We start from the raw sequence: 72,089 nt of genomic DNA, 5'->3' as shown, positions 1-72,089 counted from the left end.
AAGGCTGTGATGTTTCAAAATTACTTAAACTGAAGTTTTCTTGTATGGGTTGAATACCTGTGCTCTGTTTTTGCAAGAGAGAACAGAAAAGGATAATAGGGCTAGTGAGAAAAGGAGAGCCTTCGACAAATGAAGACAGAAGAAAAACCTGTAACAATTGCTTACCCTGAACTGGTGATCTTTCCTTTTCCAGCCTCCTTAGAAAAATTAGGATATGACTGATAATTCTGCTGTTACGAAAGAAAATCTAGCTGAGGGTTTTTTTTCTTTTTTTTCTGACTGCTGGCAGGATAGAGCAGGATTTATTAGGATGCATGTCAGAGCACAGAACATGATGAATTAAAAGAACCAGAAAACTGACCGTAAGGAAGCTGCTTTAAGAATGCTGCAGGCAAACTATTCTGGTTTTCTGTATGGAAGAATAAAGGAGCTCAATGGGGAGGAAAATACATATTCTCTCTCAGCTTTACAGGTTTTTGAACAGACTTTGATCCTAAAAGCTTAACAAGGCAAGATGTTGGGACAAACATATAAATAAAAGCTCTAGTATATTTAATCACAACTAGAAATGGAAGATTTCTTTCTGAAAAGAGAAATTCCTCCAAAGAATATAATTATGTGAGGGGACTAGAGTTATTTATTGATTCAGGCAAAATATAGTAAAATGCATTTGAGGCAATGTGATTTAAAGGTTGAGATATTTAATATTGTTGGAAACAGACTCTAATGTATTCTTAAATATGGATGAAGAAGGGGACAAAGAGGCATGTTAAATAATTCAAAACCAAAATGATATGTTTATTTTAAATTTCTGTTCTCTGTCTAACATCTAGCTTCATAAGTTGAAGACAAAACAATATAGTAGACTGACTGGAACAAAAACCCCATATTTTGTATTTTTTGAATATTTATCTTTCAAGTTGTTTAACAATTGAAAGAAAAATTTATTTACACAAATTCACTTCCAGTTAGAATACAATTTCAATACTGTTACAGAAAACAGTTTTCTTGTGTAGACCTGCAAAGTGAAATATTTATTATGATATTTGGAAGTTTACCTCATAAGCGAAAGGTTATTTTTCTGCCATCTGCCTCTGCCAGAGATGTAAATGGCTGCCCAACCCCACGAGCTCCTTTTCAAAACACAAAAACATGTTCTGAGGAATGAATCTCTAAATATTTCTCAGAGACAGCCTTTAATTTAATTTGCTACATTCATGGTGTTAGTCCATCTTGGTTAACCTTGCCCTCCCTTCCTAACTTAGCATTATAGAAACCAAAGCAAAGTTCAGGGGTTTTTGGTTTTGTTTGGATTTTTTTTTTTTTAATTATTATTTGCAAGGCTTTTGTAATCAGTCTTTAGCTGCCTTTGCTGCCATTAGTGGCTATAAGCTTTTAAAGAAAATACAGTTTTAGTCCATACTTAGCAGGAATTCTTACTAACTGCTTTAATATCATAGCCTGAATTTGTTTGGCTATTGTCCTGGTTTCGGCTGGGACAGAGTTAATTTTCTTCTTAGTAGCTGGTACAGTGCTGTGGTTTGGATTTAGTGTGAGAATACTGTTGATAACACTCTGATGGTTTAGTTGTGCTAAGTAGCACTTATCTTAAGGATCTTTTCAGTTTCCCATGCTCTGCCAGCAAGCAGGTGTACAAGAAGCTGGGAGGGAGCATAGCCAGGGCAGCTGACCTGAACTAGCCAAAGGGATATTCCATACCATGGAATATCATGCCCAGTGGTTAGCTCAGTTGGTTAGAGCGTGGTGCTAATAACGCAAAAAGGCTGCAGGTTCGATCCCCAAATTTCCAGTATATAAACTGGGGGGAGTTGGCTGGGAGGTGCGGATCGCGGCTCTGGCATCGGTCAGCGGGTGGTCAGCAATTGCATTGTGCATCACTGTTTTTTTCTTTTTCCTTTCCCCCCCCTTTTTTTTGTTATATTCCTTTTCATTACTGTTAGTAGTAGTAGTATTAGTATTATTATATTTCATTATTATTATTGTTAATTTGATATTTTACTTTAGTTATTAAACTCTTCTTATCTCAACCCACGAGTTCTGCCTTCTTTCCCAATTCTCCTCCCCATCCCACCGTGAGCAGGGGGAGGGGGACGGGGAGCGAGGGAGTGGCTGTGTGGTGCTTGGCTTCTGACTGGGGTTAAACCACGACAGGCGTATGTTGGAGCTAATAGAGTTGGAAATCCCTGTTTCATAGCTGAAAACTCCAGCTATCAAGAGCACGTTTCCATTTCTTCTTGCTTCCACATTTATCACTACGGACTGAGATTTTGGTATACAAGGGCATATGTTCTAATTCTTTTCTGAAATTGTTTAATGCTGTTTTCCTTCTTTTTTTTATAGGCTTTGTATTTTTTCTATGTAAGCATGATTAATGGCTTTGTAGGACCCATCATCTTTAACAGCTGTTTCTTCTTTGCTTCTGGGCAACCTCTATAGGCTAATTTCCCTTGCCCAGTCTGAACTACTTCTTTTAAATTGGACAGAAATCTGTTGTAGCAACTAGTGTTTGAATGTTAAATATGACACAGGAAATTGTTCATTCATTCATTCTTTGTAGCTCATGGTATCTGACGAATTATCAGCTCTCAAGAGTGGCCATACATGACATTATCTTAATACAAATGATATATCCACTTACAGATTGTTTTACCTGCATGTACCTGCAAGAGGCTTTTTTCTCTTCTTTTCTCTCCTCTTCCTGAAAGTTTTATTGAAGTTTATATGACACCTACGTGTCAAACATTTCATATTTGAAAAGAATTATCTCATTGTAGTACATATTTACTGAGTTTGTTTAACAAATTAAATCCAAAACTAGACATGTGAATTGAAAAATGGTGTCTGATTACACTGTCCTTTACATAACATTTATCTTTGAATTTTCAGATTTTTTTTTCTTAGCAGACCAGGAGTCAGAACTCAAACAGATAGCTCTGAAATGATTTTTTTTCCAGTAAGTCTCTGTTGTAGAGACATTAAACCTCTAAATCTTCAAGGACTCCTCTAGCACATGTATTAATGTGGTATTTCTTTATTCTCACAGAATATATGCAATCAATGTGATAAATGTGTTTCTAACAAAATTGTAAGAGTTCAGTGAGGTATTGACTCAAGTGATTTGGGGCTATCTATACATAATGTATTTACGTATAAGTTTGGGAGAACACAAGAGGGTAACAAAGTAAGTAACTGCAGAAATATCACAGACTTTTCAACAGTGAAAGCAGAAATCTTCTTTATAATGTCTGTGCAACTATTCAAAAAGAAATTAATATATTTCCAAATTATTTCTGTTAAAGGATTAGCTACTTCTCCAAACAGTATTTTTTTTTAAAAGTTTTATTTCCCCCATTTATCTGTTTATTGAGAATTATACTCCTGTAGGTACCTAGCATGTGTGTGTCTGTTATAAATACAAGCTTCGTCTACACTGCATTGTGAGAATAGTCTTAAGACTATTGAACATACTAAACACACTTGTCTGCTGTGTATAAACTGAGCCTTCAACAGGAGGCTCTGGCACAGTCAGTGCACATCCTTCCAAACATACAGGACCCTCTTATGCCCGAACATGTTCAATATACAACTTCCCATCAGGCGCAGACACCATGGGCTGGCTGCAGGTAACCCACAGAAATCTTCAGTCTGTGTGGTGAGAAGACTGGCAGGAGGTAGAGCAAACTTAATTTACAACTGATCTCGAGACTGCTCTTTCAGACACAGGCACAATGACCACTGCTAGAGTTTCCAAAATTCAGATTGTTCAGTTGCTATAACACAGATATGTATATCTTCAACATCAAATTATGTCATTCCTGAATAGTCAACTTTGCTTCCCTCACTCTGAACCTATGTGAATTAAATGAAATATATTTCACAGGTTTGACTGTAGTGAATAATGTCATTTGAACAGCGAAGTCTCAGCATATTTCTGAATTTCTTTTCACATCTGAATTTCTTTTCCAACTCTGTACTAGCCAAATTTTTGTGTAGGATTAACACAGAAAAGAGAAGTTGGCAGATGCATGTTCTCTTGCACACTGAGGCCAGTAGCCCAAGAAATATTGTATTACCATTGCTAGTAACAGGCCACAAATTTTGTAGTCGCTCTGCAAGGTCTCAGGACAAGGACTTGTCAGGCTTTTTATCTGAACTTATCTTGGCCTGCCTGGACTTTTGTTTCAGTTTGTGTAGCTGTAATGGTAACTGTCTTATAACCTAATCTGTTTTAATATTAGCTTCATTTTCTACTGTTGTGTGGTGTAAAGACTACCATCATAGTAATTTTCATACATTTAGGTAAATACTAGATAGCGATAATAAGTAGATATCCTGTGTAGAGTGAAGTATGCATTGCAACTGAATATATGTATGTGTGTGTGTGTATATATATACATATACATACCAGTTTGGAAATAGGTATCTCCGTGATGAGAGTGTTTAGAAGACTAAATTTAGTCCATTTTTAAAAAACTTTAAGAGCAAAACAACTATTCATTCATTAACAACACATTTTGTGCTAATGGTTAATTCTTAATCATTATCAGTATTGATCACTGCATATAAAAACCTGTTAGTTCTTAACACTCAGATTCTAAATCAGCTGTGAGTATATGTTACAGTAGGGGTGATGCTAAATAGCAACAAAGAAGTGAGCACTGAAGCAGGTGACCTCTTTCTTCCTCAGTTTTCCTTACTTACGCCTGGTGTTCTTGAGCTCCTCACCTCCCCTCATCACCTGCTCCTGATGCTGATTAATCTTGTTTTCAGTCTTGCCACTCATCTTTCTGGTGTGCTCAGCAGGATGCCCTGCCTTTTTGCGGTCTCTTGTGCTTATTTTGTTCTTTATCTTGGAAATTGTTGCATGGGTCACTGTTCACATGTTTTTGCATGCCCCCTAAGTGCAATTATACAAGTCTTTGACCTGTTGGAGGTCATACTGCTCACATACTTTTGTAAAATGCTTATGTTGTGTTTAGCTATGCCATCACAGTGTTACAGAGTGCTTATGCTCTGTTAGTTACTCTGACAGGTCTAAATGTATGCTTCCATTTGGATTCAAGGCAAATTAATACCAATTATATCCTAATTAATATATTTATAACTTACAGATATCACAGTTCTCTGTTTTTGCCACATAGGACCTTAGAATAAGAATGCAGGTCAGAGAAGTGCATTTTATGTGTGAAAACAGCATGATACCTGAGATATCAGGACTATAAATAAATCATCAAAGGTTAGGTAATACTGATTGAAGGAATGCAGCCGTAGGAGCTAGGTATTTCAGCATTTATAAAGAGCAGTTACCCAATATATGTAAAACACACCAAAAAAAAGTAAATCAAATGCATGTGTAACAATTTTAAGGAGACTTTAATAGTAATTTTTTCTCTTATGTACTTTTTTTCTTTTTATTGTAAAAATTAGTTCTGGAGTAATAATAATTATTTTATTAGACTGTAGATTGCAATTAAACAGTACATTTGAGAATTTGCATATAGAGTATCTTTCTTTGTCCCACATAAAATGCACTATCTGTGGTGCAAAAAAACGTGGTGAGGACAACGTCAGTTGTAATTTCAATGCAATAAATTGATGGAGAACATAGGAAAAGTAGGTTATGAAAATTCGGATTAAATACCAATGGTATAATACCTTTAGCAACTCTCTTCTTTGTTATCTTGTCCATTTGCATTATTTTTATCAACACTACCGTTAACTGTTAATAAAAGTCTTAGCCAGAAAAAATATTAAATAAAGCACACAAAACATCACTATCTCTAGGTAGCCAGTACAGTTTCTGTACATACTCAATATTACACCTCAATTTAATATCATGGGTTACATTACATGATAGTCATATGACATATAAGAAATACAAAAGTTTGAGAATTTCCCAGTGAATCTTTTTTACAGGATGGTTTTGTTAAACTAATTTGTGATTTTTCCACACTGAAAATTGAATACTAGGTTTCCTTAGGCTTTTTCTTTGTATTATTGCCATATAAAGTAGATGTATATAAAGATTCTAAGTAGTCCTTCTTAGATTAATCTGTATGTGCTCTAGGAAAGTATGTAGATAGCTACCTAAAAGTCAGGAGGATTCATACATAAAAAATTATCATAGTACAACTGGTTGACAATGTAATACCCTATCTAAAATATGCAACCAAATGTAGTACTGAAAATCAATAACCTTATTTTCAGGTGATGTGAATAAGTATTCTACCTGTCACTGAAACCACGCTAAAGCTGACCCAAATCCACTTCACACAGCAACGTTATATTACTTTGTAGTTTCCATAGCTCTTAACTTTTTTATAGGTTCAGTCTGTGGTGGTATTTTGTGACAATCCAGCAGAATAAACTTGAAAAACAAACCAACAAAAAGCATTTAGAGCGGTTCAGTCCCTCAAAGTTCTTGAGTTGCATTGGTTTCTAAACTACTGCCCTGCTATGGCATTGTGTCTGGAGTAGTAATTTCTGTAAAGATCCCAGACCTCTTTTATGAAATTAAAAGTGTTGACTGGATTCCCATTCTTCTTTGTTTTCAGTATCTTGTGACAGAATATTAAATAAAATGCAGTGTAGTAGAACCAATTGAACTAATCTGATATTAGCAGGTGAAATCCACTGGATTTCTATTAATGAACAGCAGATAGGGATTTTCCTCCCAAAGTTCTGTACTGTCTGAGTTCTATCTTATACTGCTGTGTTCATCTCAGAGAGGTGCAGTTTCTGTGCACAGGAGAGTATATTTACACATTTCTATTCCTATATTTGACTTCAAAATGTATTTCAGATTCTCTCCAAAACTGTGCTCATGTGCCAAGTTCGTGCATTTAGGGGGAGAAGGGTTTACCACATAGTAAATATTTCATAGGATCGTATGGTCATTGAGTAATTCAGGGATTTTAGGTCTCTAGTCCAACCTCCTGCTCAAAACAGGATCAGCTGTAAAATTAGATGAGGTAGCTCCAATTTTTTCAAGTTGGGTCTTGAAAACTTCCAAGGACAGAGACTGCACAGCACCTCTGGTCAACCTGCTCCACTGCTTGACGTGTCTTATATTTCCATTGAACTATTTAACATTTTTTGGCTTTTCTGAACTTTATGTGACAAAAAAAATTAATAGTGTTTTAATACTGCTACTGCAGGAAGGTACTTACGTTCTGAATTACTCTCTCTATTCAGTTCTACACTGAGTAGGTCCAAAGAAAAGAATAATTCCTTTGAGAGAGAAGGATAATCTGTCCTTGCAAATATTCACCAATAGCATAGCTTTTAGTTTTCACATAAAAATGCTGTGTATACTTTGTATTCTCTAAATTGAGTACCTATCATATATAGAGACCATAATTCTTTATATTCTCTCATGTGTAAGGAAACAGAAATAATATGGTATCTTTCTTGGATAAGTTTACTGTATATTTAATTTTCTGCCTTACATACTGTATTCTCATTTTTGGAAAAATATATTACAGAAGTTGTTTTTACTATTAGTGGAACTAATTACCTACTCACCAAGCTAAAAATTATCAAACTACCTATGAACTCTTTAATAAAATGGGCAGTAAACAGCTCTTGAATCTCTGTTGTACATTACTGCTATGAGGAAGTAAGATGAAGATGGTACATATATAGTCATATAAACCCTTTGGTCTGTGTTAAGTAAAACAGTAATTTTAAAATATTCTGTTATGAATAGGAGCTGTGCTTTGCTCTGTTGCATTAACATTAAAGGTAAAACACCCAGCTGCAAAGCTCCGTTAATGAACATTTTCATTCTGAATTTTTTGACATTCAGGTCTACAGCTGTGCAGAGAAACTTTTACAAGCTTGCTTGAAGTGCTTCCATAAATGTATAGCTTCAGTGTCATTTGCGTACTTCTAGTTTTCTTATTATCATACACATTGGTTCCTTTTAATGTAAAAAGCATCCTCTGCACTACTGAATTTGAAGATCCTTGCCCAACATTCCTAAAGTGACTCTGTGACACAAGTCACAGTTAATGAATTCATGTGAACGATGTTCCTACAGACACAAGAACCTCCTTTATAAATACTGTAGCTCTGTGTACAGATATGAAAAACAGCTAAAGTAATCACATTGAAGATCTATATTGGAATTTCAGATTTCAGCTGCACTGTTAGTTGCTGTCAGTTGTAAAGTTAAAGCCTCCTTTTCACCAAAATCTTTGCTGTGTTGATACCTTAGTTGCCAAATCACAGCATTGTTTGGGTTTGAAGGAACATGTTGAGATCATCCAGTCCAGTCCTCCAGATGATGCTCTCTTTTGGCATGTTTGTATGTATAGCCCTGTCAACTGAGTTTAGGACCATATATGTATACTATTCTCCATTAGATAATGATTTGCTTTGTGTTAAGGGATATTAAGAGAGGCGCAGCCACCTCCAGCAGCTCCAGCCCAAGACTACCTTTTGCCTGTCTGCTGGAGTCCAGACTGGTGCCCGGGGGACTCAGGGTCTCTGCCCAGGCTGAAGGATGCAGCTGCTGCATTCCCATTTACAGGCTCAACCAGTAGCAAAGCTGAGCAATGTGTCCCAGGCACATATACACACACACACACATACACAGACACCAACATGGCCAGTCACACAGACTGCCACAGACAAGGCACTGCCTTCAACAGCACCCACAGTACAGGACTCACATCAGACACAAGCCCAGACAGCCACGTCCCCTCCTCCTCTTGGGCTGGCAGAGGCAGAAGGTCACTAGCACAGCACAGACATGACATTCTCCAGTTTCACAAGCACATGCACATTTGCAGATCCGCCCAAGCACCGGCACGGCTCCTCTGCTGCCCAGCACCCCTGCCAAGATCCCAGCCCCTCTTACTCACCCCACAGGTCCCTGATTCTCCGGCTGGTCCAGCTCGGTGCTCACTGCAAACATGCAGCACTCACACACTCATCCCACAGGCACCTGACACTCATAGGTCCTCCCAAATATCAGCACAGACCCTCCGCCCACCTGATACCCCAGCCTGGACCCAAGGCCTCCCTGCTTGCCAGCACATCAAGCTTGAAGTTTGCCAGTGAATACACACGCGCACCCCGTGCACACCCAATTTGGGGAAGATGCAGACACTCGCCCCCAGCAGCCAGCACCAGGCACACGGGCTGTGACCTGCAGTCCTGCTGCAGTGGTTGGCGCTGAGCCCTCACTTACCTCACTCGCTCCGGTCCCCCCAGTAGCTGGTTTTAGCACACACACCGTTCCCACCCCAGTGGCTGGAGATTAACGGCCCCCACTGGCTCCAGTAGCTGATGCTGAGACCCCACTGGCCCAGTAGCTGACACCACCAGCCAGGGGCACCCACACCCCCCTTCTGACTCCAGTAGCTGCACCCAATACTCTCATGCTAGTCCCTCCAGTACTTTGCACTGAATCTTTGCAGCACACATACACACAAGATAGAGTGTGAGACTACACAGATAATTAAGAAAAGATTTAATAAGACAGGACAAACCATGGCAATCAGGTGCAGAGCTCAGCCAGACAAGCGTACTAACTGGCCCTGTTTTACACATGACCTGCTGTTTTTAACACCTTTTGCTGTCTATACCCCCTCTTTGTTCCTCCTTGCTCCCTTTTCTCCCTGCATGGGTTTGTATAATCCTATAGATTCCCTCATTCCTCCCAGTCTGGTGTCGAGGATTCCCCTTGGTTTATAATTTACCACTTGCAAAGTCCAGGTTCATCTTCATGGAAGTGGAATCTAGTTTCTTGATAGCCCATCAGTTAGTGTGACCAGCAAGGTTTGTTTTGTCAGGTCTATGTCTCTGTATGTTTAGAGTTTTTTGTCTTCTTCCTTTTTTATCCTCTCAATTATGAGGTTTCTGATCAGATAACCTCTCTGGAATAAACATTCTCACACTCCCACATGCTCTTATCAATTAGTGTTACTAATCAGGTTTGGTTTTCATCACTGCCTCACACTGACCAGGCGATGACCTGACCAACAGGTCACAGTAACAGCAGCAGACAAACAGAACAGAACGGTGACAGGAATAGGTTCTATCAACAGTTCAAGGACTGTCAGACAAGTTAGGGTAGCAGACCACGTCCAACCAGAAGTCCAAATAATCAAGCAAGTTTACGGTGAAAAGACAGATTCAAGGTCAATCCAGGGAGTCTATCCACAGGTCAGGGTTAAGATCAGGCCCAGTGATCACCATGCAGGTGATTACTATAGCTAAAAGGCAGTCCACAGCTTTAGGTCTGGTTCAACAGGGTGTATGGATATAGCATGCTAGAGATCAACACTCTTCTAACATACTTCAGCCAAGGAAGTAAAGCCCAGGACTGAGCTTGAATAGAGGTCCTGTGCTCATGGACAGGGTGTGTGGCTGGGAAGCCCCAGGTGAGGTTGATCAGGGTCATTAAGTCTTATTAGTGCATTCAGAGCCCTGGCAATAAGGATACTATGAGATAGTATAACAAACATTGCTAAAGTCAGGATAAACATCATCCTCTGTTTTGTTATTATCCACACAGCCAGTCAACACACCATAGAATACAATCAGGTTGCTCGGGCGCAATTTGTCCTTGGTAAATTCATGCTGGCTGCTAAAAATCACCTTCTTGTTCTTCATGTGTTTGGAAATGGCTTCAAAGAGGACTTTTCTCTATAATTTTCCCAGTGGGTGAAGTCAGGCTGGCTGGCCCCTACTTCCCTGAATCCTCCTTTGTCTCTCCTTGAAGTCAGATTTGATATTTTCTCTTTTTTTTCCCAATTACCATGACTTTTCACAGATGATAGAGAGCAACCTCCCAGTGACATAAGCCAGGTATTTTAGCACCTATGAATGCATCACATCTGGTCTCATGGACTTGTGTATGTCCAGTTAGTTTAAATGATCCATAACTTGATCATAATGTACCATGGGAAGTGCTTCAGTTCTCCAGACTGTGCCAGCGGATATATAAACTGGATATGTGTACCAGATCTAAAACTTCCCCAAACAGCAGGATTGTTGTGGGGAAATTGCACTGACTGAAATTATCTAAGGAAACCTAGGGCATCTAGGCTATTCTGTTTCAGATGAATACCCTGGCTGCTGGATGGATTAGCAATGCATGATGAGAATTTTGCTGTTCTTTACTTAGGCATCTAAAGTATGGGTTAAATCATATATGGCTACCTAAGGCTTTTTTATAACTAGTTCCTTGTTATAATATAGTCACTATAATGGAAACAATCTTTTGTGGCTTTCTAATAATGTTCATTTTATAGAGTACTAACAAAAAGCAATAGCCTACTTGGTAGAAGTGCTGAGTCAATGGACTTCGAATGTATAGAATACTGCACACTAAATAATCTGAAAAGTCATGCCATAGGTTTGTTGAATTGGGCAGTTGACAATAATGCTGTTCGGCCAGTCTTCACTCTTTGTAAAATCAGGATAATAATAGCTCTTTCACAGTGATGTAGCCAGAATATATGCTGCCTAATTAACAGAGCATTCCCATACTGTTGTAATAAAAGGTAAAAAGGAACCATGTGAAATAATAATTTTGAATTTAGAACAGCTCTAGATTAGCATAAGGTAAGTAAAGCCTACAGCCATATATTGAATATTGGGTAAACAAAAGAATTGAGGCACTGCTTATTAAGGGAAAATTGTTCATGTCATAAGTGTAATGGGAAAAGTTCACGCAAGTAAAGATGGTATCAGAATTTGTACCAAAAGTATGATCAAATTAAGGTTTCTGAAGCAAATTTCTGTCCCTGATCTTTTCATTGCCTGACTTTGAAACCTTACTAGTGACTCTTAAAACAGATGAGTGTGCGCTTGTAAATGTTTATAGCCACCACCAGTAGGCAGTTTTATGATTTCATTTTGTTCTAGTATTGTCACTGATGCCACAACCAATAGAAGTAAATAATTTATTAAGAGCTTTGCTTCTGGACAGGATTTTACATACTCGTATTTCCACCTACCTATTTCCCCTTCAATTGATTGCATGCCCTTCTATTAAATATATATGCAAGCTGCTCTCTTCATGTTTTCTAAGCAGAGCAATTGACTCTGCATTGATTTGAAATTTGTCTAATGTTTGCTGAAGTTCTACTGGGAATTCAGACTGTATAAAGAGGAGATCTCAAGGAAATTGCATTTAATTTGAAGGAGAAAGCTTGTAAAAACTCTGCTAATAACATATTTAGTATGAGTACTTGTTGTCAAGTTGATACAAAGCTAGATATATTTCTTGAAGTTAAAAGTGTTTAACTACCATCATTCCTGATTAGAAACATACACAGATTTTCTTATTTGTTATAAGTATCTTCAGAGTGTACTTATATTTGCATACCATTCAGTTACATCAATATGGAATATGTCTTTTTTTTTCCCTTAAAATCTTTTACTTTATAAAACATGTTTCCTGAGATGGAAGAACAGATTTCTGAAACTGATTTTCTAGTTGTTAGGTCCTTACAGTTGCACAGAACTTTCCTATTGCATTACTTCAGACATAGATTTATGTGTATGGTGGAAGGTTGCAGAGGACCCATTTAGTACAGTGCAAAGTTTGTAGATTTTGCTTTGATATTTTGTCAAGGAACAATACACAAAATTTTAGACCATTTTAGTTTCATGCTTAAAATGTTAATTCAATTAACTTTTCACTCCGTTTAATAATTCATCTATATTTCCAGAAAAGTAGTGAATGCTTCATACGTACATATTTCTTACATGCAGTGTTACCAGTCACCATGTGTAAAATAGGCAACAAGAAAAATAATTTTGTTGACTGCCTTGTCATGTAGTGGGAAGCTCAAACTTTATGAGCTTTATTAAACTTCAGTACTGAAAAAAAATGGCTCTGCTTTTGTTTACTGAAGCTGCAATTCCTCCAGTAGTCAGATCCAGAAGTAGGTTTATGTACCTATTAACATCCAAATATACTCTCAGAATGTGTGATCTAAGTAGATGTCTTGGTAGTTTCTTTAAAAATTAAATTCCATTGTGAAAAACTAACAAGATTTAGTTAAATGCAACTAAAATTGTTGTGCCATTGAAAGTATCTTGATTTAACAGACTAGGAGAAAGACACATAGTAAGGTGAGGTAACTTGCCCAAGGTAGTCCAGCAAACAAACAGAAAATCTCATCCAAGAGTACCAGTCCACTGTTCTGTGCACTAGGAAACAATATTCCTCATAAATACATATTCAGCACTTTTCCTTCAATAATTAGTTACAAATATACAGATTATTTTTTTAATCTTCCTCTTTTCTTCTTCCCTCACAATGAAAAAATAAATCTCCTTTACCACTGAAATCCATCTTATTTAATTAGCCTAGTATTTCATAATGACTTCTCAAATGAGTAAAATTAGCAGCAATAATGGAATAGCTAAATGGTATTAAAAGGGAAATGCCTGAGAAATTAAAAGCATATGTAAAGATACAATGGAGACAGCTGTAATTAAAAACTTGTCGTGCCTTCCACTACCATAGCAGTGCTGAGCTAAGAGGATTTACCTTAGAAAGGCTTCAAGCATTTGAAGATAGGGAAGAAAAAAAACCGACCCTTGAAATGTACCCTAAAAGGCTAAAATTAAATAAGGAACAGATGAGTTATAAGGACAAAAGAAAGAGGGCAGAAGGTGTAGGAAATGGAACTCTGTGAGGTATATTAAAAGCATGATGACATCTCATTTATGTCTCATTTTTTAATGAATGAGCAATATAAGGAAAAAAAAGAGATGATTTTACATGGGTAAGGGCATTTTTGTTCATAACACATCTACCTGTCTAACTTTATATCTGAATTCTCACTTTAATTTTTGATTCTTAGTTTGCAAAACATGCACAGGAATAGATTTCCCATCTTTCAACTCACACAACCCATATAACTTGTTATCAGAATAAACACAGCAATGAAGGGACATGTGAAATAATGTGGCCTTTCCTTCTGATGTATTTTGCAACATATTCAGAGTACATTACCAGATTTTTTGGAACAGCACACAAATTGTCACTAGCTGATATGTATAGAAGGATGGATTAAATGACAGTAAAATGATAACTTGGCTGCATAACTTGGCTGCATAACTTGGATGCCATAAACTTATGAGTTGTATGCTGATTCTCCACTATAAGCAAAACTTATTTGATAGCGTATTTTTTTATTCAATTCTTAATCTCAAATACCTGGTTTGTTCAGTTAGGAGGAAAAAGTTATGACCATTTTTAGAAAAAATCTTGTGCGTGCCTGTGTGTTTTCATAGGCATGCTTATATTCTGAAGTATCAAAATGTATGTTTCTCTTTCAATTCTCATGCTGCTTCAGACTACTGAGTATAAATATCTCCAACTTGAGACAGAAGGAATAAAATCAGGGCTTGTATAGCTAAGAAACCAACAGAATACCGATAGCTCCATGGAAGCCCTGGTATTTAATGATTTCATAGTGACTTGGAGAAAGTGTTGCCTGGTTTGGGTAAACTTGTAGACCCAAATGTATGGAAAACAGAGCATAAGCACTGCAACCTGAAATTTTGAAACATTTCCTTTGAAACAGTTGATATTGAAAAAGCCTACATTGTTCTTTCAGCAACTGAGTAATTTTCATTCTTCTAGGGAAAGGGAATAGATCACACTTGCATTTTGTCATTGTTACTATGGTATGTTATGATACTGAAGCTTTTAATAAATAAACATGTTGATTTTCAGACTGTAATGAAAAACTATTTCTAATAGTCTTATTCACATAGCTGAGAGACTTGATCACTTTGGAACAACTTTTATTTATGCCCAGAAACCATTTAATGAGTAGTGTCAATTAAAAAAAAAAAAAAAGCCCTCATATAAAAAACTTCAGCAGTGACTATAACTGGCAACAGCATTGGTAATAGTAGAATTAATCACTTAATTGGCATCCCTAGGGCAGCAATGAATAATATTAATAGTTCTTATGCAACATTTTTCATCTGAAGATCTGAAAGTGCTTTATAGTGGAAGGTAAGACTCACTATCTTCTTCAAAAAGAAAAAGCAACAAAAATAGAGGCTTTACAGCAAGCTACAGTGGAGCTTTGACCGGAATTCAAGTATGTCAACTCCCTGTTCATGCTCATCTGTCACAGGTGATTCATCTCTTGTTTCAGTCACTGACACATTAATTAGATTAAATTTCTATTAAAAACAGTAGATCCTGTATAGAGTGCGTAGGTATGTTAAAATGTGTGATTCAGCTGCCTAAGTTCAGACGTTGAATATTATTTTTTGATACACCTTAGGTTATTCAGTGTATTCACATCGAGCTGGCAGATATAGCAGAGGACCCAGTTTACCTATGATCTTCTGGAGTAGCAGTTAGAGGCCAGATGGAGTAAATTAGGACATCTAAAATGGCCTTAGGAAACTGTGTTTAAGGAACAGACTCCTGCCACAGCTAACTAGATTCAGGAGTATAATGTAGGGCAACTTAATAACTCACAATGATCATAGTGGGAGCTTAGACATTTGACTTGCATGTATCTGAAGATCAAATCTATCCAAATAGTAACTTGAAACACTTGAAAAATCAGCATTTATCTGACTATCTGCTAAGAAAAATAAAATCTTTTAGTCTTTTGCTTTTAATTCTGTGCAGAATGTTTCCCTCTACTAGGATTCTCCATCCTCTGCTGTGATGGTGTGCTCTGCCCACCCCCCAGCCTGACCTTTATTTCCCAAAACCCTACTCAAGCGATAACTACCAGTGGTGGTCGTAATGGATGCGTCTGGTTGTGATGGCTGCATCTGGCTCAAAGTGGATTCAGGGGAGACAGATAATAACACAACAGACAAGGGCTAGTTGAGCATGCGCCAACCGAAATACAGCTGGTATGCAAACATGCCTATAAGTCAATCATCTTACTCCATAAATAGTGGACAGCCCAGAGCCTCTTGAGCAATCCTGCACGGCAGTGGGCTGCACACCAGGATCTCCCCTTGAGTAGGGACGCTTCTCAAGGTTACTCCTCGAGGTTGAGAGAAACCTTGTCATGTCAGATACTTGGTAAGTGAATTGGGAATAAGCGTGCTGAAACTGAAATCTTAGCTAAGTGGTATAAAGGATTAATTGCTCATATGTAATCCTTTAGACATAAACCATTGAGCAAGTCTGAGACTAAGTCTGGATCCAGGAGCACCTAAACTTCCCTCTGAGAAGGAGTTTAGAACGCAAGGGTGTCTTTTCTGAACCTCATGACTCAATAAGAGGGTTTCCCTGACAGTTTTGTCTGACCTTGTCCTCTATGCAGTAAATACTCCAGTGTACTTTGCCATCGAATCTTGTTAAACCACTGTCACATTTACTATGAAACTTTGTTAAATTGCTGTTTTATATCAATAAACATATTGCTGCTTCTCTCTTATGAGTGAAGTGCATCACTCCATCCATGACATTTGCAAAGGCACTTTAGAGTGTATAAATGTCCCAAATAATCTCATCCCCTGAACTGTGTGGTAAGTGCTCCTTGTATGTTAACTAATATCTTTAGTTGCCATAATGTTTTCTGGGTTATGTATATTTCTGGAAAAAAAAATATTTTGAAATAAAATATTATTATACAAAGTAGTCCAGCCTTCTGATGAACTTTTTACAATACATCTAAAATAACTCTGAAAAAGGAATGCAATTTATCCAGCTTTATAGATGAGGAATCTAATGCAGAGACGAGGAAATAATGTGTTCAAACCACACAGGACCTCTCTTCACCAGTCAAAGGTTCTGTTTCAATTTTATAAGCAATTTAAGCGAACTGAACAACTAAAGGGAATCAAAGTCTACATTGCTACCTCATTTTCCTCTTATGAATTCCCACTCTTATGTTGGTTTTAACGCCATTCAGGATGTCACAAAAAATTAATAATGTTGATCAAAACATCTTGCTTTGGTTGTACTTTTTTCTCCATCAACTCTGACCAAGCTAGTTACCCTAAATTACCTGTGATGGTACTGTATTCCTAATGGAAACCTGAACTTTAAGTGCACAGAAGTATTAAAAAAACATACGTAGTTCCAAAATAATGAAAACTGTCCACTCTATATCTTTAAGGATCATAGGCTCACAGATTTGTTCCAGTGGGAAAGGACCTCAGGAGGTCTCCAGTCCAACCTTCTGCTCAAAGCAGAGTCAGCTCTGAGGTGAGACCAGGAAGCTCAGGGCTTTGTTCAGTCCACTATAAAGCACTTTCAGATCTTCAGATGAAAAATGCTGCGCAAGAACTATTAATATTATTCAGTGCTGTCCTAGGAATGCCAATTAGGTGGTTAATTCTACTATTATCAATGCTTCTGTTGTCTGGGACCTCCTCTAATATCCAACACCTTTGAAAGATGGTAGAAAGCTGCCTCACAAGGAATTCTGACAGCTCTCTAAGCATTCTTTGATGCATCCCATTGGGTGTCAAGGAATTGTACAGGTCTAGTTGTCTCAAGTAACCCCTGACTCGATCCCCATCCACTGCTGGTCATTCTCCTTCTCCTTGAACCTTTCAACTAATCACAGAGGCCTGGGAAAACTTCTTGGTGAAGACTGACTTGAAGAAGGCATTGAATACCTCAGTCTTACTGTGTCCACTGTCACTAAATTCACCCACCTCATTCTGCAATGATCCTACATTTTCTTTGTTCAGCCTTTTAATATTAACATAGTGGTAAATGTTATTCTTGTTACCCTTGATAACCCTTGCAAGTCTCAAATTCAGCTGAGCTTTGGTTTTCCTAACATCATCCCTAAATTCTCAGGCAATGTCTTTAATTTAAGCAGGAGTAATGTAGAGCAGGACTCTAAGTCTCTTAATTTTTTGATTACACTCAGCTACAAAAACATTGGGAACAACCGGCCTAGACCCTTCTATTCATACAAAAAGACCTACTCCAAGCTAAGCTGAATATGTAAGACTGAGCAAATTGATACCTGTTTCTATGTTACACAGATTATTAGCCTTTCATTAGTGACATTTTAGGTGCTTTTTTCAGTAAATATAGTGAAGAGAGAACCCGTTTCACTTCCCCTTACATTTGTATGTAAAAAGAAAATTATTTTCTCTCTGTTTTGAGTAGAAAATAAAGATGTTTTAATGGAAAGCAAATAAATTGCTGATGTCTCCATTACTCTACCATGTTTGTATGTTTAAGAAAATCTCTATTGTCTTCATCTGCCAGAGTTTTGATCACATCATCTGATATATACAAAGGGCATCAAGAAATGACACACGTATGTATTGGGTTTATGTGGCAAGGTTTTGGTAGCAGGGGGGCTGCAAGGGTGGTCTCTGTGAGGAGAGGCTGGGGCTGCTCCGTGCCAGACACAGCCGGTTCCAGATGGCTACAATGGACCCACCAGAAGGCACAGCTGAGCCCCTCAGACAAGATGGTGGCACCTTGGGGAAAGTGTATTTAAGAAAGAGGCAAAATGCCGCCCAGCAGTGTGTGAGGAGTGACAAAAAAATAAGTGTGAGAAACAGCCCTGCAGTCACCAAGGTGAGAGAATAAGGAAGGAGAGGAGGTGCTCCAGGATGAGGAGGAAGTAGAAGAGTCAGAAATGAAAGAATGAGGTTGGGGAGAAGATGGATGGGAAGAAGGCTGTTTTGGTTTTGTCTTTGTCTCTCACCATCCAACTCTATTTTTAATTGGCCATTAATTAAATTATTTTTCCCCAAGTTGCATCTCTTTTACCAGTGACAGCAATTGGTAAGTGAACTCCCTGTATTTATTGCAGCCCAAAAACATTTTATCTTATTTTCTCCCCCATCCTGTTGAGGAAGGGGAGTGAGAGATCAGCTGGGTAGGTGTCTGGCAGTTGGCCAAGGTCAACCCACCACAACATAACAGGTTAGAAAAAAAACATGAGAACAGGAATTCTTTAATGTCTTTTGATGCTATTGCAATACTAATTGTAGTAAGAATTAAAAGAAGTGTTTACAATTTGGCTTTTTAATATTTTGAAATCCCTATTAAAATTTTGATTTCTCATTTTAGGATGAAGGTGGAAAGAAAAAAGTTGAATAAGAGGGCTAAAGTGGATATAATGTTGCCAGATACTTTTACACAGTATTTGGGTACAAGCTGCCAGCTGTGAGGTAGAGGGAAAAATACTAGCCTAATCTGTTTTTGATGGTTTTCTTAAGTCAGAATAAAAAATTCTTGTCCTCTCAAAAGAATTCCAAAGCCCAACCTAAAACACTGCATGACTTTTCTTTTTTTTCTTTTTTTTTTCCTGATTTCAAAAGGGTAGCATTTAAATCCTATCATATACTTCTTGTTTTGATCTGCATGAGTGGCTAGGGAAAAAAAAAAAAGACAGGATGAGCAAATAAAACCATTACATTCACTTGTCCATTGTAACTCAGTCCTGGGATACAAGCATTCTTTTTTCCTTTTTTTTCCAACTCTTCCATTTTTTCTTTCCTCTTTTATTTTCTGCTACAGCATTAACTTTTAGTTTTCCCTTCACTTTCCTCAGTTTCACTGCAGTGAGCATATACCTGTGAGAAAGGGTATGAGGTTCTGTATGACTGCACATATGCTTCTGTTGTTTATATTTCATTACTCTTCATATTGATCTGATGAAGTCATAAGGCTATGAGAACTTTTTACCCTTGAAACTATTTGTGAACCTTTTGACTGGAACTCTGCTGCATCATGAATGAAACATATTCAGTTCTGAATCCAGCTGAGCCAGAAGGTAGTCTTACATTCATCCCACCCTGACCTCAAAAATATGGGCTAAAAAGAAAAAGAGAGAATTATTTTCCCAAATCAGATAACTGATGTAAAAACCATAGATGTGTCTATGACTAACTAGTAGCTAAATAATAGACTAAATGAGAGAGATGCATGAAGTCAATCAAAACTAACAAAGCCTACACAGGACAGCTCTGATATTTTAGAAAGAGAACAGAAAATGTCCAAACTGACAATCTGAGACATATAACAGGGATTTAATAAAAAAATACTGTTAGTGATTGGCATCTGAGTGTGTGCTTAACATATGTATAATGTAATTAGCCAGTTTACAAGTATATGAGGTACATGATGCTCAACATGTAAAATTAATGAAACAGTCTATAAATGATTAAATAAAAAAGAACTGTGGCTTGTATTCATTGGACTTGTGCTGCTGGGTATTTGGGGTCAACTTTGGAAAGCTACTATTAACAGTGGGCCAACGTAAATGACACATTCAGGTATGATCAAGAGGGGATCAGTCTTTTGCATTAGAAAGATTGTAGTGGGAAAGAGAAATTGCTCTTCTTTCCTTTTCTTTACTGTATTGGGTTTACATGGCAAGGTTTTGGTAGCAGGGGCAGCTGCAGGGGTGGCTTCTGTGAGAAGATAACCAGAAGCTGCCCCCATGTCCAACAGAGTCAGTGCCAGCCAGCTCCAAGGCAGACCCACTGTTGCCAAAGCTGAGCCAGTCAGCAATGATGGTAGTGCCTCTGTGATAACATCTTTAAGAAGGGGTAAAAACTGCTGCACAACAGCAGCCAAGAGACAGCTGAGGAGGACTACACCCCATAGAAAGGGCCCACATCGGAGAAGTTCATGGAGGACTGTCTCCCATGGGTAGGACTCCACGCTGGAGCAGGGGAAGAGCATGAGGAGGAAGGAGCGGCAGAGACAATGTGTAATGAACTGACCACAACCCCCATTCCCCCCACTCCACTCAGGGAGGGGAGGAGGTAGAGAAATCAGGACTGAAGTTGAGCCCGGGAAGAAGGGAGGGGTGGGGGGAAGGTATTTTAAGATTTGGTTTTATTTCTCATTATCCTACTCTGACTTCAGAGTAGCAACGAATCAAATTCATTTCCCCGAGTGGAGTCTGTTTTGCCCATGACAGTAATTGCTGAGTGATCTCCCTGTCCTTATCTTGATCCATGAGCCTTTCATCATATTTTCTCTCCCCTGTCCAGCTGAGGAGGGGAGTGATAGAGCAGCTTGGTGGGCACCTGGCAGCCAGTCAAGGTCAACCCACCACATTTACTGAAAAATTCCCACCACTACTGCTGATGGAGTTGCTCATTTAAACACTTTTCAACACGTTAAAGTTAGCCTAGTTCAAAAAGATCTCCCATTTGAACCTCTGAAGCTAGTATTACTCATTTTGACTGAAGAGGATTAGAAACTACTCATATCTTAAGACTTAGTTTAAAGTTTATTGGTACTGATTTTGCAGTCCAATTTTGTGACTTGAAACGAGAGGGCAATGGTACACGTAGTGTCAAATTGCTGCTTCGATTCTAAAAGGAGAGAGGGAGGAAGGGAAGGATATGTACAACTATAAGCAAGGGAGTGTGCCAGAGAGCAGGGTGTGCCGCTCTTCTGTCTGTGAAGAGAGGGGAGGGAGGGAACTGCTACTTGTTATTCTCCCAGATGGTATCTAGTAAATTAAACAACCCAACATCTCCCTCAGCAGAAAAAGTAATCCTTGTTTTTCATATCTCCAACATATGCACGGCCATTTGGTCAGTCCTAGTGATTTTCTGCCCAGTTACTGCCTAGTTTGTCTTTTCTGACACAGAATTTTGTGCATACCACTGCCAAAACGGCAGAGGTGATTGTTGCCATTGGGGGACTGGTGGTGAAACACCTCCTGCTTCCAGAACTGCACATGGAAGAGTTTATCTGTCCAGAGCCTAACTTACTAATATTCTGAGACCTTTAAATTTTCTTTCAAATCAAATTTATTCTTTAACTCTGCTAGTTTGATTCTTAGATATCTTTCTAATTATGTCCTGGAATATTAAGTGATATCTTAACGAATATTTATAAATACTATAATCAATGCTTTAATTCAATCTTACCCAGAATTAAAAAAAAAAGAAAAAAAAAGAAAAAAGAAAGAAAAAAGAGCCAAAAGTAAAAAATGAAGTTTCTCTTCTTTTTAACTCCAGAAATTGAAAATTAATTCTATTAACTAATTTATTGCAGCAACATTAGTTGAATTAATGTATATATGTTGGTTAGTCACATTTCTGTTGCTTCTTTGGAAGATTACTTAAGCTTTATATATTTTTTTAAATTTTATTTCTGGAGACATCCTATTTCCTGAGAGAAGATTGTCATCTTTTGAGTATACTGTTTTCCTTTTTTACATCTTATGTACAAAATCCTGTTAAATAAAGGTGTTGAGGAGTGAGATGAAGCAGTGGATCTTTGAGTGTTCACATTGTTTAGCTGTTGGCTAAGTGTCTGAGTCTGGAATTGGCTATTGTCCTGGTTTCAGCTGGGATAGAGTTAATTTTCTTCTTAGTAGCTGGTACAGTGTGTTTTGGACTTAGTGTGAGAATAATGTTGATAACATGCTGATGTTTTAGCTGTTGCTAAGTAGCACTTATCCTAAGCCAACGATTTTTCAGTTTCCCATGCTCTGCCAGCAAGCAGGTGTGCGAGAAGCTGGGAGGGAGCATAGCCAGGACAGCTGACCTGCACTAGCCAAAGGGATATTCCATACCATGGAATGTCATGCCCAGTATATAAACAGGGGGGAGTTGGCCGGGAGGCGTGGATCACTGCTCGGGCATCAGTCAGCAGGTGGTGAGCAACTGCATTGTGCATCACTTGTCTTTTCTTGGGTGTTATTTCTTTTTTTTTTTTTATATTATTTTTTCTTTACAATTATTATTATTATTAATAATATATTATTATTGTTAGCATTATATTTTATTTTACTTTAGTTATTAAACTGTTTTTATCTCAACCCACAAGTTTTACTTTTTTTCCCGATTCTCCTCCCCATCCCACTGGGAGAGGGGAGGGGTGAGCGGCTGCACGGTGCTTAGTTGCTGGCCGGGGTTAAACCACAACAGTTATCCATCCCTGTAAGTATAGACCTTAAGTGTATAGAAGTAAGCCAGTTCATATGATTTAGTTTTGTCCTCATTGTACACACAAATTCTGAAGAAGGATTGCTCTTCCAATACCAGGTGTCTCCCAGAAATCCTTCTTTGCCTAGGCAAAGGCAGACTTTGCTGGTAATAGATAACTTTGTAATACATTAGAGAGACAAATAATGCCAGGATCTCTATCGTAACTATTAAGGGGTGGGGGCAGAGGATCAACTTACTCTAGACAGCTACATCTAAGGTTTCATACATTTTGTTGATATTCAGTGGAGAAGGAACAGGGACTCTTGTTTGTTTCATCTAAGAAATTTTGGATGTCTTCTTTAGCATGAGGCAAAATGTCCTATAAATGCTATATCTTCATTTTTATTAACAACCTAGGATAACCGGATCTGTGTAGCTAGTTCACCAAATAGATCTCTGCATTGGTTCAGATAAATCCCATCATTTCTTCTGAGATGTAAGTTGAAGAACAGATGTTACTAAAATGGCAGAATGGAATAGCAGTCCACTTTATACACCAGAGTCATGGAGCCATTCAGGGAATAATACATAAGGAAGTCTTCATTAAACATATTAGTTGTAAATGTATGTTTGAGGATATGGGATTCACCTCTCTAAGTGTAAACATAGAAACATGTATGTGTTTTGGTTTATTTGTTACAGAATGGGTTAACATGAGTCCTAAACATACCATTATAAGTAATTATGGTAATTGAAATAAAAGGTTTGAAATTTGGTAATAATTTCTGGTCTCTTTTCACCTCTTCTTGCCTCTTCTCTTTGCCTAAAACCAGTACATCTATACAGCCAGAAATTAGATCAAAATAAAAAGAAGAGATGTTCTTATTCTTGTTCATATATCAGAATCTTAATATATGTGTGTATATTCTTGGTAAGGGAGTTATCACTTTTGCTTATTCCATGGATGAAAAGAGAAAGAATATTATAAATTCTGTGGCACTAATTTGTAACACAAGTGAAGTCATGTCTGGTTTTCAAAGGCTACTCAGAGCAAATTAATGGAAAGGAATAAAACATAGAATAAAATGGCATTATAGCACTGAACTAGCTGCACTAGATTAAAGACTGTGTTACGGTACAGTGTGAAATGTTGTTCGTAAAGTCTTAATTTGGTTGGGGGTTTTTTTCTTCCTTTGAATCCCTTCTTGGAGTGGCAAAAGTCAAAAGTCTGCATGGGAGTGTTAAGTATGATTCTTCAATGAAAACTATGAATATTTATTAAAAAAAATCTGGCACGCCATGGCAAATTCTAAATGATTTTTTCAAAGTTAAAAAACAAAACCAAAAACAAAAAAACAGAACAAAAAACAACGTAAAAAACCTGCCAATGTAAGTAACTTAACTGTGTTAATTCAATAATGTAAGTGACATAGAAATCATACAAAACTATTGCTGGGATTGTATTTTAGATGAGAGTTTAATTACACTTGGATGCATACTGAGATTTGGTACCTCCTGCAGATGGTTGTGAAAGTCTCATACAGTTCCAGAAAACATTAGCGTTGATCTATAAAAAAAAAAATATAGATGAAACACAATTCGAAAAGATTGATTCAGCTGCCTAAATAAAGGCATCTAATGCCATTTGAGATGGCTGACCTCCAGATGCCAGTGCAGAAGGGCAGTAATGTCTCCTAGGTCCTTTGCCATATCTGCCCATACCAGGTGGATGTCCTGGATATGACAGCGTGCCTCAAATGACATTAGGTGTCTGTGATTAGGCAACAGTCACAAATTGGATTTTTATCCATTAAGCTTATCTCCAGCTGTTTGAAGCTAAAAATTAATTTCAGATGAACTCTTAAAAAAATTACTTCTTTTATCCAGAAGAGAAAATTATGTCATCAAAATATATCAAGAAGCAGTCATTTTTTGTTGTTTTTTTTTTTACCCAAAGCTTTTGCATTTTATGTATTTTAACAAAACTCTTCCACTTCTTAGACTTTTTGTCTAGAAATATGGTGATAAAAAAAAATATTTGAGGAACAGCTTGACTTGAAAATTTAGATGATCATGTATTCTTTTCAGAATCAAATGATTTAAGTCCAAATCAAGTTATTTAAGTTCAACCTTAAAATAATAGTTTTTAATAAAGTAGTACTTCAGTCAGTTAAACAATACTGGATACAAAGGTTTGACTGGGCCAAAAGATATTTACTTTTTCTTTTCTTTTTCTTTGGATTAAAAAGGGTCATTGCTAATGACATGAAGCTTTATGTACAGGGCACCTTTTGTAAGTTTTTGTCTATGTATTTTCATATATTGAAGACTAAAAATGTATGTCTATAGATTAAAAAAAACCACAAAACCACAAAGGTGGTGAATGGCCAAAGGAATTTTCTCATCATTTTGTCCCTCTTCACCTTGGGCTGAATGAATGACATTTATCTTTTTTCATATATCCCAATATTAAAAGAATTGTTCTGTATTACTCTTTGATTTCTCTTAAATGTGAAAGTTTTTCTTTCTTTTAAGGTGGCTAGTTTGGATTTACATCCTATTGCATGATGACTGTATTTTTTTCCTTCTACTCAATAAAGAAACAGAATTCATTGCAGTTGAACTGATGCTAGATCTTCAGAAACATGAATGTTATTATAATTATGTAATTATGCATAATTGTAATTACACACATGCACTTACAATTATACATAATTTTAATTATACATTATGTAATTGTACATAATTGTAATTATGTAACTATGCCAGAGAATCAGAGATTTTAAAGATGAAAAAGACCTACTGTTTTGGGTTCCCACTCTATTCTGGTGCATGTGCAGGATTGTTGATTATGCTATACCAGTATTCCTTACAACCTCCTGTAATCCATTTCAAAATGACTTAAGAGTTCTTAATGTCAGCTCTTTTGCCAGTGTTAAAAAGTTAATACCTCTAATCTTTGAATATATTTTCTCTATTCAGTCTCTTCCCTACTACCTACTCTTACCATAACTGTTACAATATTGCTTCTAAATATTCAATAAAGGATGGAAAGTCAGTCTGAAATTATTATAACTGTTCACACACAAAATTAGCCATGTTTTTAACTCTTCAGCTCCATCAGAGTTTACATTCAAAGAATTTATCTCAAGTATTTTCTTTTTTCCTCACAGTCATATTCTGCTCTTTGAATGAGGTGCAGATTCTGCAGTCAGAAGTGTAAAAAAAAAAAACCAGTTGCCAGCTTTTACAATCAAGAGTAAATTATTCCCTTTTATCAGTGTATTTCCATTAATTTAATTCAGCTGAACAGATGTAACTGAAGTTACAGCACATCTCTCGGTGTTCAAAATCCTCAAATATTTGCTGATAGTGATCATTTTTGACCAAGCTAGAAAAACCAAGAGCCAAATCTGTTTATCTTTCTCATGGGAATAATATCACTGAAGTGAATGGGACTAGTAGTGTGAATAATGCAAATCTCTTGAGTCATGGTTGGAACCACAAACACAAATTGTTTGTGCCCTTCCTCCAAGGAGTTTAATCAAGCTTAATGTATTTTATATTTGGAAGGATGAGCTTTTTAAACTTTATATTCCCACAGTAGATTGGTTTTAGAAATGTTGGTATAGTAACTGCATACTTTCCATGGCACAGCGATACGAATTTTCAGTTTCCATTTCTTAATGCCAGGCAAGTCAATACTGTTTTCAACAGGTATCTATATGGTTTATGGCCAATCTTTGAGTATTTCTAATGAATTTATTGTTACAACTTATGCAGTAAGAGAGCACTAGCATGATAAAAAATAACTGGGTTCCAGGCTTGTCATTTCCTTCAAACACACTAAAGACAATGTTTTACATGATCACAGTTCAACAGATGAATAAATGTGTTATGTTGTTGCAGAATGAAGAAAAAAGAAAAAAAAAAAAGGAAAACTAGAAAGAACTATTAGGATCTAGATTCAACACAAGTCACCTCTGGACTACTAGTAGGTAGAGATAGTCTGAAACGGAACTAACCAGTTCTCACACAAACTGTTCAGGGCTACTTTCCTCTACAGCAGAGTTCTGCCAGGCAGCGGTGAGTTGCAAGTATGTTAACAATGAAGAAATGTGTGCAATCACTCTGAGCCTGAATTCACTCAGTGGCCCTTTCTAATTTAGCAGTATAGATATAGGCAAAAGAACATTAGGCACTATGAGTATTATTTTTCAATACCTGAAAGCTACTGGCCCAGCTCCAAAAATGGAATTTGCAAGGATGATTTAGGTCCTCTAAACTCCTCACAGTGTAGATGGGGAAGAGCGGGGACTTTAGAATGGCTTGAAGAAAAACTAGTAGCTGATTGCTTGAACTTGTATTGCTGCCATGGATTGATACACTTGAGCTTCTGCATTCTTTGTAAGCAATCCAACAAGGTATATCTGCCAAGTAAATTTTAATTGTTTAAATTCTTGTTGTAGCCTTAGATATCTGAGTGATTGATTCCTTTTGTATGAATTTAACTTAGAATACAGACCATTAGTTCAGAAATGTAGGGTCTGATGTATGGGGATCCTCAGACTGGGGGTGAAGGGCCCATGATTCCTACATTTCAGGAGGTGGTCTTCATCAATACAGAAAAACTATTTTAAGAATAGGTGGACCTCATGTGCTCAGGTGAAACCTGGATACTGATAAGTAAAGAATACAAAATTTTAGAGTCCAGAAAACAAAAAGGCATGCCCTCAGCAAGTATGTCAATGCGTAGCTTCATTTTTTAAAATCCACTCAGAGCCTAAGATGAAATATAGAAACAGTTCAAGAATCAGAAACTCAACATTTTATACTTCTTGAGTAGGATCCTATCCAGTAGAATAAGACTCACCCCTTTAACAAAATTGGTATTGTATTCCTGACTTCATTCTGGGTTGTCTGTGAGAGACAAAAGAGGAGAAGGTGGGGTTAGTAGGCAATGTAAAGGTTGTGTAGCTCTGGAATACTCAGGAGCCACCTGGCTTTTCAAGAATATAATGTGTCTTTCTGGGAAGGGTTTGCCTTAATTAGCTAGGAAAAAAAAATAAACAATTGTTGAAATGACTAGAGCACTGAAAATAGTGTTGCTTTTATTAGAACTTCTCCTCTCTCCTAGTACGTAGGAGGCTGAATACACTTTAAACTGAGGAGAGTTTAAAATCCAGTTTTTCTCTTCAGGGAAAATTCTGTAATCTTAGTCCGTATTTCTGTTTTTCTGGTTCAATTCAATGCAATGAGAGCCAGCTAGATATAAATAAAGCCAATCTAGAAAATAGGATTATTAAAAGAATTGAGATTTAGGCATTGTTTTCTCAGTTTCACACAGCATTAAGCAAGAGGCTGAAATTTAAGCAGACAACTCAGAAGAACAGCAAAACTGCTAAGCATATCCAGTGCTTTTCTAAAATTGTGCTAGGGAAATGTTTATGGGTTTTTATTATTTATTTCTAGAGCCTCTAAGACAGGTCCTGGGCTGATCTCCAAGACGTCACTTTCAACTCCGAAATGTTCTGCCTTACATGGCTTCAGGAAAGTAATCTAGAGTATGTGAGCTAAGGAAATACTATAGTAGGATATCATTGTTTAATGGAAAATTATGTCAAAAGGATTCAAAGAAGAAAGACAGTATTATTATTTTCAGAAGAAAGACAGTATTATTATTTTCAGAAGTTACTACCTATTTTGTATCATCATTATGCTAGTACAATTAATAATACGCTTTAAAAGAGTGAAGCACAGGTTCTGACACCTGTCAAGTGATCTTAACAACTGTTTTTAATACATGGTGATACAAATGAGTTCAGACTCTGGCACTTAAATTTTTATTTTAGTGGGAGATACTGTCTCTGTTCAAAGCTATGGAAATCTTAGAACACTAAAATATCACAGCATGTATAACATTCTAAATTATTCTGTAAAATATAGAGTGATAATTCTTATTTTAATAATGTCTAATATATTTTTTGTTTTTCCCAAGCTGCATGGTAATTTACACTATTCAAAATAAGGGCAGGTGTGGCTTGTATGTGTGCTTTTGCTGTGCACCTATTCCATAAAAAAAAACATTGTTCTATGCCACAGTTCAATATGTTGAAATAAAAATTATCTTATTTTAAGTTAAATATTTTTGGGACAGTGTTGACTCTTTTAGCATTTCAAGACAGAAAAGTACAGGAAAAGGAATACTTTCAAACACATACATTATGTTGAAATCTATCATGTGTTCTGGTGAAGCTGAGAAATACAAAGTAATTGGAAGTAATTCTTTCAAAGCCTTGACATTTTTCAACAACCTCTTATAGTCTATGCATAAGTGCCTACTGTCAGGAATCACTACAGGTACTATTGTTAAAAGAACACTAAACTTGGGCATTTTGGTTGACAACTTCCCTGACCTGAAAACTCATTTAAAAGAATCAAGAATATCTCCTGAAGTTAGGAAGTGAAGTAGGTGTTTGTGAAAAGGGATCGCAAAAGCACTATGTTAATAATGAAGAGCAAGAATAGGTCAGGAAGTAAGAAGACAAAAGGGAAACAAAACTGTAAAGCTCTTACAAAGCTTAAAATCTTTATCAGTGATTTTTAAAAAAATGAAAACAAACCAACAAAACTTTTCACCTGCTACTTTTGCAGCTGCACCAAGAATTGTGAGTCAAAAGTGCTACTTACCAGTCTCTTTAGTGAGATATTAGGGAATGCATCTATATTTATCCAGTCATAGATCTCTGTTCTATTCCTCAAAATTTTCAGCTGTTTATGAGTGAACTGATGTATGTTGGGTGAAGAGTATAAATTGAAACACAAAAAGCAACAATTTACACTTATAGGCAAACCTATTCCTGTAAAGAGATCTTCAAATTACCACTTTGCCTGCAGCACATACGACAGATGCTAACAAATGTTAAATGTAACTTTAGTATCTAGTCCTGTAATCTAGTCTGCAGAGATGGGTTTTATATTTGTGCTAATAGTAGATAACTTCACCTTGTTGATTTTGTTTGTTTCTTTGTTGTTATTTTTTTCTTTTCTTTTTATTCAACAGCCCATTGATTAGGATACTTCTTTACATAACTGAACTATATATAGATTTGCTTTTGTCAGTTTCAGAACAGGTTTTAAAATGTTGTTCTTCATCACTGAAATGAAAATTATCTGCAACCTTTAAGACAGCCTATCTCAATCTTATGTCTTGGACCTGTTTCAGAGATTAGATTAGATTAGATTAGATTAGATTAGATTGCTAGTCAAATACAGCAAACATGCCTAGAAGCTTGTGATTAGTATATAACTTGTAAAAAGAAGTTCTTGATTCTAACACTAGTACTAAATAACTTGTGTATTTTTTGTAAACTTAAGTGGCATTAATACAAGATTTACTCAAAATAGATGATGGCATGATGTTTTATGTGGTCTTCTGGAGTGTAAACCTTTAGCAGGAAACTACAATATCCTGCTAGGAAAATTTTCTAATATTCTGGTGACTCTAACACTGTTATCAGATGCCTGTAAAATGGGGACATCATCATTTTCAGAATTAACTCTGAATTTGTATTGACTTACTAAATGGTTCTTCAATTACCATATTTCTTTTGTATTCAACCCAAAGTATTGCTCAGCTGTAATGGATTCCCAGCTCTACTGAAGCACAAGATTAGCTTGTAAATTGTCAAGTAAATTGATTAGCAAAATGTGACTGCACTGGACTCCCAGTACAGAAAAGGTATCAATAAACTGGAGCAAGTTCACCAAAGGCCAGGATGGTGGGTCTCCTTTCAACAAGAAGAGGTACTTTGCTGGACCTCATACTTACAAACCAGGAAGGGCTCATTGGGGATGTGAAAACTGAAGGAAGCCTTGGCTGCAGTGACCATGAGATGGTGGAGTTCAGGATCCTGAGAGGAGGGAGGAGGGCAAAAAAAAAGATTACAAGCCTGGACTTCAGGAGAGCAGACTTTGGACTTTTCAGGGATCTGCCTGAAAGAATCCCATGAGATAGTCCCCTGGATGGAAGAGGGGTCCAAGAAAGCTGGTCAATATTCAGGGATCACTGCCTTCAAGCTTATGAACAGTCCACCTCAAAGAGCTGGAAGTCAGGCAAAAATGCCAGGAAGCTTGCGTGGATGAACAATAAGTTCCCGGAAAAACTCAACACAAAAAGGAAGTATACACCAAGGGAAAGTCATGTTTGACCAACCCGATAATCTTCTGTGATGAAATGACTGGCCTGGTAGATGAAAGGAGAGAGCAGTGGATACTGTCTACCTTGATTTCAGTAAGGCTTTTGACACTGTTTCTCATAAGATCATAGAATCATAGAATCATAGAATCAGAAATGGTTTGGGTTGGAAGGGACCTTTAAAGACCATCTAGTTCAACTTCCTTGCCATGGGCAGGGACATTTTTCACTAGATCAGGTTGCTCAAAGCCCCATCCAACCTGACCTTGAACACTTCCAATGATGGGGCATCCACAACTTCTCTGGGCAACCTGTTCCAGTGTCTCATCACACTCATCATAAAAATGCCTTCCTTATGTCCAGTCTAAATCTACCCTCTCTCAGTTTAAAAACATTACCCTGTGTCCTATCACTGCAGGCCTTGGTAAAAAAATCTCTCTCCATCTTTCTTCTAAGCACCCTTTAAGTATTGAAAGTCCACAATAAGGTCTCTCCAGAGCCTTCTCTTCTCCAGGCTGAACAACCCCAACTCTCTCAGCCTTTCTTCATAGGAGAAATGTTCCAGCCCTCTGATCATTTTCATAGCCCTCCTCTGGACCCATTCTAACAGGTCCATGTCTCTCTTGTGATCCTTCACCTCTGTTGAGCACTGGTGAGGCCACACCTGGAATACTGTGTCCAGTTTTTTGCTCCTCGGTACAAGAGAGATATGGAGCTACTGGAGAGAGTCCAGTGAAGGGTCACAAAGATGGTCAAGGGACTGGAGCACCTCTCATATGAGGAAAGGCCGAGAGAGCTGAGGCTGTTAGCCTGGAATACAATTTAGATGTGATCAGAATAGAAGCAGTTCATTCCTATAGCTGTAGAAAAGAACACAGAGCAGCAGAACGATCACCTCTGCTGATATGAACTCTGCCCAAATGGGTTCAGGGGGAATCTCATCAATGTATAACACCTGAAGGGAGAGTGCAAAGAAGATGGAGCCAGGCTTTTTTCAGTGGTGCCCGTGGCAGGACCAGAGGCAATGGACACAAACTGAACATCAGGAAGCACTTTTTTACTGATGGTGACTGAGCATTGGCACAGGTTGCCCAAAGAGGTTGTGTAGCTTTCCTTCTTAGAGATACTCAAAAGCTGTCTGGACATGGTGCTAAGCATCCTGCTCTAAGTGACTCTGCTTGAGCAGGGGCATTGGATCAGATGATAACCTCCTGAGGTGCCTTCCAACCTCAAGCATTCTGTGATTCTGTGATTGTCAGGGCTGGAGCACTTGCCCTGGAGGAGAAGCTGAGGGACCAGCACTTGTTCAGCCTGGAGAAGAGATGGGTTTTGGGTTACCTAAGAGCAGCCTCCCGTTATCTATGTGGTGGTCATAAACAAGAGGGAGAGAGGTTCCTTATGTGCATTGCAGGAATGAGCTAATGGTCATAAATTGTGACAGCAAAGATTTAAATGGGATATAAAAACAGACTTCACCATGAGGACAGCCAAGAAGTGGAACAAGTTGTCTATAGAGGTTGTGGATTTTCTATTCTTACAGGTTTTAAAGACGGGATGAACACAGTACTAGGCAACCTAGTCATATACCTGGAAGGTTAAAGATTCAGATTTGAATCCTGTGCCTCTAAGATTCCATCTCCTATGATAGTCTTTTATAGGAAAGGAATTGTCTCTTTTGAGTTTCAGGGAGCTCCAGTCACACGGAGGCACTGATGCCTTTTATTTGAAATATTGTCCCTAATCATTGTGATGGCTTCCATGAACCTCATGTGTTGTACATCAACCTTTTGTAATGATTTCAAAGAAGTTGGGTGTTTCACTAATAAGTACTGCAAAAGGTCCCAAGAAACTTCAGGGGAAAAAAAAAAAGATTCTACACAACCGCTACAAAATGACCTGACATGGGAATTATCTCAGTACCTAAAAGCTCTATGGAAGCTTTAGGTCCCACTAAAAAGTTATCTGTGCATTTAAGTTTGTATATAACAAAATACAACTGCTTAACTTCACTGAAATCATATGCATATATTTATTATTTGAATAAATTAGAGACGTAGTCAATTAAAAAGTTTTTCTGTTTGGCCTATTCAACCTGTTTTACCCCAGTGGCTAGGGCTAGTCATGGCAAGAGGCAAAATAACATAATTAGGCCAAAATTATTGTGGCAGTTTGTCCTAGTTCTGTCAACAAGTAAATCAGAATGTTTCAATATTATTTTACTTTCATCATATTAGTAAGATAATTATTTTCGGAGAAGATAATGATATCCACACATTGAAATACTGCTTTTGTTCTCATTTTCATGTAACTGATGGGTATTGTGTAAACCAGAAATGATGCTCCAGTTTTTAGGTGTGTATGCTTTAACAGTCATTGAAGTATCTGCAGAACATGCCATTCTACAGCAGGGTCTATGTATTAAATAATCGAGTAACACAGTGTGCACTTCTAAGGTTTTACATATGTATGGCCACACAGAAATTTAAAGCCCTTAAGGAGAGAAAGTAAAGTAAAAAAAAAATGAAAGAGTGGAGGGAGAGCAGGACAGGATGAAACATTTTACCTAATTTTAAAATGAAAGCTTTTTTAAAAATTACAGGGGGAAAAAATGACTCTGCGTAGTGATATAAGAAAGGTTAAAATGATACTTTAATAATAAACAAGAGGCAATTGCCCATGTCAGGCTGATTGCTTCTAGGTTTTGTCTGAAGATGTAAGATGTGCTGACATCACTTTGAAGAGTCTTTTTTCTCATACTGAGAAATAGCTGTGAGGAGAAAAATAAGAGGAGAAACGAAAGTTTTACTGAAAAAGAAATAAATGGGTCCAATAATTTTAAGCATGTTTTACATTTTCTTTTGTTTAAAATAATAAAATTGTATGTATGTTGATGTTGACATGATAGTTCCATGGACAACATTAAGTAGTGTGCATACCACCTGTTTGTTAAAATATCTTAAGGCTTGGGGTACTGTTGCAGGAACTACTGTTTTCGCATGCACAAACTGTTGTTCTGTGATGTCTTCAGTTTGCAAGCAATGAACATGGCAAAAGTTTTTTACCAATAGGCTTGATGGACTGAATTTTTAGTCATGTGATTAACATTAAACATCTAAATTGCACTACAATGATTTTTCCACATTCTCCTGAAAAATCACACTATTTTGACACATAGGTCTGATCTGCAACCCACCATTATAACTGGAGAGATTAGGGATTATCCTTAATTTTAATTGAATCAGAAACGCAATGTATATCTCTTCTACAATAGAGAGAAAATAATATAAAAAGGCTGCCGAGATGAGCAGGCCTCAGTGTCTTAGGAAATTCACAGATGAGGTTACAGAAACATTTAGAAAAAAGTATGTGATGATCATAACAGTAATGAAGTAGAAAACACTGCTTTGGAATCGTGTGTTTGGAAAAGTAGTTTAAAACAGAGTAATTAACATCAGGTTTTGTTTTGTCATTTTTCTTCTACAGCCACTCTGTTTAGAAAGAATATTGGAACAGATCTGTCTGGCTATTGTATTGCAGATGCCAAGTCCTTGTTCTCTCAAGAACGTTCTTTGAAAATAACAGTAGGAATATTAAAACAATGAGGTTTTTTAGTTTTCAAAAGTGGCAGAATAAGTATCAGGTACATAAGAAAATTTGTCAATCCTTTTTTAAACTACAGATTTCATGCAGGTCCTGATCATTACCCACTTACAAAGATTGCTAATATATTTTGAAATGTTTTCTGCTAATGCTGGACCAATAAAACCCTATTAAAATAAAACATTCCTTAAACTCTTTGTATATTATACTATTTCTTTGTTAAGTATTTTATACAACTTCTTTCTCCCTCAGATTTTCAGTTGAGAGATATGTCAAACTAAGCAATAACTCAGCTCAAAATACTTCTGCTTGACAGCGTGGTCTCTTGCTTGCAGAATGCTAGATCTGATACAAGGAATAAGATGTAAAAAAAAAGTAGAAGGTTTTTTTTTCCCCTACCTTTGCTTTTACTTTTTTTCCTCTGCTTCTGATTGGGGGGTTTTGCTTGTCCAAGCTCTTTTTTGTCTAAATTTTTTTATCAATTAGCTAGAGGAGACATATTCTAGTTATCTTAAATATCACTGAAGGCAAAAGGAAAAGATGCAGAGACTGAAACTGATCAGGACAGAGAAGAAACATCCCTTCCTTTCCATATCATTTAGAAATCCTAACTATCAGAGCGAACACTGGGCTGGAAGAAGTGTGTAGTTCTTAAGTCTTCAGGGCTTTTAATTTTATCTTGGAATTTTTTTTTTTATTTCTGATTTGGATATTTTTATATGGGGCTTTTACTGGCTGATTGCTTCCATTTCAGGGAAGAGAGAAGAAAAAAAAACAACCACCTCTTTTTTTCTTAAATGAAAACAAGTAAAAATCAGCCTTGCTACTTGTCTAATGATACTTTACTTCAAATCGTTGTTTCCTTTAAGGATTCTCAAGCCTTCTGTCTTTCCTACTTAAAAGATTCTAATATTTTCTGATGACACTTCCTTTGGTTTCTCACTGTGGCATACAGACTCTTACCTTTTTTTAATTTTTTTTTTTATACTGATATTGCCACAGAACAGAACACAACATTGTTACATGTTATCCAAGCACAAATCTTAGGATTCAAACAAAGGGCATTGTCCATCTCTTTATCATTATCTTTATCATTTGTTGGAAAATGTCAGGTAGTCATGATCTATCTAGTAATCTTTTTCTAGCTGTATGTTAACTTCAGATCCTATGCTATACTGGTTTTTAGGATTATGAGATTACTTGAAACAGATTACATTTCCTAATGTGATGAAACTGGTTTATTTGTATTTATGACATTCATTCAACAAGAAGCTTAAGTACATAACTTTAAGAACTTGATTAGTCCCCTTAAATTTAATAGGAGTATTTTTAAATTTACCTTACTGAATGAGAGTCATAGGGTACATAATAGCTGTATCTATGCTGTTTAAAGTAAAGAAGGCAAATGCCACAGTGTTGGCATTTTATTGTCCTTACTTTTAAAATTTTAGCAAAATCCCCGCATGGGTTAACCTGGGTCAAACACCACTTTCCTGAAAAACGCCTGGGCACAGTTCAGGGCTTGACATGGGAAGAAACCATTAGCACTAAACAGTTTGACAAGAGCCACCCCAGTTTGAAGGGTAATAAAGCATAGCTATATGACCTGTACTGTGTCATTCACACTCAGAGGCACAGAATGTATTTAGTAGTATACATATGACCACTGTCAATTTATGGAAGAATTAAAAGATGAATGTCTAATTTTAAATACCATACTGTGTGTCAAAACAATATTGTTTCAAGGTTAAAAGCTATATTGATTTTTACTTCAGTAAACTAAACACAGCAGTGGTTACTTATAACTTTACAATTGGCTATTTATTTTTTTAAAAGGAAAATAAAAATCATTTCAATGAAGACAAAGTATGAGTTATGTGTCATTAATATTCATTTTCTATTTTAAAATTTTTATTTTGATGCTGCTTATCATTAATGATAGATTCATTTTTATGCTTTTGTAAAAGCTTTGTAAGGTTTATGCTACAAGCTGTATCTTGAATTTTGGATATGTTCATGGGGCTCCACCAATAAAGAGGCTAAGCACGTCACTTTGCAAAGATTTATAATGTATCCACAAAAATTTACTTTGGGGCAAATTTTTCCATAAAATGATTTATTTTGACAATGAGTTCTATTTATATAACATAATATAGTTCTTTTAGGAGTCATGTTCAAAAACAAGAGGAAATGAGGGATGTGATATAACATTTCTAGTTAACTACAACAGGACTTAAGTGCCTTTTTGTGTGAGGAAACAACTTCAATTAAAGAAAGCAATTTTGCAATACTTTTCATTTTTTCTACCTGATGTTTCCTGAAAAAATATTTAGTTCATTTTTTGCATTCTCTCAATAGCCTAGATTAAAATACCATTTTCCCCCCAAGTTCATAACTCCTCTTCTGTTAGTTATGTAGCACAAAGCTAGGTCATTTAGACAGGAAATGGAATCAAGCCCAATGAACTCTCAAATCAATCACCTGAAACGCAGATCTAGTCTAATGACCACTTCTAGGGGGTTCGTACGTGGTCCTTGACAGAGAAAATGACTAACCAGTAAGGGTTCAAGAAGTGATCGCTTCTGTTCTAGTAATTTTTGGAAATTCTGTCAAGCAAAATCAAGTCTGACACAGTAGAGGCTATGGTAATTATATACAAATTATCAGACTTTCTGGATTAATAATTTAGGATATGTTGGCTAAATTTTGAGAGAAACCTTGGGAGGGATTTACAGTGGATGATAAAAACTTTTGCAAAACATAAATTCTATATGAGTAATGGATGAAGTCAGTCACCCACAGGGGGCATCCAATACCGCTTGAGATGCTTTACATTGGCAAAGATATTTCCATGAGGTTTCAGGTATGACACAGATTCAATGGTAGATCCAGGCCCTTTGGAAGGGAAGATAAAGGTCAAGAGCTAATTCTCAGGATATTTAAGGTAGTGAGAGACATCTGTGCTTTGGGAAATGAAGTAAGCCTTAAAAATAGGATTTTACTTACAGAGTAAAGCATGGAAAACAGGTATGCAAAAGTGAGCTAGGTTTGTTAAGCTCCCATCAGTCACTGCTATTTCATCAGAACAGTCAGTGGAACTACACAGCTCTCCGTAAAACAAAAACGTGTATCCAATCTACTAACCAGTTTTCTAGACTGTTGACTATACTGAAACTATATGTCTTGGCTATAAGAAGAGGTTAAATGACTAGCTTATATGCAGACACCATCGTTGTATGGGTCCTGTATATATATATACTATATCCTTTATAGATTATAGATGTTTTAATCTGTGACCTGAATCTCACCATATGTGTCACCTGAACAGAGAATGGACAATGACAAATCATGAGTTGTAACTTTGCCACTTTGTGGAAGGAGGCTTTGTGGGACACCAGATGTACTTAGTGTTGTTAGGTATTGTCATTTCTAAGTTCACGCATCTTTCATGGAGGATCTATTTTTGCTTTGTTCTTTTGAGTGGCTAAGCTATAATTGATTTCTTCTTCTTAGAAATTATATATTCTTATAAAAATTACTGAGACATGAGTATATGATTGTTCTTAATTATTAATCCGTAATCTGTAAAAGTAATGTGTGAGTCTGCAATTTTGTTAATGGCCGTATACATTAAATATCACTATAGCCATCCTTTTGCCTGTTTAAACTGAAGAAGATAAGATTTTTTGTTTTAGCAATTCCAACATCCTTTCATTTTGAAAAGACATACGTATGGGCTTTCATCTGAGGATGTCAACTGTTTCACTGAAACCTACAGCATCTCAAGTAGACAATTACTTCTGTACTTAGAAGTATAATTAAACACAAATAAATCCCTTTAAAATACTAAAGAGAATATTATAAATTGAGTGTTCATTTTGAAGTCTTGTTGGAATAAATAAAACACATTTTCAAAACATACATGGTCAATAGATTAACTACCAGATTTGTAGGTAATACTTGAAATATGTTGTTTATAGAATCACTGGAAAAATAATCTGTGGGCTAAAACAGTGGAAGGGAACTGAAATTTATTTAATGAGGTATATTAACTTGAAAATGACAAACTGTCATTATGAAATAGAGTGTGATATCATTATGAGTGCACTGAGAGCTGGTCAATGACTTAGAAATCAAAAAAAGATTGCAAAAGTGGAAAGATGGTTACATTATGAAGGATCAATAAGAAGAAATAGATCAAGTAAGTGATGATAAAGCTAGAAAGAGTAAGATTCAAAGTTACGTATATTAGTAAAACAGAGGTAACAAGGAAAGGTTCTATATATAGGTAAACAGATAAGAAGAGTACAGACAAAGTACAGAAGAGGAAAGGAAAAAAGCTAACAGATATGGAAATCTCTTCGATAGCTTGTTACATTTTTTGGCTTCAGTCATTGCCAAAATAAAAGGTAAATTTTAATCATATACTGCATACAAATAATTTTGACAAGGAGATAAGAATGTAGGCCAGAAGAAGAAAGAACAAGCAACAAAAGTTTTCTGTTCTCTCAAGTACAGAAAAGCGTAAGGAAATTGACCCTAAAGCAACAGAACTAGTCAAAAGGACCCTTGAAGTAATGCTTGTTACTTTACAGAATTTACAGAAAAAGAATATATATGCTCTAAGGACTAAAGAAAAGGAGGACCAGAGGAATTAAATATCTGCCAACCTGATTTTTATCTGGGAAATGACTTGACAATACATTATTAAAAAATCAATTTTTAAGTATGTAACATTAGGAAAAAAGATAGCTTTGTCAAAAAATATGAAATTAATCCAGCTTCATTCCTTATCAGTCTAACTATTCTAATGTGTAGGGGGAACTATGTATGTGATATAGCTTTTTATTTTCCAGAGCTGTCACTGTCACACATGTCATCTCATAACAAAACATAGGAAACATGGTTTAAATATAATCACAATATGATCATGCATAAGTGGTTGGGAGGAAAAGTACACATTCTAAGTATGGATCAGTGATCACAGTCAAATTGGGAAGGCATTTTGGTTAGGTATTGCAAAGGTCTTTCTTCACTGTAGGGATTGATATTTCACATCTCATTTCAGTCTATATTTCCAGTAACCTGTGTATTTCAGGTATTTTTATCATACATACCAAAAGGAAAAGTGGATTAATTAATCTGCTGGAAAAATACAGGTAAAACTCTTCTGCTTCTGAAATATGTGAAATTTCACATGCATATCTGGGCAGATTTTGCATGTTGAGCACCTTGTTAACACTTTATTTTGCTGGATGTTCCTTCAAATAATATGAAAAATGATACTTCACATTTCATTGTAGCTGTCAGCTGTTACTTATTAATTAAAATAAATAAATTTCATAGTATTCCTAAGTTAGCAGTGACTTAAAGATCCAAGGTCTAGAAGAAAAAAAAAAGAGAAAAGAGGCCTTTCTTAATTAAAAAAAAAAAAAACTAAGACAAAGTACATTAAAATATTCAGAAGAGAGGAAAACAACTGAATGCTGATTCTCAATTTCTTATCTAAGCAACAATTTTATATGCATGTAATTTTTTCTTTCATCTTTTCTCTCTAAAGGAGTTTAACCAAAAATGTATTTGAACATTTTGAAGCTGAAAACTGCTAGAACAGCTGTAATACATTCATTTGCCATAACAACAATGCGTGGCATTCAGTCTCAAACTGTTAGAATAGGTAAGACTGGGATATAACTAAATGTAGTCTTGTTTCAGGAGTGGCATACAAATAACTTCAGATAACCCTTTTAAAGACAGTATTGTGCTTGTTTCTTCAGAAGTCTTGTTGGAAGTCATTGTCTATCAGCTGGTTTTCCAATAAATCTAAGTAACATACAGTACCCTTTTTCATATGTATTTTTGAGGAAGGGAAGGGAAGACTGACTATTGCAACAGTGGATTAGAGCCACCTTATGCACAAATGTATTTCTGAGATGTGGTCTTCCATCAAGAATCTTCACCTGAATTACATTCAAATTACAGATTTTGTGCTCTAGAAAAGGTTAATTTCAATTAAGTAACTGGAATTAAAGCCACAGGATTTGTAAAGTGTAGATATTGTTGCAGTATAAAACACAGCCAATTTGCCTGAAAATAGATCATTGCATTCAAATTTTAACAACTAGTTCTCAAGACTGGAGTACCAGATTACATACTCTGCACAATTTAATGTGGGCTACAGAAGCACGCTTAAGACATAGCTGTTGGTGCATTTAAGTCTCTACAATACAGTTACAATGCAATCAAAAGGATACAGGTATCATAGGTAATTTAAAAAACTGATCATAGTGCAACTGGCAAACATAAACTGACACATACAAACTACTTACTCCTTTCTCTGGTGCCTGTTCACCCTACAAAAGTTTCGTTATTTCAAGTAGTCACCACTCCAACTCCTCACCAGGAGAAGTATGAGGATGATGCTTGATGTTTCCTCTTACTTTTTACTCAGTGGGATGGGGTGTGGTGTTGAGAGTGGAGATTCTTCCTCGTCACTCTTGGATTTGCTTGGGTCATTTCTTCAAAACATTTGCTAACACAGTTTACTTATTCCTCCTGGGGAGCACAGCCCCGTGCCCCGGAACGCAGGTGTGAGCTACAGATGCAGCTGCTGCCTTCTTGTAGCTGACACCACCCGCCAGGGGTGCCCATCCCCTCGTCTGACTCCAGTAGCTGGCCCCAAATTTCACTCCCCCACACTCAGGTCTCACCAGCAGCTGGTACTGAGTTCTTGCAGCACACACAAACGCACGTGGGATAGAGAGTGAGATTATGGTGAGAGGTAGTTAGGAGAAGATTTAATAAGAAGATATAAGAAGACAGGACAGACTGCAGCGACCAGGCACAAGGCTCAGCGAGGTAAGCATACTGACTAGTCCTGTTTTACACACAACCAGCCCCTTTTATACCCCTTTCTGCCTACTCCTTTTTCTGTTCCCCCCTGCTCCCCCTTCCCCTGCACATTGCCTCATCAGTTGGCACAGTCCCGCCGACCCCCTCCAACATCCTGGACCCTCAGGTTTGCATCCTCATCCATTGCAAAGTTCTAGTTTGCCTGCAGTTCCTTCATAGCCTATCAATTAGTGTGACTGACCAGGTTTGTTTCTGCTTACTGTGTTTGTTTTGGTCAGGGTTTATGTCTCTGTGTGTTTGTCTCCCTCCCTTTCCTTATCCTCCCAGCTGAAAAAATAAACATTTTCACACCCCACCTACTCTTACCAATTCATGCCACTGACCAGGTTTGTTCTTATCAGGACCTCCCTTATCGTTTGGTGGTAAGGTTTGTCTCTGTGTCTTCTGGTTTATGGCTCCTTTGGCTGGCTACCCTTAAAGGAGCAGATACCGTCTTTCCACATACCTTTACAATTTAGAGTTATCTTGTATTGAAGTAAAAAAATTAAGAAGATAGGCTGTTTTAGAATAATAAGAATGAAAAATAATACAAGCATAATGCTTTAGCAATGAATAAAAAAAATCTTAATTATGTTTACATTTGCAATAAAAGTGTTTTGAGCTTCAAGCCTTACCTAAACGTGTCCTGTAAAACATTAGGCCTTGGTGTTGTCTTGGGTTTGTGGTGTGGGGAGAAAGGGTGAAGTAGGACTATCCAAATAGAAAGGAGCAGAATGGAACAATTATGAATTCTGACTAGAAGAGTTTCCTAGGTAACACTTCTGAAGCTGATTCACACTCAATGTCCTGCAGCTTCATCATTTTCTATGAGAAAATAAGATTGCAGGAAATAAGACTCAGCCTACCATATGTTCATGTTTGCCAAGATATTTCTTTTTTTTTTCTACAAATAAATTTTGTTCAAGTGGAGCTTAAGGACTTCTGACACGTTGTTCAGAATTTGCAGTTTTGACAAGGCCACAGGACAACCAGAAATGTCAAACATGTTACAGTACACAGATCGCTGGCACAATATACATGAAATATTTCTAATATGTTAGGTGTAAATCAGATCTGCTGCTGATGCCAACAATCTGTATAAGTTGAATAAATCCAGCATGCCCTGAATATGTCAAACACACTATGTTTGTACACACCAACAGAGCGGCACATGCAGAAAGGGGGCTAATGTTTTTTTTTTATGAATCCGGCTTATAAAAAATGGGTGACACAAAATAAAAGCATAATTAGGTAGGTATATGAGACTAATAACTGCATTTGCCTTTGTATTCAGCATTGCGTCTACTTGGCAATATTAGGCTTCTAACAGGTGAGACAGCCTCAGTGGCTGAGAAAACTGAAAAACTTATAAACTTTTTTTTTCATAAATAAAAGGAAAATAAACATTTATTCTGTTTTTTCCTGATGATATTAATTTTGTTTATGACTACTTATACAGTCATGTGTATTCAAAGAAATCTTTAGAAAAGAAAGCTTCATTCCCAGAAGCATTTCTTTGGATACGTCTCAAGAATTTTCTGCTTTTAGAAACAAAGCTTCAATGGATTATCGTAATGTTCTTGCTTAAAACCTAAGGAAACAATAACAGTTGTACTTGCATGCATACATTGGGCAGTGTAGTCTATTTCAACCTTCTAAATTTACATAAATGACTATCCAGTTGCCCACCAACTGAAGAATTTCTTATAATCTATTTCAGAAACTGCAAAAAATAAGTAGAAAAATGCAAAAAGTGAAGCATGTTCCTAGAACACACTTTGCACTTCTTAGCATCCAGTGGCGGTTCTAATTATCAGGAACCTTAAGCTTAAAATGTTTTAACAGCAGGTACTAGAAGACTGCTCTCTCTAACTCTATTATTTCCAGAAAAGACGGATGTTTCTTGGAAGTTATCTGAATCAAAACAAAGCCAAAAAAACCTATCAGAATAATTAGTACATTTTAAAGGTCCAGCCTCAGAGAAAAATAGGTTGTTTCAGAAAAAGACAGCCTGATGTTAATTATTGTCACCGAGTGGTTTCCCCTAATATGACAAGACTTTGTACAATTTACTGACAAGAAGCCAAAGCTAGGTGGGCTGCACAGCTAAATGCTACCTTAACTGTTTCACCTTAAACAAAATAATAGTTTTAAAATAAATTAAATACTTTATGTTTAATATGTAAAAGTAAAATATGGTTTTGTTAATTACAAAAAAAAGCTAAAATTACTCACTTTAGCAGTGAGAAGACTATTTTTATTTCTAGACTAATTTGTATCAGGCTAGATATATCTGCTATGCAAAAAAAATTGAAATTATGTTGGAATTCAGTTTTGAGAAAGGTATAAGGGAGAGTAAAAAAAATTTCACCATTGTGTTTTGGCTAATTAGCTTTAAAATTCTTTGTGTCTGGATATTTTATACAAGATTATCATATAACTGATTTGCAAATCCCTAACTTTGTCTAAAACAAAGATGGAATAGGTTAATTTTAATAGAATCAGATGTTTTATGGAAAATCACATTTGATTCCTAAATTGATTAACACTGACTCACATAAGCTCAATTTTCCAATGGAGCTGTTCATTCTTCCTGGGGTGACTGCTTATTTCAGATTGTTTCTCCTCCTCTCAAACTCAAAGGAAAAGTCCCTATTACCACCCTGCTTGGCTCCTGCCCTCAAGAGCTCTTTGTTATTATACACATCTTTTATATCTCCAACTTTCTGTTCAGGAGGGATATACAGCTTTCATAGCTTGCCTGTATTTAAAGTTAAAATTTTCAAAGCTACTAAGAGGATTTTTTTCCCAAACACAATCGTTTGTTTCTCAGTGTAGAGCTTTTTTACTCTCATAACACTTGCTTTTATATTGTAATAAGTGAAAGGCAGTTGGCATGTTACAGAACACTTCCATCAATTTCATCTTCATCTCCATTTAAAAACTCATTCTTCAATTTAAAAAAAAAATGTTACTGAAAGAGTACTGCCAAAATATATACTTGGATGGGAATCTCCACACTTAACATCGCTTCTCCAAAACACAGGTATCTAGGCATTAAAGCTCTCTGTATTTATGAGTATAGAGATGCACAAGATAATTAACAATTTTGAGCCTCCTTGGGAGAGAAAGCCCTGTCTTTCTTCATGGGAAAGAGTGCAGAAGACTTGCTTTGTGAAGATGCCCAAATATGACTAAGTTTCAGATGATTAAAACTAAATAGTTTCTGCCCCCCGTTTTTGTCAACTGGAAATGATTTGCATGCTTTACAGGACAGAATTTAGTCCTTTGCTTTGTAAGTTTAATTTTGCAGATCACACAGTGGCCTGCCCACCGACAGCTTAAATGAGTAGCTTCAAATTAATGATCTCTTCCAATATTTTTTTAATGGAATATCCATAGTAATCAGAGAAAAATAATGGCAATTCTGTTTTATATTTTTCTTAGCTATAATTAATGGATACTATGAAGAAAAAGCTGGAGCCATCTCCTTTTGAAAGCCTATTTAAGGGAGAGAAAATGGAAACAGCAGTGCGCTAGAGGGTATTTTATTGAACTGTTTGAAGAGGGTTACATTTGTTCCCAAAAGCATCTTAATAGATCAGGAGATTTAAGATAGATGTTTCCTTAATATGCTATAAAGCCCTCTTTTTGTCTGTTCAGTTCACAGAACTGAACGTATGGGGACCTGTTCCATAGCATCCCAGAAGGTTGTCCTAACTCTGGAGAACCATCTGGAGACTTTATCTTTAAACAGTTTCTGACTAGCAGACCATCACTACATACTTTTTCCCCAGAAATTAATATGAGCAATATGATTTGTACAAAAAGGCAGCACTGGAGTTTCCCAGATGTGTGACTATGGAAAACTAGAAACCCAGGCTATAAAGTTTGAATGCACCTCTAGCTGCAATGTATGAACAATTGTTTTTATGAGGGGGTTTGGGAGAATTTGGAACTACTTTGGGGTTTATCACTGTTGCTTTTAGTTGTCCACATGCCAAGGAAAAGTGTCAGAAAAAAAATTCAGGACTAGAAGTGTATCAAAGTATTACAAATATCTTCTTTCCCATCTCACTATACATTCATGATTCTTTTGAAACAGACAGATGACTGTACAGATTCATAATATTGTAATATAATCATGTCTTATGCTTCACACCCTGAAAGGCTATTCAAAGAATATTCTCTCAGTCTGCAGTGAGGTTTTGGATGTTATTCCCTCTCTGAGGCTGAATTTTCTCTTTTCTCGTGTTTTATACTGTTCAAAGGTCACTTGGACAATGTTTATGGTGTGCAGTTTAGCTCTATTTACTTTTCATGCACAAAATATATTATATATTCATTTATTTATGTTACATTATAAAGCATGTGCCATTGTCTTAGAGGAAATTAACTATGAGGGCTTACTTCTTTGTCCTTTCTTTAATCTTTAATGCAGTTAGATATCACATTATCATTTATCTCTGCACTTTGTTGTATCCCCAAATAAAATAATATCCAAGGGAGTCTTTGAAAAACATGCTTTTAATCTTTCCTAATTCCTGTTTTCCTGTTCTTGGATATAGCTAGCAAATTGTTGATAGTAGGCGTGAAAAAAATCTGCAAGCATGTTTCAAAATAGCTTCCATGCTATGTTTCAGTAAAACTGATATCCATTAAACAATTTGTTTCAGTGCATAGGACAGAACCTTGAGTCTCAAAGACATTTCAGAGGAGGAAGAGATTAGAAAGGTTTTTTAGCTGGCAATAAGCAGTGTAGGTAGACAGAGTAGGTAAAACCAATGTTAAAACCATTAAATGTTTAATTGTATATATTGAAAGAAGAGAAGAAAGAGGAGGAAGAGAAGGAAGAGAGGGAGGCAGGGCAAAGGAAGAAAGGATAGAGAGGAAGGGATGGAGGCAGAAAAGGAAGGAAGGGACGAGAGGAGGGATCACATGGACATGACTTGTCTTAATTGTTCAATTGCTGCTCAGAAAACCTTAATTCCATCGATTGTCATCCCCAAATTTACTGCAGAATATTGGAATCTGCTGCTGTTATTTGTCAACACAAGACTGAAAAGCTTCTTCACATTTGCTTGGTGCCTCTGCAAGAAGATTGGGAGTCTTAGCCAAAATTCTTCTAATGTCCTACTTTTTCTCATTTAGTGATTCCCTTTTAGGCCCAAAATTATTCTGTTAACATGATAGGATATATGATAAGAGGTTCATGTCCACAAACATGAAGAAGCACAGAGGAAAAATGGCAAGCAGGGAAACCCTAATAACCTAATTAGAGAAACAGGAATCCCGATTGTCCTCCTCTGGGATGGTCAGCCTCATGGGCCAGGAATGACACTCATCACCACGAGTAAGTGGAAAAGGTTCTCCAGATCACCTTACAAACTGAGAAGGGTTACTGCATAGTGGGTATGGGAGACTTTATGAGATGCAGGGGAAGTGCATTTTGAGATTGTACAGGACGTATGGGATGTTTAGAGGAAGAATCAAAGGAAGGGAAAAGGAGGCACCAAGGTTGTTTGGGAAGGATCCATCATGGGAAGACTGATGGATAAAGGGATAAAAGGGTATGGCTGTGTGTAAACAGGCTGCTGGTCAGTAGACTTGCCTGACCATGGTCTGCACCTGATGACCAGTTTGTCACATTGAACTCCACTTCTAACTATTTTCCTGGGTGAGATGTTCTTTCATATATTCTGTGTACCTCTGTGTGTGTGTCTGGAGGTTTATATGCCAGCAGATGGACTCGGATCTTGGGTAAGAGGGGACAATGTGTCTCTGGTACTAGCAACTGGAGCAAGGGAGGGTTTATACATTGGTGTGTGATCACTAGCAAATATCAAGCCAGACTAGCCAGCAAGTTGGATAAGAGTCTTGGGAGCCGTAAGTTTGGGCCAGACCAGATAATGGAGAGGTGACAGGGTCTGCAAGTTGGCTACTGGAGGGACCAGGAGGTCCAAGTCAAATACTGGAGAGGCTGTTGGGTCAACTGAGAAACCCATTTGCATGTGTGTGTGCACGCATGAGGCAGCTGGAGGCAAAAAGATCCAAGGGCCTGTTACTGGATAGACAGAGTGTTTGGTTAGGGGGAGTTACTGGAGGGATCCTGTGTGTGTGTGTGTGTGTGTACACGCATGCAAGTTGACCTTTTTTCCAGGAACTGGAATGTGGCTGCAGGTCTCAGTGACTCACATGCCAAGATGCCAGCAACTGGGGAGAAAGAGAATACAGGGACAGACCGAATGTCTAAGTCCAGTTATCGAAGAGATCCACTAACAGTGGATCCTGAACTGCCATAGAGGAGAATGGAACAAAGCTGTTGGTGCTGTTTGTGTTTGCAGGAGTGCTATGTTTTCTGACTGTTAATCTGTGTGTCTGGCTGTACTTATAAGTAGATGTGTATTGTATAGATGTGTTTGTGTGTGCCTACCGAGAACACATGCTTAGCCTCTCCACTGGTGGGACTTGGGAACAGGGAGCTGCAAAAGCCTTGCCTCTACCCAGCTACCAGATTCAGCAACGCCTAACTAGTCTACTCTCCATTTCATCCTAAATGGCTGCTTAATTATGTCATGATTATATTTTTAAATTTACCATAACTGCTTCATATTCTATGCCTCACAGAAGTGCAAAAGAATTAGAAAAAATTAAAACAAAGTTGTATTTTCAATGACTTTACTTAAAAATACAAAAACTGATTTCTGATTTTCTATATATTGAAAAAAAAACATAGCTTCTTTTTGTAGATTTTCCTTAAGCTCAACTTGACATAGAATTCTATGTAATAATTGTAGAAACAGTACTGAAACAGAAATCTGTACAAAACTCCAAGGAAGACAAAGAGATTGTGCCTTTTGCAGTAGGATATGCACTTTTAAGTATGCTTCAGCAAAGGGAAAATAAATTAGTATCCAGGTGTTGAGTATATATAGGGCCACAAACTAAAATGAGGACAGGAGTTTAAAAATAATGACAGCAAAAAATAATGAATGATTAACACAGATTAAACAGAAGTACTTGAAATGGTTTGTTATGCAAATTTAACTTGCAGATTGCAAGCATTTCTCATTAGGGATGTGTTAAACAGTTCAGTGAAGGTGTTGAGAACTTGAACTGATTCTTAGCTACCTGAACCAAATCTGAAAATTTTTAAATGTCTCTTAAATGGAAAAGATTCAAAATTTCTTAATGTTTAATGGAGGCTGGAGAAATGGGCTGACAAGAACCTCATGAAATATAACAAGTGCAAAGTCTTGCATCTGGGGAGGAACAACTCCATGCATCAATACATGCTGGGGGCCATCCATCTAGAAATCAACTTTGCAGAGAAGGACCTGGGGCTCCTGGTGGAGACCAAGTTGAACCTAAGCCACCAATGTGCCCTTGCTGCAAAGAAGGCTAATGGTATCCTGGGCTGCATTAGGAGGAGTACTGCCAGCAGACTGAGGGAGGTGATCCCTCCCCTCTACTCAGCACTGATGAGGCCACAACCTGGAGTACTGTGTCCAGTTCTGTGCTTCCCAGTACAAGAAAGACATGGACTTACTGAGAGAGACCAACGAAGGTCCACAAGGATGATGGGACTGGAGCATCTCCCATATGAGGAAAGGCTGAGAGATCTGGGACTGTTTAGCCTGCAGAAGAGAAGATTCGTGGGGATTTTATCCAGGGTACTGCTCAACGTACTGAAACATTCAGATTGGTCTAGGCACAGCAGGAGCTGCCTGAGGCAATCTGCAGGACAGCCCAAAATTCATATCAGAAGAGTTCCTACACCAATCAGTTAAAACTTTTATTGTGGAGGTCTGGAGTTCAGTCAATCACCTTGTCTCACATCAGTTCACTGTATCAAACAAGTCCACTAGCTCATCTATGCAGTTTACTAGCTGAGACATCCTGGACCGCTCAGGGAATTAATGACTTAAGAGCACTGGAAGTGTACACAAGCACAGTCCTGATACCTAACCACACCACCATTATAACCATAGGACAGACCAGAGTTTCAGTCCCATAAGTTAAATTTCATAGCAGTTGCTTCACTATTGCCCTTGGAGGAACTGATTAAGTCAAATTTCCTTCCTTGCTTGCACAGATTATCAGAAACTGGTGCAGACTAATTTTATTCTTTTTATTCAGACTTAATTTAGTATCAAAATTTAAAAACTTCAAGAATCAAGAATTCTAATATCCTGTAGAGACTGTGTTGCTAGATAGAATAGCCTGAATAGTCTTGATGATTTACAGGTTTTTTTTTTCTTTTCTTGAAAGAACTTGCAGTTCTTTACAGAAAATGTTGGTTGAACATTGCATTCTGTCCCCAGTACAACTTTTATTCATGGAAATAATATTACCAAAATTAGTAGAACTCCACAGAATTAAATACTATTCAGATAAGTAAGGCTATTGTGATCAAAGTTATTGTCCATAAGTGTGTATGTACCTGTGTACGTTATTTGATTTTTTTTCCCATTTTATCCTGTGTTTTACGGCATGTAAGTGAACAGAGCTATGTGAGACTCCCAGGGGATTTTAAAGGAGTTAAAATATGCCATCAAGATCCTCACCTTTTTCTAGAAGCTTGAAAACTTTAAGGTTTTTGTCATCTCAGAAGACTTTTTTCTTCTTGTAACACTGAATCATGCATTGCTAATATTAACATTCCCCAGCTGTAATTACAGTTTGTTACTTTTTCTTTTGAAACACTTAATGTTACACATAATGCCATTTTGAAGAGGAAATGGCAGCATGTTAGCATGAGCTGAAGGCAAAGACTAGAAACAGCTTATGCATGGAATAACTTAGGTGATAGAAAAACAAATCAAAATCCAGTATACAGACATATTCTAGGAACTTGATGCTAAATCCTATGATCTTATCTTATTTCCATAGTAATAACCTTACTTAAGGTCATGACCGTCTGCAAAAGTGGGACCTATAAATTTAAACCCAGCTTGGTTTCTGAAAAATGACACAGGTCTTTCTAAAGTTACTCTGCTTTCGTTCTGCTTACTCCGTAAGAAGGCTCCTTGAGAGAGATTATGATGTCTACTATATTTTCATGTAGATAAATAAAGGAATATGGAGCTACAGATCTCCCAGCCTGAGGTGTCTGGATCACTGAATCAGTTTCTTTTTGACTGCTTGCCTTCCAGATCTATACATCTTGTATTTTTAATTGCATACCAGATAGAGGCTCATCCAGAATATTACATGTATGAGTGGTTGGAGCAGTATCCTGAAAGGCATAAGCTATAGTTTTGAACTCTTTAGGTTTCCTGTTTTGTAAGTATATGTTATGACGGGTCAGGTGCTTTGTAAAAGACACAACCTAAGTATGATGTTGCTGCAGACAGTGTGATGGAGTTAGCTGTAGTTTGACCATAATAGATTTTTCTGACAAATCTTATTGAGTGGCTCTTTGCCTAAATGTGGATAATAGCAAAGTTTGGGTTGACATTCCTCTATCTTGCCAGTCTCCTGGGTATTTCAGGAACACAGACTGGAGTACGAAGGGAAAAAAAACCCAAAAAACCCCAACCCAACCAACCAACCAACCAAAACAAACAAAAAACCCAACAGTCCACTAAGGAAGGTTTTAACTCCACTGAAGCAATTTAAAGGATTGCTAAAGGACAGATCATCTCGGGTTTTGTCTGGGACTTACACAGGAGACAGGTACTTACCTCCCTATTTGGGTCTAGATCTTGTCCAGTATGATAGTACTTAGCATTGCTTCTCAGTCTAGTTAAATCTGACCCATTATACTTTAGGTATTGAAAATGTGCTATTTCAGTGTCCTTACAGTAAGATTAGTCAACCCTATCCACTTCACAAAGTTAACAAATTCAGTTCACCCTAACTTTAGGTGTCTTTATTAAAGATGTCTGTATGCAAGCTAGGTGTATTTAAATTCCCTTTACACTTAATGGAGATGCATGTAGTGAATCTAGTTAACAGATCCTAGAGAGCTATCCAATTGACCCATGCGGGTGCTTACATTATGATTAAATGGATCACTCTTGAGATTGTTGACAGTACTGACTAAATCTCAATATTGATATGTTGACTATATTGATTATGAAGTCATCTAGCTCACATATAGATGCAAGTTAGTTGTATGAATCTGGAACTAAATACTGTTGCTAAGTTTAGTTTTGTTGAATAACCCATTGCTTGTACTGGGTTTCATTGTAGTTTTTTATGTTAAAACTTGTGGCCCTTGAAGCATGGAACAAGGCTCACATTCATTTTGTGAGCTATCCATAAGCACTTCATCAAGACATCTCAGTTGGTGTCCTGTTTGCAAGCTCTGTCTATAGAGAGACAAAGTTAGCTCTCAAAGCAATTTCAGTTTTAAGCATGATGATTGTCTTCTTGAGATGCCCACATATTCACACTGACTTCCTGAGGGTGACTAGAGTCCTAACTAGATTTTTCAGTGTATAGCCTAAATTTAGATAGGTTAAAATCAATCCAGTGAGAGTATATGTACTTTTTTGCTTTTCAATTAACATATATCTTCTCATTTCAGTGCGGTATTTTATGTGTCACTAGATTTAACAGACTTGCTCTGATATTACTTAGGTAGAGAAAACTTTGAATTGAAAGTTTTTAGCAGAAGTTTACCATTATTTTCTGGGATTAATCTTCTGTTGCAACACAAGCTATTTATTTTATTATAGTTTACAAAGCAGTGGTAGATAAAATTTAAACATATATTCATAGATTGCAATTTTATTTTAATTCATTGTAGACAATTGGTTTTGTCCTGGGTGTTAATTTAGAAAAAAAAGGAATGTAAGTTGTAGATTTGCTTACAAAACAAACTTGCAAATATTTTCATGACGAAAATCACTGAAGTAAACATGACAATTAACTACTCTGGTTACCAGCCAGCACTTGGACTGGCACATACTAGAGCAGATGTGAAATTACTTTACACACTGCCACAGACTCCATGCAAACTACAGTGATACAGAACATCATGGGCACATCCTCATGTTGAGGAAGACAGGTGATTTTACCATAAAACACAGAAAAGTAATTCCAGGGCAAAGTAAAAGAGATCAAAATAGCTGAAATTTTTAAAAGAAGGAATGAAATACTCTTCATGAATTCATTGTTAATTTCATAATTAATTTTGATTATACTAGGACTTATAAATTAGCATATGCATGTTAAGTCCAGATAGTATGCATACAGTTTCTCACTTCCCTTCTTTACTTTTTTAATACAAAAAGTCCATTCATAGCAAGTTCTGAAAGGCTGATGTGAGAACCAGGATTGCACACACATTCTTTCTGTTTGCTTGCTAACATTGTAAGTAAAAGAGTTGTTGTATGGTGAAAGAAATGAAGAAATCTAGAATGGAAAACCCCTTTTTTCTACCCAGGACTATTCTCCAGACAGCAGTTATTGCCATTTTTATCAGTAACTATTCCCAATACCTTCAAGAATGCTATCTTAGAGGGTCTTGTTAATTACCTGTGCTGTTTATTAATCTAAATTAAAATAAACAGTAAGTACAACTCATTATTGTGATTATAAACACCATTTTATTCTGCTTTTGTTAAAACTCTAGCTATCCAGATCAATCTGCATTTCTTTATATACTGTAGCTTTAAGCACTCTGTTAATTTCAATTTTTTTCTCCGAAATTATATTCCATGACTGGAAAAAAAAGGTATTTTATCCAAGGCATTTCTACTGTCTTGTTTTATGACCTCTGTGTCATTTTGTCCCACTTTTTCCATTGGTAGCATAAGGATAATAATTCTAATATTTCCTTGTTTATTGACATAATACATGAAGAATGACATGGGGGAGAAAAAGGGTTGGACAGCTGAACTAATTAAAGTGCTTCAAATGCTGGCTGAGTGAAGTACTACAAATACATGCATCACCATCTGCTTGCTTATTGATCTTACTAGTAGCACCATTGTGTTTTCAAAATCATTTGTTAACAAAAATAATATTTATTTCTGTACTTAATTGTACATGTTTGCCCCTACCATGACACTTTTAACAAAACATGTTGCTTGTTATCTCAGATAGTATTTCAGCAACTCTGGTGTACTGTTGTCTCGGAAAAGAAATCTCTCCCACTCCTCCAAGTTTCATGTTCAATATTACCAAAGGCTATTCTATATTTGAAGTATCTATGGAGCTTCCTGTTTTCCTTATCTCCCAGTCTGTTATTTTAGTCTACTGTATCTTCTTGGTTGGCCTTTTTTTAACTAGTCCTTGCTTGGTTGGCAGCTTTGCCCTTGGGCAAGGGTTTGATGAGCTAGTGAATGGGCATGATGCCATCCAAACAGATGTGATAGAAAATAATCAGCCAACAGGCCCTCTGTATGTATCAAATTTGTTTGTAAAGGGTAAGATTCTACTCTGGAAATGTTCAAATAGCTGCTTACACTAGTATTTGGATGAAGGATCTACCATTGCTGATCTAGTTCTGAATTCTACTTAGGCACTTTAATTTCAAAGAAAATAAGAAATAGCTTTTGAAGACACATAGCCAAGTATTTTATACTTGTCTATTGTTAAAACAAAAATCAATTTGCTAGTAGAGCAAAGAGATTCTCCTTCTTTTTCTCTGGGTAAGAAATTTCATGCAGTGTGCCAAATTTGATTTCTAAACCTTAGTTTCCAGTAATAGTGAGTTACATAACAGTTTTAAACATTAACGTTGACTTTCTTCTCACTTAAGTTTAGGCATCCAAAAAATTAATCTTTTTTTAGATTAGTTATACAGAACCTTTTTATATTCAAAGGGAAAAATAGCTTTCTTCAGATGGCCATTCAACCTAACTATCACAGTTGTCTAATATGGAAAAGAACACCTTGCCTTCTAGAGTATTCTGTCATTTCTATTCATTGTTGCTGTAACTTTGTATTGGCTTTGCATGGCAGGGTTTTCGTAGTGGGGGGGCTACAGAGATGGCTTCTGTGAGAAGCTGCTAGAAGCTTTCCCTATGTCTAATAAAGCCAATGCCAGTCTGCTCCAAGACAGACCTGCCACTGGCCAAGGCTGAGACCATCAGCGATGGTGGAAGCACCTCTGGGATAACATATTTAAGAAGGGGAAAAAAAAACCTGTGCAAGGGCAATGGCAGCTGGGAGGGAGAGGAGTGAGAGTATGTGAGAGAAACAACTCTGCAGACACCAAGGTCAGTGAAGAAGGAGGGGGAGGAGGTGCTCCAGGCACCAGAGCAGAGATTCCCCTGCAGCCCATGGTGAAGACCATGGTGAGGCAGGCTGTGCCCCTGCAGCCCATGGAGGTGAACGGTGGAGCAGATATCCACCTGCAGCCCATGCAGGACCCCATGCCGGAGAAGGTGGATCTGCCCAAAGGAGGCTGTGACCCCATGGGAAGCCCACCTTGGAGTAGGGTCCTGGCAGGACCTGTGGGCCCGTGGAGCAAGGAGCCCATTGCTGGAGCAGATTTGCTGGCAGGACTTGTGACCCCATGGGGGACCCATGCTGGAGCAGTCTGTTCCTGAAGGACTGCATGCCATGGAAAGGACCCACGCTGGAGCAGTTCATGAAGAACTGTAGCCTGTGGGAGGGACCCCATGCTGGAGCAGGGAAAGAGCGTGAGGAGTCCTTCTCTGAGGAGGAAGGAGCGGCAGAGACAACGTGCGATGAATTGACTGCAGCCCCCATTCCCCAACCCCCTGTGCAGCTGGGGGCGAGGCGGTAGAGAAATCAGGAATGAAGTTGAGCCCAGGAAGAAGGGAGGGGTGGGGGGAAGGTGTTTTAAGATTCGGGTTTATTTCTCATTACCCCACTCTGATTTGATTGGTAATAAATTGAACTCATTTCCCCAGGTCAAGTCTGTTTTGCCCATGACGGCAATTGCTGAGTGATCTCTCCCTGTCCTTATCTCAACCCATGAGCCTTTCCTTATATTTTCTCTCCCCTGTCCAGCTGAGGAGGTAGTGATAGAGTGGGTTTGGTGGACACCTGGTGTCCAGCCAGGGTCAACCCACCCCAAGCCTTTACAAGTAAAATGAGGCAAAGTTTGGGCCACTAGCACTATCATTTAAGAAATAAATACATAAATAAGATTGGTTGTAATAACCATATGAAACAAAACATGATACAATATGAAATGTCAATCAAATGTAAGTAATCTCATTAAAGATATAAGTACTATATTCAAGAAAAAATGCAATTAAATTTTACAGTACAAACAAAAAAATGATACTTTATTACTTCAAATATGAAATACTCGAAGTGGTAACAGTCCTCTTGATTTTTGTGTAAACTTATTTTATTCTTTTTGATGGTAATATAGATAGATATTAATCTATACTTATTTATCTGTCTCTAGATATATCCTAACAAGGGGGATCAAAAAGAGCGTCAACAAGAGCATGTTGCTCACAGCCATGTCCAGTCTATTTTTTAATGACTCCAAGAATGGAGACTCCATAATCTCTCTGAGCAACCTGTTTCAATGTTTGACCGCTCTCATAGTAAAAACGTGGGTTATTGCATGTTTAAATGGAATTCCTGTATTTTGGTTTGTGCTATTGTCTGTTATCCTTTCACTAGGCACCACTGAGAAGAATCGGGTTACTTCCCCCCATTAAGTATTTAGACGTATTGATAAGATCCCGCTGAGCCTTTTCCAGGCCTAAACAACCACAGCTGTCTCAGCCTCTTCTTATATAACAGATGCTCCAATTCCTTCATTATCTCTGTGGCCCTTCTCTACACTCACTCCAGTCTATGTCTCCTTTTTACTGGGGAGCCCAGAACTGGACACAAGACTCCAAATATGGTCTCACCAGTGCTAAACAGAGGGGATTATCTCCCTTGACCTGTTGGAGATTCTGTTCCTAATGTGACCTAGATTGCTGTTGGTCTTCTTCGCCACAAAAGAACATTGCTAGCTGATGTTCAACTTTTTGTCCATCAGGACCCCCAGGTCATCACTGCACAGTTGCTTTCTAGGTAGTTAGCTCCAAGCCTGTCCTGGAACATAGGGTTACTCCTCCCCAAGGGCAAGTTTTTGCATTTCCCTTTATTGAACTTCATTAGATTCCTGTCTAGCTCATTTCTCCAGCCTATTAAAGTCCCTCTGAATAGCAGTACAAACATCCAGTGTATCAACCACTCCTCCAAGTTTTGTATCATCTGCAGATGATCCCTTCTGAGGATGCACTCTGTCCCATCATCCAGATCATTAATGGAGATGTTGAACACCATTGGCCCTGGTATTGACCCCTGGGGTATACCTCCAGTGACTGGCCTCCAGCTGGGTTTTCATGTTGCTGATCACAATTCTTTGAACCTGGCAGTTTTCAATCCACTTCCCACTCAATTAGTATTGCATCAGTTTGTCAATGAGGATGTTATGGGACATACTGCTGAAATCTTTGTTAAAATTGAGATAACCAATAAGGTAACCAATGTTCAGTGTATAGGCACTTCAGAGAGGCACCAAGTCATGCTGATTTCCCAGAAAAAGTGTGAGAGCTTCCCTCATAATGCTGTCCTCTCAACACATCCTTATTTGTGTGCACACACTCAAGGTGGTCCCCCTTCAGTCCTAGTTGTGGGATTTTTTTATTATTTTCAAGATCTCTTTTGTCCACATCATCCTTCATCCTTTGCTTGCCAACCTGGTCCATTGCTTCCTCACTTGACTGTGAGTCATCATCTCCCTCCCTTGATGTGCCTTGTTCAAAGCTCTTATCGCCAGGTTGACCAGGTTGATAAAAATGCTTTTTTCCCCACTTGTAGACACACAGTTGAACTGAATAATACGGATGGACTTATCATCCAGACCATTGACATCTAAATTTAGACTCCCAAATTTATGAATCTACATGTAAGTTTGTTGTCCAATCTCTTAGTAAGTATTTACTTTAGAGTAGACTGTGTAGTGTTCCAGCTTCAGCTGTAACTGACTGTATTGACTATCACTGTTAATTATAATGAGATTTGAGAGACCTGGATATCACATAGAAACCCATATTCAGTGTTCTCTTTAGGTGTTCCCTAAGCATGCGGTGCCATCTGGAGTGTCCTAAATTGTCCTTCGTGACCTCCAGCTACCAGCCCAGAAGTGTATTGTATATTCTGTATATTTTGTGGCATATTTCTGTGGAAATCTGCTCTGATTTCTCAGATATCCTAGGGACCTTAGTAGATAGTAGGAACCTGCCTTAAGGTAACTGATTTGAGCTGTTAGAAACCTAAATCCTACTCTAAATGTTTTTAAGGGCCTAAAAAACCAAAGTAGAGCATAAAGCTATTATTATCCTTGCACTGCAAGGAATTAGGAGAAATAAATCCTCCTTTACTTTGTTTTTTACACATATTTGCCAGGCAGGCAGAAGCAGTGTTCCAAAGCAGACGCAGATCTGCAATTGCTTGCTCAACCAGCTGAGGATCTTGAAGCTACATGTATTCTGTAGCATGGACTGAGGGACATGGAAAAAAATACCATACTAAGTATAAGATCTTGTCATAGGCATTTGGCTGCAGCACAACATGAAGGGAACAGAGAATATAAACCCAGAAGAAAATGGGTTTTATAAGTCCTATGGCACAGAGAACATTTGCTTTTTTTGATAGGGAATCTTATAATTCTGCAAAATATTACCAAGCAATATCATAATAGAAACACATATATACATTTTATTTTTAATTTCTCAGTAAAAAAATATTAATATCATTTATTAATCACTCTATAGTTTAGCACTTACCTAGCATTTTAAAGCCTTAAACCTCTTTGCAGACCTATTTCAGTATTTGACATTGTCATTAGCTAGTAAATCAGTAGGACAGCTGTGATTATTCCTGCTATTGATGTAATCTTAAGACCCACAGATGTTTACTACTCCTAGTTTGCATTTTGCATGAAAATGTAATAATGAAAAAATGCATTTTCACTGATACACAGGTACTTCTGTCTGTTACTAGATAAGATAAACTAATAAAAAAATAAACCCTAATGGTGCAATCATTTTATTTTGGTGCAACTATTTAATTTTAGGTGGGGCGGAAAATCAGATAATTGTGGCTAGTTCCATTCTTGGTATCCCAATAAATGTTATACAGAATGATATATTTTCTCAATTGATTTTTCACACAAAGTAAATATTTTTGTAGTGCTTGCTCACTAAGTGAATAGTAGTGTACGGATTCTGTTGACATTTTGTCAGTAAAAGATTTTTTTCTACTGCATAAATAAAATTTACATGAACAAAGCTTTAGACCAAAGCTTTTAGATCAGAATATTTTCAGATTTTTTTCTTGAAATGTTCTGTTTCATTAAGCCAAATTGCAGAATCTTCCCCCCCCCCCCCCCCCCCCCCCCCCGCCCCTTAAATAGTTTGTCAAGGTCTGGACACCTGGACTTCACTAAAAACAAGGGAGTGAGCAACCTTACCTGAAAATATCCAAAATGTGATGTTTCAATGTAATTCTGTCTTATAAACAAAAACTCCAATATGAAATGTAAATCAAATTTGAAACCTTGAATATTGTCACGAAACTGAAGTGTCATTCTTAAGCCAACTAAAATAAGCAGTGATGCCTTCATCAAAAGCATTTCTTGTAAAACCTATGTCCAATAAAATTTATGAAAATTACCCAGTTAAAAGACAATTGTTGTTCAGTGGTATATAAATATTTTTCAGTCCGTTTGGCCAATGAGTTAGGAATCCAGTGAAATTTTAGTCAGAAAAAGAATTGTATCATTTCTGACAAATACAAATGACTTAATCATAATATTTTATTTGCTATTATTTATTAGCCCCTCTCAAACTTGTAAATTCACACACTTAACTCACAGTTGTCTTAACCTTTAACTGCTTAAGTACTGATAGCACTTAATTAGTTTCCCATTTCAAAACCTTCATCTTCTCGACAGACCTTCTAGATCCCTTCCACATTGCACAAAAAGACTCACCAAGGCCATTCAATTATTATATTTCTGATTATAGATTTTAATACCTGACAAGAAGATAATCCTCCTTCAGCAAGAAATTCCATGGCTGCTTAGACAGGTTTAGTATAGACAGATATATCTGCTATTCCTCTTGTGTTACAACATGAAATCTATATTGCCTACATCTGACAGAGAGCTGCTAAAATCGCTTTTTGTGCATTTTAAGCCTATAGGGTGATTTGTTGCAATAGTAAATCATTCTGGCCAGGTTCACTGCAGGGTGCTTCCTGTGTAACTCTGGTATGATTAAAGTAGTCAAACGAAATATAGCCCTGGTCTGAACTGAATATAGCTATCAAAAAAGAAAAGTCAGAGAAGAAGATATTGCAAGGAATACCAGCCTCTCCTTTCTCTCCTCATTGGCATCTCAGATTTCTTGGCTCTGAGCTTGAGTGAATTCTTATAGTAGGTATAGGAGAGTGACCCAGTACTTTACAAATTTCTCTTTATCCCCTCCCCCCGCCACCCCACCCAGGTAAGGACCATTTTCTGAGCATCCTTGGAAATGTGGGTTGATGCACTACTGGCAGTTCTATATGAGAACAGCAGACCCCAAGGTCTCCTTTCCAACTATCTCTCATTGCCAATAGAGTGACAATGTCTAGGGCCAGGAGTTATGGATCTTCTAATTTTTCATCATGTATATTAATCATAGGCTTTACCAGATTAAGCTGTGCTTCAGCAGAAGAAATGAAGGGGACATTGGGGCTTAACAGGGAAGAATGAAGTGTGGAGGACCAAAAGGTTCAAAACTAGAAAACATCTTTTTATTATCTGAGGACTGACAGTACATCTTTTTATGCACTGTTCCTTCCAGTTTCCATTAATGCTGCAGACTCCCTGCTTGCTCTAGTTTTAGTTTCTCTTTGCTCCATGTCACTCCAGAAACTCTGGTTACGATTTCTATTTACAGAAGATTCTGTCTGACCTAGAGTGCACCAGCTAGCATTTGGGAAGCAGGCGACCTTCTCTCTGCCACCCAGCCACATCCTTTTAGCAAACGTCCAGTAAATAGTAAATAAAGAAAAGAATTATAATTTCTTACTGTATTGGGTTTACATGGCAAGGTTTTAGTAGCGGGATGGGGGCTTTAGGAGTGGCTTCTGTGAGAAGACAACAGGAGCTGCCCCTGTGTCCAACAGAGCCAGTTCCAAGATGGACCCTCCACTGGTCAAAGCTGAACCAATCATCAATGCTGGTGGAGCCTCTGTGATCACGTATTTTAAAAAGGGTAAAACCTCCTGTGTAACAGCTGTGGGAGAGAGGAGTGAGAAAATGTGAGAGAAACAGCCCTGCAGACACCAAGGTCAGTGAAGAAGGAGGGGGAGGAGGTGCTCCAGGCACCAGAGAGATTCCCCTGCAGCCTGTGGAGAAGACCATGGTGAAGCAGGTTGTTCCCCTGCAGCCCATGGAGGACCACAGTGGAGCAGATATGCACACTGCAGCCCATGGAGAGCAGGTGGATATGCCCTGAAGAAAGCTACAGCCCGTGGAGACCCCATGCTGGAGGAGGCTCTTGGCAGGAACTGTGGCCTGTGGAGAAGAGCCCATGCTGGAGCAGGTTTGCTGGCAAGAACTGTGGCCTGTGTGGGACCCACGCTGGAGCAGTTCTTGAAGAATTGCAGCCCATGGGAAGGATCCACATTGAAGAAGTTAGTGAAGGACTGTATCCTATAGTAGGGACCCCACACTGGAGCAGAACACAGTGAGGAGGAAGGACTGGCAGAGACAAAGCATTATGAACTGACAACAACCCCCATTCCCCATACACCACCACCGCTCAAGCCGGGAGGAGGTAGAAAAGTTATAAGTGGAGTTGGGCCAGGGAAGAAGGAGAGGTGGGAGGAAGGTGGTTTTAGTTTTGTTTTATTTCTCATTATCCTACTCTGTTGTTAATTGGCAATAAATTAAATTAATTTCCCCCAAGTCAAGTCTGTTTTGCCTGTGATAGTAATTGGTAGGTGATCTCCCTGTCCTTATTGTGATCCACGAGCTTTTTCATCCTATTTTGTCTCCTTGTCCTGCTGAGGAGGGACAGTGACAGAGCAGTTTGGTGGGCACCTGATGATCAGCCAAGGTCAACCCACCACAGTTAATGTGGGCATTTCTAAAATAAAAATTTCTTTTGTCAGCAGAGATAAAAGGGGAAGTTGTGTTACAATCATGACAGGACAAAATAGGATGAATGTAGGTGTACATCAAAACTTCAGAGTATGTTCTTAAGGATGGGATTAGTATGAATGCCACAACAGTCAGAGTCAGTAATAGATCAGAGAGGCCCGGAAAAAAAAAATCTGACTCATCTTCAAGGGTTCGGGATGTTTTTAGGGTTTGGCCCATTTAAAAAGTGCCGACATCTTTAGAGGAGGGAAAAGGTGAGGAAAGAAAAGGGAAATGTGAGAGATCTTTTTCAGTGATGTAAAACCTGTTATTCTGACATGAAATACCCAGTCTGTTTTTACACACACAGAGGATTACTGAGGGATCCTTAGGCAGTGTTCAGAGATAGGGGCCATATCAGAACTGTAGGGGAGCAACAGCCCTCATGTCTCACAATTAGCAGCTTTTGTCCAGTGCTGGCAACCAGCATAGAGAGGAAACACTCTGAGTCTCTGATGACTGACTTAGTAGGAATCATCTGATTCTCCTAAAATACTGCAGCTGTGATACTAACTGTCCAAAGGACAATAGCAAGAAAGAAGGAAGCAAAATAGAAACAACTTACATGGCCTCCTTTTCTTGTGAAGTCTGTGCAAGACCACTATCTCTTCAGTTCTTTTTTGATAGTCTCCAGACGAGATGAAGACTTACAAAGGAAGCAACATTGAATACATAAGAGCTGTACTGGAGGATTAATCTATTAAATAGTAACTTTTTCATCATAGGAAGTATAAAACTTCTGTTTCTTTTAGCTCTGGAGGAACTTGCATAGTGTTCTTGAGGGTTAAACTCTTTTTAAACCTGTTGTTTCCTGCTTCATCTTCATGGCATAATTTTCTTTGTCAAATTTGGTTGAGTTTATTAATTGCAGAAGTCATTAAAAGTATAATGAATGTACCTTCAAACAAGCTTGCATTAACCATACAGGAAGTGAAGATTTTAAACAACTTAAAATGTAAAAAGTGAAACAAAACTTTGCTCTTGCAGTTTTGCTGTTGCTATGATTGAATGCAAAGTTTCTTTGTCTGGGAAATACTGAAAGTTTAAAGGAATTTGCTTCCTTCTCTTTAGGAAACTTGGTCAATTCAGACTCAAGTTGTTCTTACTGATGTTCATTTTCAAAGTAAAAAAAAAAAAAGAAAAGAATATAGGTAAGATATCAAGATAAAAACAGAAGAAGAAAGAAAAAAAAAAAGATAAAAGCTTCTAGTGCCAGCATGTTGGCGTACTGGAACTTATAAGTCTTTGTCTCTCCCACATGTCCAAAAAACCTAATGACGATCTAATTAAGCATGCCCTAACTTGCACACATTAGGACTAGTGTACATCTGAAGATATCCTCACTATGGATTGTGGACACCACTCGTTCATGGATCATGGCCTTGAAAGCCGAGTGTTCCTGAATCTTATAGTGTAAACCTAGCTAATTGCTTTCTTATTTATGCCCTTCCTTTTGGTAACTGGAGGGACCTCTTCCTCCTGAGTACTTCAGCACACATCTAACTTTTAGGATTGGTTCGGCTTTTTTTAATTCAGTACCGTATCTTGATTTCAAGTAATTTCTTCAAGGCTTTAATGAGTCTGTCTTGTCATTCTCTGTAAAGAGTTGTTGAACAGGACTACGAAGTCAACTTCACTTGTATATCTAAGGTTTCCCCTTTGGTTGTCTCACTGACTTCTCACATACTATGGATTTTACTATTTTGGCTCCCAGTATAAAAGCTTTTTCTACTTTAATCTCTACAATGAACACATCTGATAACATTTTTGTCTTTCTTCTCTGTTGGCCTGTAATCACCCCAGCAGCTTCTCATCTGCTCTTATTGCTGTCACTAATTCTCTAAAGACATTTTGTGTCAACAAGCTATCTGCTTGGAAATGTTGCTTAAGTTGTTGGGCATTCTATATTCTTTTATTTGAAATATAATCTAAAGCCTATTTGAGTCCTGTGGAGTTACTGCACTGGGTTATCTAATAGGTGATATTTTCCAGAATCTGTATTAGCACAAGAATCTGATCTATATTATGCTTTATTCCTCTGGAAAAGTCACTGAGAGGTACTTCTTCATTCACCTCTCTATCATCCTTGTAAATGCCAGTAGAATTAATAAGTTAATATTCGATAGTTCTTTCACTTGTTCTTCTCTCCCTTCTTGTAGATTGGTTTTCTCATTTGCTCATGCTTGCTCTTTTCTGGAATTGGTGTTAAACATCTTCTGGATGTTGTATTTATTGTATTTCTCATATTTTCTTGCATGATTGTGGAAGTCTCATATTTTTTAGTCCCCATTATTTCCCCTTCCTGTATTCATATTTATCAAGCTTTGTACTGATAATTTTACTTTTCTTACAAGAATTGTGAGATTTGTTTTCCCTCATTTACTTGAGGGATATCTCTCCTGAGAGAAAGTTCTCCAGGCTTATTTCAGCTACTGTGATTGCACACTGTACAGTTTTTCAAAATCTTCTTTCCATCACTTATTCATTTCATATCCTTAGTAATTTGTCAACACTTGTATGTCACTGCCAACATCTTCAATTCAGATCTTCCAGTCATCTGTCTTATCTCATCACACAAGGCCTGTGTCACATTTCTGCTCCCATATACTTCTGCTGCTTTACATTCTTTACTTATCATTTGCTCCTGTATTCAAATTCTGTTTTGGATCTTTCGTCAATTTATTGCATTCTACTTTCAGACTTACCTCTTCCATTTTATTCTTGTTCAATGTCTTCTGAATGTTCATCATTTTATACTTCATCTGTTATCTTCTTCTATTCATCTCGTTAGCTTAAGATAATGTTTCTCTGGCTGCTCCTGTAATATTTCAGTTATTCAGTTATCTCATGTTCTTTCTCTATATGTATTCATTTCTATAAGTAGTTTCATACAACAAATCAAGCTACTTTCTTTTTACTCAAATTGGACATCTTGATCCAGGTGAAGTGTCATTTTGTCTCTTCAAAAAATATTGATCCCTTTCTTCACCTGGGATAAGTCAGTTTCCCTTATAATTTTCTGTAAATTATAGTTAACTTCCACTTAGTTTATGAATAGACACATCAGACGATATCTTTCACAATAACAGTGAAATGGAGATTACCCAGTGATACTAGAAAGCAGCTTGCAGAAATGGAGATGGGGGTCCTGATGGAGACCAAACTGAATGTGACTCAGCAGGGCACCCTTGGGGTGATGAAGGCCAGCTCTACAGTGGGCTACATCAGTGAGAGCATAGCCCCAAGTTAGAAGTAGCCAGTGGGTCCAAGGAAGTAATTATTCTTTACTATTCACCACTTGTAAGACTGCATCTGCAGTAGTGCCTGGTACTGATACAGTCTGGAGCACCCAGATATGAGAAAAGCACTGGCAAACTGAAAAAGTTTAGCAAATGGCCACAAAGACGTCTGGGGGCTTGGATGGAGAGATCGAGAACTCTGGGTTTCTTCATCCTGAAGCAGAGACCTAACTCCCACCCCCGCCCACGGAAAGGGCAATTGCTGGTCTTTAGCTACCTAATGAGTAGCAATAGAGAAAAAAATTGTCAAACTCTTCTCAGAGGTGTGCAGTGAAAGGGTGATAGGCAACAGGCACAAGTTGCAGCAAGAACAATTCCAAATAGATATAAAGAAAAAAAATCACAATGACAGTTATCAGAAAGTGGAACAGGCTGCCCAGAGAGGTTGTGGAGTCTCCATCCCTTGGAAGATGGGCACAGCCCTAAAAAATCTAATATAATCTGACACTACTTTGGCCAGGGAGTTGTACCTCCAGAAGTGCCCCCTGATCTAAATTGTTCCATATTTATGCAAGGTACAGTTCTGGAATGCAATTATTACTTGAATTTTGTATGTAGGATCACAGCCTCAACTTCCTGTAACATGTTTTTAAAGAGAGAATAAATAGCACTAATCAGAATATGATCAATACTAAACACAGAGAAGGAAGTTGAGCAACTAGCCCCAATCTGTTTTCCTTCAAGTTTTACGACACTGTTATATACTCCCTGGCTGCTACGCAGCACCACAGTTTTTTCCTGTTAAGGAACCAAGTCAATAACTGATCAGTTGTAGTCTGTATGTGAGGATGAATAGATGAAAGGGGTTAATGGTATTGTGCTGAGATTTATGAATTCTCAGTTTTGGGGTGGTGGGTGGAGGTTGGAGAAAATCGGGATGTGACTTACACAGTTTTGGATACAATTCTCTGATAAATCTACACTCATTAAAGAGGACTTCCAAAAATATAGCCTACAAGAACAGCAGAAAGGCTTTTGAAGCTAAATTGTTTTCCTAAAAACAAGCATACAAACCATACACAGGTATAGTATACTGAAGCCTGGAAAACCACACGTAACCTCCATTCTATATCTCTTTCTGTTCTACATTGTACTGAAGGATACTGATAATCTTGAAGTTGTGTAATTAATTATTCACAGGTTTATGGCCTTCCTTAGAAAGTTATATAGTCTCACATTCGTATAGCTTTTTCTTAGGAAACACAGGATAAATTTCAATTTTCCTTGAAGTCAACAGCAAAACTTGCTACGAATGTCTAAAGAGTTAGGATTTCTCCCACTGATGCTAGTTAACCTTCATAATCAATAACAGCATATGTTCTCTTGACAGATGGCATTTGTTCTGTGAGATGAAATCATACAAATGTGGACATGTCGGAGTTTGTTTGACTAAAAAAAAAGAAAAAATCCCCAAGCATTACTCAAATTCAAAGGTATTCTAGATGATGGGAGTCATCCCTTAATGCTTAGAGGTTGCTCCCTCTTCATCGTTGTTGGACATCATGACAACAGAGCTGTGTACATTAAAAGATTTTCATCAGGAAAAATGTCGTGAAAAATATGATCGATTATTTTATTTAATTAAAGATGGATGATGCTTCAAAGCCATTAGCTGGAAAGGTTCTTGAAGTTTCCCAGAGCTACTTAAAATTTCATTTTTTCAGATCACGTGGTAAACCATTTAAGAAAAAAACCCATACCTTATTGAAATGGAAAAAAATCGAATGTGCTAAAATGGCAATATTCAATATTGCCAGGAATTTATAAGATATGCTTAATACTTCATTAAAACATGGGGGTCTATAGGAGTCTCTCTAGAACCTGATGAAAAATACTGCATTAATCTTATTTTGTTTCCACTACCATACCCAAGAAAATGCCAGGTTCATAATAACTATAGGGCATGAAATGAAACTTGAACCAGGCAAACCCTTCTTTGATGCAACCTTTAAGATTAAGCCACAGAGTCAATGTCAGCTCTCTCAGCAGCCATGGATGCAGCCCTTTGGTTCCTGTTGCTTTGTATGGGTCAAGGTTGCTCAAGTAACACCTGACTTCATCCTCATCCACTGCTGGTCTTTCTCCTAAGACTCTTCAATTAAGCATAAAGGTCTGCAAGACCTTGTTGATGACTGAGGCAAAGAAGATGCTGAATAGCTCAGCCTTATCTGTGCCTACTGTCACTAAATCACTTGCCCTATTCAGCATTTGGCATATCATTTGTTCAGCTTTCATCAGAAACTCCTCTCTTTTGTTCATATACAAAAAGTAGTTTCAGGGGCCACTCCTGTGTTTTCTTAGCCACATCATATCATATTAAAGAACTTCTGTATTAACTGAGTATGAAGAAATCAGCATGTAAAAATAGTTACATCAATTTTTGCTGTTTTTTTTTGACCTATGGTCTTCCAATGATCTATTTTTCTTCCCAGTTGATGTTTCTTGGCCACAGACAATAGCATCATTTATTTGGTTTGTTTTTTTCTTTTGTTTTGGTCTGGGTTTTATTATTATCATCTTGTTGTTGTTGTTATTATTGTTATTGTTATTTCAGTGATACAGTTAGAGTGCTACTAGAGTGAAAGACATCAAAAAAAGTCAACAGATGATGTCCCAAAGGTCTCAACATTTTAATAGGAAATCATTCTAAAACAAATAAACATGTGAAATGGGATTTTCTTAGGCTGTCTACAAACCAATATTTATTGTTGTGGTGAAAGTGTCATTTTTTGACCCAAGTTAATATTTGTGCATTTTACAGAGTGATCATTTTGGGAATCCACTTAAAAGAAAAAAAGTTCATTTACTGGGAGGCTGAGATGACTGGGGAGTTGTAAGTAGCATAGAAATATGAAGAGGACAGTAGCAGAGATGGCAGCTATGAGATAACACACATGAGTGAGCACAAAGGAATCAAGAAAATAATCATAAGAAATGGCAGCAGATATACGAGCAAGAATTAGGCTGTACTTTTCAGAATATGTGATATTACTTGTGCCATTCAGTTATTGTCACATATTTTAGGTTAAGGTTTACTTTAATTTATATAAACCATCTGGACTGTTGATAAATAAGAACTGACAAAAATCATACAGAAGTTTGTTTGAAGTAGTTGTTTGCCCCAAAAAATTCATTCATTGCTGATTTGGGTAAATACCATCACTCCAGGAGCTTATCCAGTCTTTTTAAGTAGTAATTCAGAGGAATGTACCAGTAGGTCATTGAGTTAATCCTCCAGTGAAAGGTATTACCAAAATAGGTGCATGTATACCTACTTTTTCTACATGAGTACTATATTTTTATTGTGTACAAATTTAATGAGAAAGCATGGCTGTGATCAATGCAAAAGTAGATTTTTAGCCTCTTGGAAATATTTGCATGACTATACACGTAACATTTTTAAAGGATAATTTTATTCTACTTTATATACTTTAGGAACAGCAACCAAGTTATACTATCTCAAGACTGCAAAAAGAGTTTTATTGGCATAACGTGAGACAATATTTTTTGTAAAGCTTTGTATTTTTCACTTACTTTTAAATATCTGCCTGTGATTAAATTTAGGATACAGTGGCTCTATATGCAGATGAAATTACTTTATTTTTTCTGAGCTGCAGATATACAGAATTTTATAGCATTATCTGCTAAAACATTATCACTAGGTTTAAAACCATTAACAGTCATTTTTAAAACTGAAAACTTCTGTACATTAATTATAAAAGGAATAACTGTAGAGGCAAGATGTAGTGCAAAGCACTTAAGCATGGAGATCAAAAAGAACAGACTTTTTGCATTGTACAGCAACTGTACTTGGTTATCTTGATGTTATTACTCTCTGCAGGTCTGTTAGACACTGTGTTTAGTCAACATATGAAAAAAAAATATTTGTCAAGTTCCTAGTGGCCTCTCCTAAAATGTCAGATCTCAGATTTTGTAATGTTTTGTACTTCCTAAAGCAGAAAGGTTGATTGTACCCACGTGAATTTTCCTGTGGAAATACAGAAATTAACTTAAAACAGACTGAATGACCCATTACAGGAGCCTCTATGTGTTAGATTACAGGCATTTCCATGTGTAAGCATGGAGCTAACAATAACTCTTGCAGTAAGACAACCAAAGATTTTATTCTTTTTCTCCCCTCTTGTCTCTCTTGCATGCAATCCCATTATTTTTTCTTATTTAAATCCTAGCAGCTAGATTATCATTGATTTTGTCAAGTGTTAAGTCAGCTTATTTAAAGGATGTCACACACGCCTTGTGTTAAGTAGGTTTCAGGCTTCTGACAAATTTCCATTGTATGCATCCAAAAATAAGTGCCTGATAGGCATTGTAATCCACCTTGGCATACATGGAAGTTTACTTAAGAATTGTTGTGGCTAAGGCTGAAAAGAATGAAGGATTGCCCTGCATATAGGATGTAAGTTCAAATGGCAAAGGGACAAATGTGCTCGACCTACATGTATTTTTGCAAACATTCTGCAAAGAATGCTTAGCTCATTCATTTTGTCAAGAATGCTTAGCTCATTCGTTTTGTCAAAGAATTTCCTTTATTATATATATTTTTCCCTCTCCTATAAATGTGTACTTCTGCTGCGATCAGCCGTTTGAGAGCAGAAATACATGGGCTATATATGAAAGTACTAAGGTTAAATTATGGCTGACTAATAAACTCCACCACAAATGCTCATACTAGAAGCGTCAATCTATTTCATTAAATATAGACAATGTAATCTGGATTTTACAGTGTTCCCAAAGAGCATACAATTGTACGCAACATGTTACAGATGTTGCAGCTCAGTATTTGCATAAGATTTACTTTTTGTATTGGGTTAAGGGCAGGGTGACACTACATTTTTGCAATGCAACGCTTGAAACATCTGATAATGTACTAAATGTTTCCTCAGAGACTGATATTTGTCACCTTTTTTAACCGACCCAAATGCTATGATAAATTTAGAGATTTCTAGTTACTTTATGAAACATAGAAATTACAGAAGTTTAGAATGTTCTTAGGAGTGTATTAAAAAACCCTCAATTGCTGGGGAATGACAGAGGAGGAGGAAAGAGGAAAAAGGAAGAGGGAAGGAGAGAGAAAGAAAATGAGTGACTGCAGGGTGAAGTTACATTCGGCATGTGATCATAAAGAAATAATTTTTCTCAGTGCATCATCACGTATAACAGGAATGGCTAATGAAGAGTAGATCCCAAGAACACTTAATTGGCAGGTGAAGCAAATTTGGGGTGTTGCGTATATGTGATAGGGGAAGGGGAAGGAGGAGAAAGAGGGGAGGAGAAAGGGGGAAAGAGAAAGGGGGAGGGAAGGGAAGGGAAGGGAAGGGAAGGAATGTGAGTGGAGGAGAGGTAAATGCTTGAAATGTTGTTTGTAGAGCATAGTGTTCCTGCAAAAGAAGTTGGACAAGAAAATAAATGAAAAGTAGAGTGCAGTGGAACTACACTAAAAGTTAAAAGGTTAACGAGGAGTGCCATCCAAAGAACATGATACAGTTAAAATTAGAAAGTTAAAGGGAAATACGCCTAGGAAAAAGGGAATAGGTTACAAAGGCCAGGGGTAAACAGTATTTTAGGTTTTCCCTATTTAAGAATTGCAAGATAAGGATAGGGAAAAATAACTAGAGGTGAGCTAGTGACCAGCAAGCAAAAAAACCCCAAACAGATTAGAACCACTATTCTGCCTTTTCCTTGAAAGGATGACCAGGAAAACATGGGAAACAAAAAGATCTCGTTCCATTTGCCAGTTAGGACATTAGCCATATCAGGATATATGCCATATCAGCACTGCAAAGAAAATCATATAATGTACACCTGTCTTGTTTCACAGTAATAACCAGGATGTGTCTTTCCGATTCTGCTGTTTGTACAGGAAAAGTGAGAATAAAGAGTGTTAGAATATTTGTGGATCATATAGGGAATGACTTTGGGTAGATTTTTAGATATTTCTGTGATAGGAATTGGCAGCTTTTCTCTTCAAATAACTGTTCTCTAGCTTTCTGAGTGGAGTAGAGGCTTAAGTCTGTAACCACTTATGCAAATGACACTTTAAATTGGACTTATTCCTCTGAGAGTGTGATTAGAACTGTGAACCATTTCAAATTTATAAAAAAAGTCTCCCAGTCCTTGGCATAGGACACCAATCTGGGAACTTCCAATTCTTGTCTGTAAAGGAGCTCCTTGAAGCCCCAGGCAGTCAACCCTGATTTATCCTAATTTTCATCCACAATCAGTTCAGATATCTAGTGTTTTCAAAACCAGAAATGTATCAAGACTGCATGAAACCACTCTTCAAAACTAAGCACATTTCAGCCAAGCACATTCACTGTTTTTGTTGTTGTTTTGACTTTTTAGGGATGAGTTTCTTGGCTGTGATGAATAACACTTTGGATATCAATTTGATTACTCTGATTTACAGCAGATAAATATATATTTACTAAGGCTTTTCTTGTAATCATTAATATTAAAAAAAAGTCTCCTTTTTTTTTTTTTTTTAATACTGGTACTCACTAGTGCAAAAGAATTGACAAACAAAATACATTTTTTTTCCAGATTTTTTGTCTCCCAAATCATGGTTCAATCTGTTGATTAACCTGTGGCTTTGCAGGGAGAGAAAATTCTCTGTTTCTTCACACCTTTTCACATCTGTGTATAAACCTGGCTCCATATTTCATCTACCGATGCATCTATTTCTGTACGACAGAGATTCCAATATTTTTAGGGTTTTTTTAAAGAAACTTTCTTTCAGAGAATTCATGATTATGTACTTTCTTTCTTTGACAATTATTAAGACAATCCCTTTGTCATCACCTTATTGCTTCTGTAGCTATAGGATTAGTGAAATTTTAACCATGTTTGTACATGGCTGAGAAATTGAAATCAATAAAGAGAAATCATGTCAGATGATCAGTCTGAGCTTCATGGACAGTAAGCTCAGAGACTATCTGGGAATCAACGAAATTAATTCTGATAAGCTGTCCAATGCCATTGAATGAAAAAAAAAAAAATCAACCAGACAGTTCTGTCCTAAATTATATGAAAAAAATATATATTAAATAATTGCATTCGACCACAGTTGGTTGTGTCCCTGTTTCCAAAG

The sequence above is a fragment of the Gymnogyps californianus genome, chromosome 1, assembly GCF_018139145.2.
Source record: "Gymnogyps californianus isolate 813 chromosome 1, ASM1813914v2, whole genome shotgun sequence".
NCBI lineage: Eukaryota > Metazoa > Chordata > Aves > Accipitriformes > Cathartidae > Gymnogyps > Gymnogyps californianus.
The sequence above is the reverse complement of the archived record's forward strand: the minus strand, read 5'-3'. Positions refer to the sequence as shown.